The sequence below is a fragment of the Emys orbicularis genome, chromosome 9 (genome assembly GCF_028017835.1).
Source record: "Emys orbicularis isolate rEmyOrb1 chromosome 9, rEmyOrb1.hap1, whole genome shotgun sequence".
Classification (NCBI taxonomy): domain Eukaryota; kingdom Metazoa; phylum Chordata; order Testudines; family Emydidae; genus Emys; species Emys orbicularis.
The window spans coordinates 2,378,489-2,450,577 of record NC_088691.1 but is presented as its reverse complement, the minus strand read 5'-3'; the positions used below and the strand labels follow the sequence as shown (position 1 = coordinate 2,450,577).

Below are 72,089 nucleotides of genomic sequence, written 5' to 3'. Positions count from 1 at the left end.
CATCCTGCCTAGCACAGAAACTCCTGGGGGCCAGCCTACAGCTCTCAGACAGCTGCACTTAGCCCCTGCCATTCTGGGCACATGCCCTATCTTAACCACTGAAAGAAAGAAAGAAAGAAAGAAAGAAAGAAAGAAAGAAAGAAAGAAAGAAAGAAAGAAAGAAGTCACTTCCAACTTGTTGACAGAAACAAACAAAAGATTCCACCAAAAAAAATTAATGTTCATGGAAATTCTCCATAGTAAATAAAATACCCATTTCCTGAGCGGCTCTGAATAGGGGAGAGTCTTTATGGCTGGTGCCAAGAGCCCAGTTGGACTAGGTTAGTCACAGATGCCACATCTAATACTGACACCTTCCTTATCAGTTGATCCTGTGCCCTTCCCAGTGTCAGGTCTCCACCCTCGTTTCTTCCACTTCACGTGCTCCTGAGTCTGATCCACACCCCAATAATCACCACAAGGCCTTTCTGCGTGATTTTTTAATTTGTTTAATCATTTCACACTCCAGTCGTTCTCTTTAGTCAGGTGCATTACAACAGAGTCCTCTAATTAGTTTAGTCTTCGTAATAATTCCATAATATTCTACATAGTTACTAATTTCTCCCTAAACAACTCCTTCTTCGCCAATATTGTATATCTTCCCCTTCTACATTTCTGTCTGCCTTCCCTATATAATCCATAGTTGTGACTATTCGTCCCTGACTAGCCTTTTCATTTCTTTAGGGTTGTTTTTAAAGACTTTAGATGAAATTTAACTAAAGAAAAACATTGTAGACTAAAATTCACAAGCAAGGTAGGTAACAGTGCTGTAGTTAGCTGAAGAGCTCTGTGGGCTGAAAGCTCGTCTCTCTCAGCAACAGAAGTTGGTCCAATAAAAGATATTACCTCCCCCACCTTGTGTCTCTAATGAGCAAGGTAGCTAAGATCAAGTGTAGGTAGTCTCTTGGTGTATCCAAGGCCGTGATCAAGTGTCTTGATGTTTTTGGTCTTTTGGCCTCGAGATGAAAACCTTGCCTTTGTTTCTGGGACCTTGAAGTGAAAAAATTCACTCACGTCTAATCATGCTAGTCATTTAACAGATGGAGGAAATCTTTCTTTTTCATGTTCTTAATGTTTTATTTCTACCTTTTTAATAAGCACCAGATACAAGTTAACTTGCAGGGCTTTGAATATTCATGAGTGCAATAAAATAGCTGCTTTTTCCGAGCACTGAAAATGGGTGTGCACAGTGTAACCAGCACGGGAGAGGCCTAACGTATCTGGGAGTTTGAAGGGGAATCTCAGGAGAAATCAGTAGCTAAGGAAAGGTACACAGAGAAAAAAATATCAGTGCCCCAAAATAGATTGCATGTTTGGGCTAAAAACTATGCTGTCTGCTGCCGTCCAAATGCAGGCAGCCATAAAAATGACTGATTGAAATTCCCAGGTTTGATTACGCTCCTTTCCCCCTCCACATCCCAGACCATCTGGTGGTTTGCTGCGGATCCGATCCCAGGAGTGAATGTCAATAGAGCAAAGAAACAGACAAGGAAATCAATTATCAGTTCCCTTCTCCCTGCTAGGCATGATTACTTTTCTCCATGCACAGCCTCCAGTGCAGAAAGGCAGCAGCATCTGCCTATCACCTTTTATTAGCCAGAAAACTTTAGCAGCCATTGTTGCACGGCAATATTATATAGAGTGCACCCTTTCCCTTTCTGCAGCATTGATCTTTTGGGCAGTGCTTTAAGCCTTCTGTGCTCATATTTCCCCTGAAATGTTTAATACCCTTTTTAAAAATGTCCATGTTTACTTCCCCCCTGCCTTTTGTCTCATTACTTAGAGATCATAGAAGATTAGGGTTGGAAGAGACCTCAGGAGGTCATCTAGTCCAACCCCCTGCTCAAAGCAGGACCAATCCCCAAATAAATCATCCCAGCCAGGGCTTTGTCAAGCCTGACCTTAAAAACCTCTAAGGAAGGAGATTCCACCACCTCCCTAGGTAACCATTCCAGTGCTTCACCACCCTCCTAGTGAAATAGTGTTTCCTAATATCCAACCTAAACCTCCCCCACTGCAACTTGAGACCATTACTCCTTGTTCTGTCATCTGCCACCACTGAGAACAGCCGAGCTCCATCCTCTTTGTAACCCCCTTTCAGGTAGTTGAAGGCTGCTATCAAATCCCACCTCACTCTTCTCTTCTGAAGACTAAACAAGCCCAGTTCCCTCAGCCTCTCCTCATAAGTCATGTGCTCCAGCCCCCTAGTCATTTTTGTTGCCCTCCGCTGGACTCTCTCCAATTTGTCCACATCGTTTCTGTAGTGGGGGGGACCAAAACTGATGCAATACTCCAGATGTGGCCTCACCAGTGCCGAATAGAGGGGAATAATCACTTCCTTTGATCTGCTGGCAATGCTCCTACTAATGCAGCCCAATATGCCATTGGCCTTCTTGGCAACAAGAGCACACTGTTGACTCATATCCAGCTTCTCGTCCACTGTGACCCCTAGGTCCTTTTCTGCAGAACTGCCGTTTAGCCAGTCGGTCCCTAGTCTGTAGCAGTGCATGGGATTCTTCCATCCTAAGTGCAGGACTTTGCACTTGTCCTTCAGAATCAGAATTCTTTTGGCCCAATCCTCCAATTTCTCTAGATCACTCTGGACAGTATTCCTACCATCCAGCTTATCTACCTCTCCCCCCAGCTTAGTGTCATCCAAGAACTTGCTGAGCGTGCAATCCATCCCTTCATCCAGATTATTAATGAAGATATTGAACAAAACCGGCCCCAGGACTGACCCCTGGAGCACTCCGCTTGATACCGGCTGCCAACTAGACATTGAGCCATTGATCACTACCCGTTGAACCCGACGATCTAGCCAGCTTTCTAGGCACTTTATAGTCCATTCATCCAGCCCATATTTTTTTTAACTTGCTGGCAAGAATACTGTGGGAGACTGTATCAAAAGCTTTGCTAAAGTCAAGATATATCACATCCACCGCTTTCCCCATATCCACAGAGCCAGTTATCTCATCATAGAAGACAATCAGGTTGGTCAGGCATGACTTGCCCTTGGATTCACCAAGTTGACTGTTCCTGATCACATTTCTCTCCTCCAAGTGCTTCAAAATGGATTCCTTGAAGACCTGCTCCATGATTTTTCGAGGGACTGAGGTGAGGATGACCGGTCTGTGGTTCCCCGGATTCTCCTTCTTCCCTTTTTTAAAGATGGGCACTATATTTGCCTTTTTCCAGTCGTCTGGGACCTCCCCCGATCGCCACGAGTTTTCAAAGATAATGGCCAATGGCTCTGCAATCACATGAGCTAACTCCCTCAGCACCCTTGGATGCATTGGATCTGGACCCATGGACTTGTGCATGTCCAGCTTTTCTAAATAGTCCTTAACCTGTTCTTTCACTACTGAGGGCTGCTCACCTCTTCCCCATACTGTGCTGCCCCGTGCAGCAGTCTGGGAGCTGACTTTGTTTGTGAAGACTGAGGCAAAAAAAGCATTGAGTACTTCAGCTTTTTCCATGTCATCTGTCACTAGATTGCCTCCCCCATTCATTAAGGGCCCCACACTTTCCCTGACCTTCTTCTTGTTGCTAAAATACCCGTAGAAACCTTTCTTGTTACCCTTCACATCCCTTGCTAGCTGCAACTCCAGTTGTGCTTTGTCCTTCCTGATTACACCCCTGCATGCTCGAACAATATTTTTATACTCCTCCCTAGTCATCTGTCCAAGTTTCCACTTGGATTCCCCTCTTTCAATTTCTTGTTTTCTCTTTCCCTTCCCTTCCCTGTGCTGTTATTTTATTTTGGTAGAGAGTCCCACTATATAAATCCATGATATGTTCACACCTTGAGTGCTGAGTGCAGTTCTGGTCACCCCATATAGAAAAAAGATCTATTAGAAATGGAAAAAATACAGAGAAGGGCAACAAAACGATGAGGGGTCTGGAACAGCTTCCCCATGAGGATAGATTAGAAAGACTGGGCCTGTTCAGCTTGGAAAAGAGATGACTAAGGGGGGATATGATCGAGGTCTATAAAATGTTGACTGGTCTGGAGAAAGTGAATCAGGAAGTGTTATTTACTCCTTCACATAACACACAAACCTGGGGTCACCCACTGAAAGTAATTGGCAGCAGGTTTAAAACAAACATAAGGAAGTCCTTCATACAACACAGTCAACCTGTGGAACTCATTGCCAGGGGATGCTGTGAAGGCCAAAAGTATAACAGGGTTCAAAAAAGAATTAGATAAGTTCTTAGAGGACAGGTTCATCAATGGCTTTTAGCCAGGGGTCAGGGATGCAACCCCATGTCTGGGTGTCCCTAAACCTCTGACTGCCAGAAGCTGGGAGTGGACGGCAGGGGATGGATCACTTGAAAATTGCCCTGTTCTGTTCACCTGGCATTGGCCACTGTCGGAAGACAGGATACTGGGCTAGATGGACCAGTGGTCTGACCCAGTCTGGCTGTTCTTAATGCACAGGGTGGAGTGAAAACCTCACAAGCTGGCACTCCCTGACGCTACATCTATACTGCAGTCACGGGTTCAAATGGTGCTGAAGTGCCTTTACTCTAGCTAGCTTGGGCAGCGGAGCAGCGAAGCCGATGGCAGCTCAGAATTCAGTGTGGGCTCGCCCCGCAGGAGCGACCGGGGGCTCCAGGCAGGCCTGTATAGCCTGCGCGGACGTGCAAGCTGCCTTGGCGTCACTGCTCTCGGACCTGAGCTGGCTCGATTCACTGCAATCACAGCCCACATTTCAGTCTAGACGTACCCTGTATTCTTCCTTCAGAGAAGGGGTTGGAGACTTGTCTTACCTGCCTGCAGAAGGGGCCATGGGTTCCATCCAGCTCTCAGGACATCCACAGGAGGCCAGGGTTATCTATCTGGGGGGGTCTTTGTTTCCATATGCCCCCCGGTCCTTGGCTCCCCTGGGCAATATGGTTCCCACAGGATTTTGTTGGGTGTCCCCAAGCTGAAAGCACTAAAGATGACCCCCTCCTTGCATTCCCCTCCCCGGTTCTCTCATGCCAGCAGGTCAGGCAACGTATCCCGAGACAACAATTGCAGCTGCGGCAGGAACTCCCTGAGAGGCGGTTGCAAAGCAAGAGGGGGAAGTGATGAAGGTTCCTGCAGACCCTGGGGCTGATGAACTGCTCCCTGTGTAGGCCCGTCACAGTGGGGCCCGTGTTACCTGTTCCAGCCAGCCTGGCTCGGTCATGGCCGGAGAACACTGCTAGGGATACAGTCCGCATTAGCGCCACCGAGTGACTTGGAGCTGGCCCCTAAGAGGGGAAGCGTGCACCCTCACAGGCATAGGTGCCTCTTGGGTAGAGCTGGTCAAAAACACGTCAAGAGACCAGTTGTCCATCAGACAACGCAGTGATGTCCCAGCTGAAGTGTTCGGCGGGCGCGTTGACTTTGACAAAAGTTTATACAGAATAAAGCTGAAATGAAGCATTGCAACTTTCTCGTTTTGTTGTCAAAACGTCTCCTTTCAACAGGGCAAAACCCACTTGTTTTGCCTTGAGCATTTCAATTCATTTTGTTTTAACTTTCTTATGCTATTGAACTATTAATTTAAATATCACACAACACTTGGTTCGCTGTTATACAATAGATCGCTTTACATTGTGTTACACTAACAAAATGAACAATACAAAACATGTCAGCGTTCCTGACTCAAAGCTTGGGGGGGACTGGCACTCCGCAGGACACCGCGGCTTCTCCCTCAGGTTCAGATGGAAACCAGAGCTCGAACGGGAGGAATTCCTCACTGAACGGCTAATCCATTTTCCAGATAACCCTACTCCTGGGCACGTGGTGTCTGCGCTCCCAGGGTGTTCGTACCTCGTGGGGTGCAGCGCGCTACTCCCCATGTGGCAGTGAGCTCTGCTGAGCAGTGCGTGTGGGGCTGGGGGTAGCCAGGCCCGTTGGCAAGGGAAAGGAGCCGTCCCCTTACTCCTGGGAGTGCTTAGCTCTGACCCACGCTGCACAGGGAGCAGGGCAAAGGGCTCGGCACACTCGCTCCCCCCCCCCCTGCTCCCCACTGCACACCTGTGCAAAGGCTGGGGGGATTCCAGCCATTCTTGTGCAGGCTGGAGAACAGCAGCGACCATTAGGACTGTACCGTTGCAACCAGATGCCTGGTTTCTTGACCCAAAAGCCGCCGACAAAGCTAATGTGTTCCAGCCCGAGCTGCTGAAGAGCCCATTTGCCTGCACCTAATCAGGGCTGCCCAGAGGATTCAGGGGGCCGGGGGCAAAGCAATTTCAGGGGCCCCTTCCATAAAAAAAAGTTGCAATACTATAGAATACTATATTCTCGTGGGGGCCCCTGCGGGGCCCGGGGCCTGGGGCAAATTGCCCCCCTCTGGGCGGCCCTGCACCTAATTGACAAATGTCATGCAGGGCGTACAGAGCACCAGTGCAAAGAGGCTCGTGAAGGACAGCAATGCATTCTGCATGGAGTGCATGCAGCTCCCATCCCCCTTGTCTCCATGTGCCGAATGACACAGCTTCACTGCGACGGCCTTTCAGCTGCCAGGAGTGTTGTGGTAGGAGACCCCCTCTCCCCCAGAGATGGATGAGACAACTAGGGAGTTGAACACGTATTTACTTGAACAACTGCTCTGCCACAAAAATGCTGCAGTTGCTGCCAGTCCCTTAGGAATGCACTGGGGCCATGCTGCCAGGTATAGCAGCTAAAGCAAAAGCAATTGTCTGTCCATTGATCATAAGGAAAAATATCTTTGTGCCTTGGTGTATCCAGAGGGGTAACCGTGGGCCTGTCAGCTGAGAGGAGTGTAGAGGAAGCCGTTGTTTTTCTATGCCATGTTTTGTGGTAATTGCTGCCTCGTTTGCACTGAGCATTCTGCAAGGCCATTGGGAGGGGGACATTTCTTCGGTTTCCCTTTATTCATTGCTCCTTCCTTCTGCCTATGACTGTGTGTGTGCTGTGGGTCTCCTCGCCCGGGAAGCAGCGCCCCTCACACACCCGTAGTAAGGCTACGGTCTAGTCATGGGTATTTTTAGTAAAAGTCATGGACAGGGCAGGGGCAGTAAACAAAAATTCACGGCCGGTGACCAGTCCATGACTTTTACTAAAAATACCTGTGAGTAAAACTTGGGCGGGGGGAGCTGCAGGTGCTCAGGGTGGGGGGGGGGGGTGGTCTGGGGGAGCCATGGGTGCTCGGAGGGGGAGGCGGTCTGGGGACACCGTGGGTGCTGGGGGAGGTGGGCCAGGGCCCGCTGGTGCTGGGGGGTTGGTGGGGCTGGCAGGGTCTCCCTACCTGGCTCTGCATCCCTGCAGCTCCTAGGTGGTGGAGGGGAACAAGTGCCGGCTGCTGCAGCTCCCATTGGCTGGGAACTGCAGCCAATGGGAGTTGCGGGGGTGGGACCTGCTGGCACGGGCAGCGCGCGGCGCAGAGCCCTGCCCCCTCCGGGCCCTCTGCTGCCTAGGAGCTGCAGGGCCATGCCAGTGGGAGGCCCCCACCCTGAGATAAGTGCCCCCCACACACCCTACAACCCTACCCCTGAGCCCCCTCCCACACACCCAAACTGCTGCTGCAGAAATCACAGAAGTGGCAGAAAGTCACGGAATCCGTGACCTTCGTGACAGACTCACAGCCTTAACCAGAATTAGCAGCAGCAAGGTCTGTTGACTAGGTGGCGGGACTGGGAATCTGCGGGCATGGTTCTAGTCCTGGCTCCACCTCTGACCAGACGTGCCAAACCCACGAAAAAAACCACAGAAATCGGGCTTGTGTTTGGCTTAATTGACTTGTGAGTTGCTTGTTGGCTAGTTTGTGGCTTGCAGCTTGTTGCTTCTTTTTTTTTGATCGGCTCCCAGCAAGCAGGTGCAAGGGAGGGGGGGACAAGCAGAGGCAAGGGGGCGAGAGAGTAGGGGCGCCCAGAATCAGCCCAAGAAATTTAGCTACAAGCATTGCTATTTTCAAATGAACTCCTCAGCTAAGCCTCTCATTAGTAGGTGAGCACAGAGAAGAGCGTAAGCTGGGGGCCATCTAACGGTCTGTGTTAGGCGTGGTGGCAGTCTCTGGAATACAACAAACACAATGCACCCAGCCGTCTCTTCCACCGCGCTGTGCCATGATACTGCATCTTAGGCCTGGTCCACACTACCCCCCCACTTCGGACTAAGGTACGCAAATTCAGCTACGTTAATAATGTAGCTGAATTCGAAGTACCTCAGTCCGAACTTACCGCGGGTCCAGACACGGCAGGCAGGCTCCCCCGTCGATGCCGCGTACTCCTCTCGCTGAGCTGGAGTACCGGCGTCGACGGCGAGCACTTCCGGGATCGATCCGGGATCGATTTATCGTGAATCGATCCCAGAACATCGATTGCCTGCCGTCGGACCCGGAGGTAAGTGTAGACGTACCCTTAGGAGTGCAAGTGAGCGAGAGAGGAAAGAGAAAAAGAAGCAAACCCACATTGTCCCCTACTGGCCAAACACTGACATGCACTGTGACTAGAGAGTAAACCACCAGCAAAGGGCATTGCGTATACATGAATGAGGGATGGAAGTCAAAGGGGGTGGGGGTTGACAAAAAATAGCTATTGACGTTATGAAAACATTCACATCAGTCAAAATGTTCTCACTCTACTGCCAACAATCAAAACTCACATTTTCATTTGGATTCAAACCGAATGGAATTGAAGTGATGGTTTGGTTTGGTTTTTCTGGCCTTTCCCTCCCCCCTGCCCCAAAGGGAGAGAAAGAGGGGAAGGGAATTTAAAAAACCATAAAAGTATTTGGTTCGATTCAGTTCAGTTTGCATCAAGATGAAATTGTTTGCTTTCAATGATTTCTTCCAAAGCGGGGGGGGGGGAAAGATTTTGAACAAAACAAACCATTTCTCTTCCGTTTGGAGTACTTTGCAGGGGAGAATTCCCCCGGTTTGACCAGCCCTGATGCGAGCAGGGTGCTGAGGTGAGCGGAGCGCAGAGCAGAGCCCGGCTTTAATGGACTGTGCCCTCCCCCAGGAGCTGTGCTGGAGGTCAGCTCAGTCGCCTCCGGATGGGTGAGGAGACAGCACGTGTCTCAGCTGTTCGGCCAGGGGCTGTGGTGGGGGAACCTTGGCCCCTAAAGACACGTAAGGAATTGTGCCCCCCCCCCCAGGGGTGGCAGCAAGGGGCTAGGCCAGCCACCAGGGCTCTGTAGTCTAGGGGGCCATTTCCCAGGGTCCTGTCTGCGAGTGGGTTTGGCCCCCTATGGCTTGGCCTGCTTCCCCAGGCTGGAGGGAAGCTGCTTGCTGTCTGGTTTATGGGCCGCACGTGGGAGGCAGGGCTGGGATAGGATCTGGAAAGTGACTCAGGGAGTCCCAGCCAGGGAAGCCCTGCACGGAGAGGGCGAGGAGAGATGCCCTGGCTACTGCAGCTGGTGGAGCGCCCAGCATTATGGCACATTTGGGGTTCCTGGAGAGGGGTGTATTATCCACTTTCTCCAAAGCCCCTATTTACCCTCTGCTGAGCCTCTGGGTCGTGTCACGAACCCTGGGGCCAGAGTAACAATGAGGCCCTATGAGATGCCAGCGGCAAAAAGGGAGGAAATAAAAGCAGAAGTAAAAAAAATGCTGGAGTTGGGGATCATCGAAGAATCCCACAGTCAGTGGTCCAGCCCAATCGTGCTTGTGCCCAAACCTGATGGCACCACAAGATTTTGCAACAACTTCCGGCGACTAAACGAAGTATCCCAGTTCGACGCGTACCCCATACCTCGCATAGATGAGCTAGTGGACCGTCTGGGTAATGCCCGGTACTTGACTACCCTAGACTTGACAAAGGGGTTACTGGCAGATTCCCCTTGCAGAAGACGCAAAGGAAAAGACTGCGTTCTCTACACCAGAGGCTCTTTTTCAATATACTGTCCTCCCTTTTGGACTACATGGGGCCCCAGCTACCTTCCAGCGCCTCATGGACAAGCTATTACGTCCGCATAACAGTTATGCTGCTGCCTACTTGGACGATGTGGTCATTCATACCCCAGACTGGGAAACCCACCTGGAGAAGGTGGAGGCAGTCCTCGATACCTTCAGGCGAGCTGGCCTTACAGCAAACCCTGCCAAGTGCGCTGTAGGGTTTACAGAGGCCAAATATCTTGGCTACATTGTGGGAAAAGGTCTGGTAAAACCCCAAGTGAACAAGTTAGAGGCCATCCAAAATTGGCCCCGACCAAGTCGCGAGAAACAAGTCCGGGCGTTCCTAGGTGTGGTGGGGTATTACCGATGATTTATCCCCCACTTTGCCACAAGGGCAAGCCCCCTGACAGACCTAGTGAAAGCCCGTGGACCTGATCTGGTGAGATGGTCTGACGCAGCAGAGGAAGCATTCACAGACCTACGGACTGCCCTCTGCAGTAACCCCGTACTGCTAGCCCCTGATTTCACCAAGGAGTTTATCCTGCAGATGGATGCATCGGAAGTAGGGTTGGGGGCCGTTCTATCACAGATGGTCGGGGAGGAGGAACACCCAATTCTATACCTCAGTCGGAAACTCCTTCCAAGGGAACAAAAATATGCAGTGTTGGAGAGAGAATGCCTCGCTGTAAAATGGGCCATGGAAACATTGCGCTACTACCTGCTCGGGCGCAGATTTGGCCTCATGACCGACCATGCCCCTCTTCAATGGATGCAGCGGAACAAGGAGAAGAACACAAGGGTGACCAGATGGTTCTTATCCCTCCAACCTTTCCAGTTCCGTGTGCAACACAGAGCAGGGAGCCGTCATGGCAATGCCGATGGCTTGTCAGGTGTGCACTGTCTGGCGTCCCAAGCTGCCCAACCCCTTGGCGTTGAGCAGGGGGGATGGATATGTGACAGACCCAGACCAGTGGGGTACAGGAATCTGGTAGAGGGCAAATATACTGGTCACTGGATGAGTAGTTTTCTGTTTCCTGAGTGACCAGAGCAGGGGCTGCACTAGAGTAATCAGGAACCTGCTAGAACCAGTTAAGGCAGGCAGGCTAATTAGGACACCTGGAGCCAATTAAGAAGAAGCTACTAGAATCAATTAAGGCAGGCTAATCAGGGCACCTGGGTTTTAAAAGGAGCTCACTTCAGATTGTGGTGCGAGTGTGAGGAGCTGGGAGCAAGAGGCGCAAGGAGCTGAGAGTGAGAGGGTGTGCTGCTGGAGGACTGAGGAGCACAAGCGTTATCAGACACCAGGAGGAAGGTCCTGTGGTGAGAATAAGGAAGGTGTTTGGAGGAGGCCATGGGGAAGTAGCCCAGGGAGTTGTAGCTGTCATGCAGCTGTTACAGGAGGCACTATAGACAGCTGCAGTCCACAGGGCCCTGGGCTGGAACCCGGAGTAGAGGGCGGGCCCGGGTTCCCCCCAAACCTCCCAATTGACCTGGACTGTGGGTTCTTCCAGAGGGGAAGGTCTCTGGGCTGTTCCCAACCCACATGGTGAATCTCTGAGGCAAGAAAATCCGCCAATAAGCGCAGGACCTACCAAGATAGAGGAGGAACTTTGTCACAGCGGTTTCACGTATAACACGGTAAGATTTTTGGGCTCCCAAGGACAGCGTTATCTCGAGGTAGAGATGTAGCTGGAAATGCAGCTAAATCAAGCAACATTTGGCATAACGGCAACATGCATTATTTTCACAGCTCGTGCGAAGCGTAGGCAACTTTGCACGTCATGAGGCTGCACAGGGCCAACCTGCAATCATCAAAAAATGGTTCTGCATGATGCAGCATCTTGCAGTGGCTGTCTGTCTCCCAACAGTGCTGTCACCGCTGCATGCGTCTGGAAGTTATAAAAGGGCTATAAACAGACAAGGAAATCGAATCACTGAAGCCATAACAAGATATAAATATGATATTTATGATATCCAAAACCGCTGCGTGTTTAAGGAACATTTTGAATCGACAGTATATTCCTCAGCCCCAGATGGTTCTATTTTCCCACTAAGTTTTAGTCCCACTAGGAAATATCTGGCAATAAAAAAAAATTCTAAGAGCAGTATAAATGTTGATATCTGAACATTTCCATTAAGAAATTAACTGCAAAACAGCCAGCATGAAAAGGAAGAGAGCGGAGTTGAAATCAGGACCCTGAGAGTGGCTATGTCAAGATGCCCAGAAGAGGAGTGGTTGAGGAATGGATAAGTCCTCCCGTGGGCAGAGCTACTGGAGTCACGAAAACAAGCACAGAGCACTTGTAAAGAAGACGGGCAGCACATCAGCTGATCTACCTTGGTCACTAGGAGCTAGCTACAAAAAGTAAACAAGAACAGAAACGGAACATCCCTGGCTGGAAAAACAAAGCACCTTGCCAGTCCACTTGGAGAAGGGTAACCCCTGCCCGCCTGCTGAGGCCCACACAAGGTCTCAAAAGCACCAGATGGTTGTAGTTCTGCTGACCTAGGTCAAGGAGAAGCCAGAGGGACACTGCCTCGGGGAATGGTGCACAACACAACGTGCTGCGGTTGCACAGTGCGTGTCGGCACACAGGGGTGGGAAGAAGGAATGTGTTTGGATCAGTGCCGTCAGAACGCACTAGCCAATACTCCAGACATGGGCATGGATGCAAACAGCCAGTAAGGTCTAGCTAATGGCCCCAGAGTGCATGTTTCTGTGCTCTGTCTGGGGGAGGGGGGCAGGTTCTATCCCCCAACCCTCAGGGAAGTCTCCTGCACAGAGCCAGACCCTTCAGGTTTGGGGCTGAAAAATCAGCATTTGGCCTCTAGGAGGGACATCTGCAAATTGCCACATGTCCTCCTAGTTAAACAAATGGTGTTGTTTCCAGCTGGGAGGTGGAGGCCATTACCCAATGCTGCAGTCCCAGCCAAGCTTCCAGAGAAGAGTTGTTCTTATGGGGCTTTTGTTCCTCTTCTTTAATTCTGAAAGGAAAAAAACCAAACACAAACCGCAGCAAACAAAGGGATCAAAGGAAGAGGGCGCCTTCTAATCTGCTGCTGCTACAACAACACAATGCACATTGGTAACGAGATTCATCTAGTGCTCACTTAAGTTCCAGCAGAGCTGCATTGTATGTCTTCTGCTGCTTTCCAGACACAGCTGGCAAGGCCGAACGGAGCGAGACCATTGTGAGAGATGCAGGGAAGAGAGAGGAATGGAAGGAAACCAAAATCTGGGGAATATAGAAAGGAAAAGCTGAGACAAGAAGGGGTTGAAAACAGACAGAGAAATGAATGGCAAAGGGGAAAAAAGCATAAAGGAACCGAGACATTGAGGGAGAAGGTGCTTTTAAAAAGCCCTGATTAAAACTAGTGAATTCCAGTATAGGGAAGAAGGGAAAAAAACCCTGGAATCATTAAAAATTAAAGAGCAGAGATTGTGTCACTGGTTATTTTGTTACCATGTCAGCTGTGATCAGTTGTCTAGTCAACTTGGCGTCTTAAACTAGACCAGCGTTTCCCAAACTTTTTTGGCCATGGAACACTTTTTAGCCTATTACGGAACACTTATAGTATTATTTTGTAGTCGTTTGGTTTTCAAATAAAAAATTGCATTATTTATGCTCAAATATATTTTATTTTATAAAACAAAGCAAAAATACAAATTTAAAATAACTTGAACTAACAATTTCTAACTGTAAAGCACGTATGAAGTAGTACAAAAATCAAGTGCAAGAGTCAAAATTAAAAACAGTGTTCTGCTTAAAAAAGCTGTTTTTATATATACACAAACACCAAACAAATTAGATTGTTACTAGGAAAATCTATTTTTATAAACAGAAATACAAATTTAGATTTAATGGGATTGGTGTTTCTGCATATTTTTTTTATCACAAATTCGCTTAATATTAGGAATAATGCTGGAAAGTTGAATCGTCATGTCAGGCACAGCATCAGGTCTATTCCTATATTTGGTTTTTGTTGCGGTATAATACGAAAATCCCGTCTCACACAAATAAGTTGTAGCAAAAGGAAGGAGCACTCGAACTGCACGTTTAGCCACATTAGGGTACTCTTCTATTAGGCTGCTCCAAAAATTATTCAGCGGAAGATCCTTAAACTTTTGTTTCAAATCAGAGTCAGAAATTAAGTCAATTAGGCTTTCATAATCGTGCGCAGTAAAGCCGACTGGTTTGGCTGTAATTACAAATGGATTTTGAACCCAAGCATTATCATCAGTAGTTGTAGGAAAATATTCTAATAAAGAGGCCTGCAAGTCACATAAGTGCTGTAAAATGGTGCTGGAAACTTCTTCATGGACCGTAGAAGTTATTTCAGTCAGAAATTCATGTACTGTACGGATACAGTCGAAGTTATTCTGTTCTACAGAAGATGCCCAGAATTCCAGTTTCTTTTTTAACGACGAAATTTTATCCATTGTTGTAAAAATGGTCACATTCTTTCCTTCCAGCGACAGATTAATTTCATTTAATTTTGCAAAAATATCTGCAAGATACCAAGTCTCATTAGCCATGAGGAATTTGTCAGACAGTCATTAAATTTTCATCCTGAATTATCTGAAGTGAAGAATACCAGTAGTTCACTATGAAGCTCAAAAAGCCTCACAAGCACTTTTCCTCTGGATAGCCAGCTCACTTCCATATGTAAAAGAAGCGCTTTGTGCTGACTACCCATTTCCTCACACAACATTTTAAATAACCTGGATTGAAGTGGTCGAGATTTGACAAAATTGATAATTTGTACTGCTTCATCGAGCACAATTTTCAGAGATGCTGGTATTTTTTTAACTGCAAGTGCTTGTCTGTGTAGAACACAATGGCTCTTTGTGCTTTCTGGTGCCACACTTACGATTCGCGTTACAGCTCCCTTCATCTTTCCGATAATTGCCTGAGCACCGTCAGTACATACATCAATACATTTTCCCCAACTAATTTAATGCTTTCTGATAAAATTGTTGAATGCAGTTGAATATTTCTTCTCCAGTTGTGTTGCTTTGCAGAGATTCACATAAGAGCAGGTCCTCTTCAATAATATTATTAAATCTATATCGGACAAATACTAGTAGCACAGCAAGTCCTGAAACGTCAGTGGACTCATCTAGCTGCAATGAATACTCATGGCAAATTTTCAGTTGGCAAACTAGCTCTTTTTCTATGTCATCAACAAGATCTTTAATATGGCGTGCAACAGTATTATTTGACAACTGTACAGCATCCATATTTTTACCAGACTGCTCACTCAACATGCACATTACAATATCCTTCGCGCAAGGCTTGATAAGCATTTCTCCAATAGTGTGAGCTTCTCTGGCAAGTGCTATACGGTAACTTACTCGATAAGATGCCTCTGTTGCACTTTTGTTGTCTGTTTTAGCAATTTTAATCATTGAAAGTTTATGATTTCCAAGTGAGTCATGCTTCTTCTTCTTGAAAAAACTTATATCTTTGTCTTTGTATTCAGCATGCTTGGATTCCAAATGCCTACGAAGTTTAGCAGGAGCCAGTGAACTGTTTGCTAGTATTTTGTTGCACACAACGCATTTCGCATCGGGAACATCTTTATTTCCAACACATGTAAAACCGAAAGACAAATAACTTTCATCATACTTTCGTTTCGGTCTTTTAACACCTGCTTCTTCTTGTTTTTTGATATTCTTCGGTGGAAATTCTTTCACCTTGGATAACTCACTAGTACTAACAGATTTTTCAGCAACAAAAGACTGCGATTGTTCATCCTCACTTTGAAGTGTCACAATATTTTATTCGTTTATTTTGGCCACAGTTGGAGTACCAGAAGAACTTGCTTTTCGTTTCAAAGTTCCTTCTTTTAGCCACAAATCCATGGTGATTAGGTTTAGTAACACTATTTAGAAACACTGATTTTTGTCAAATTTTGTTTGTCACAAATATTTATATTGTTTTGAGCAAAGCTAGTTTAGTTGTGCTTATCGCACACACGGTAAAGACCAACAGGTTTGAACGTGTTGAGTGAATATGTTATATTCACCATGGCGTAAAGAGAATGGTGTGTGCATACCGCTGCAGTTTGCCCAACCTCGAGCAGAAGGGGTACGACGTCACTAACTGAAACGTCCCTGAAAGGGATAGACATCAACATGCTTGCGTGCCACGTTCTCTTTACACCATGATATTCAATATATCTATCAATAACCGTTTTATGTTAAATTATAGTCATTCAAAAAGAGTTGTAAACTACGCTTCAAATATGCCAAATTTAAAATTAATTTTTTTTTTAACTATGATTCTTTCACTGAACACCTATTCACATCGTGCAGAACACCAGTGTTCCACAGAACCTGTTTGGGAAACACTGAACTAAACAATCAGATCTCTCACTGCCACCCATCAGTTGCCAGAGATATGATAAATCTATGGGAACTTGCCTTGCCACATTCTAGCCTCATAAGCAAGGCAGCTTGTCACCCCTCAACGTCGAGACACACAGACAACACAGACGCACATTTTGCTCAGCACCAGGCTGAGAAGCCTGAGCAAGGCCCAGACAGCAGCAATGATTCACTTTCCCTGGGCTGCTGAGCGGAGAGCAGCAACCCATCCGCCCCTCTGCGTACCGTCAGCCTGAGCTGTGCACCAGCTCCAGAAAACAGAGCGTGCGGGGAGGTGCTTGTTGGTACGTGCCCAGCACAGAGCCCCGTGGCTCAAGCCCTGGGCAGGAGAGCACCAGAACACATCCCCCCATAGCAGCATCTGCAGGCCAGCTGCCCTACAGACTGCTCCCAGTCCCTACGCTCTGAGAGGCTGGAGCAGGGGCGGCTCCAGGCACCAGCGCACCAAGTGCGTGCCTGGGGCAGCAAGCCGCGGCGGGCACCCTGCCGGTCGGTTCGAGGGCGGCAGTCAGGCTGCCCTCGGCGGCATGGCTGCGGGAGGTCCGCCGGTCCCGCGGCTTCGGCGGCAATTCGGCGGCGGGTACGCCAAAGGCGCAGGACCGGCGAACCTCCCGCAGGCATGCCACCGAATCCGCGTTACCAGCGGACCTCCGGCAGGCATACCGCCGAAGGCTGCCTAACTGCCATGCTTGGGGCGGCAAAAACCATAGAGCCGCCCCTGGCTGGAGTGTATTTTCCTGCCCTCCCAGCCTGTGGGCTTGGGCTTTCCTCTCTACTCCATGACCTGCTCCTCTCTGTAAGGCAGAGCTAACAATAAATAGTACAGCTTTCAATAGTTTGGCACACTATTTCCAACATTAAACAAAAAGAAAATACATTTGTGTTAAAAATAATGCAGGCCAGGGCAGGCATCTCATTCCAGCTTGTGCACGAAGCCATCCACGGTGGGGATCTCCTGGTCTCTTTCCTTGTGGGGATCTACCATGTGGCTGTACCTTTCTCCTCGGTGACATTCCAGAGAGGGACCCCAGTTAGCAGCTGGCCGGCAGCAGCTCACAATACGCTGGGAAGCAAAAAACACAGTCCCCAAAGGGGATTTAATTTCCAGCTGCTGCTATTTCTTTGCATGTGTTTATTCTATTCAGCATGCTTTATTTGGTCATTTTTTCTTGCACAGTGGGGAGAAATCTAAACACCAACCTCCCCGCTGCTCCAATCCCCCACCTCAGGTTCAAAATCAAAGCGATCCAAATATTTGGTTACAAATCACAAGTGCCCAGTAAGTTCAGTTGCATTTAGAACCTGCAAAAGAACCTGCTTCAATACAGAAATAAGATCCCCCTCCAACCCCATACCCCTAGTTGTCCCCACCACCCCACGCTGGAACCCATACGGGGTAACATCAAACAATTGCACCCCCACTCAATGGGGACCCTATTTGGAAAAAAATATTTCCTGAACCCCCTCTTCAGCCTTCAAACAACCCCCCAGCCTCTACAAGCTCATCATCACAAGCAAGCTCCCCACAGACCAGGAGACACCAACTCAAAGCGGCACCAGACCCTGCCAGAACAATTGATGCAAAACCTGCAGACATATCTCCACTGGTACGATGGTCATCACCCCACAACACACATTTCAAGATCCATGGTCCTACACAAGCCTATCACAATGTGTGGTGTACCTCATCCAGTGCATTAAATGCCCAATTACATCTGTGTGTGTGAAACCCGACAATCACTACACTCTCGAATGAGCTCACGCAGGAAAATGAAAAAAAGGCAAAAACACCCTGTCACCTGTGGGTGAACACTTTCCCCAAAGCGATCACTCTACATCTGACCTCTCAGTCCTCATCCTCCAGGGAAATCTGCACAACACCTTCAAAAGACGAGCCTGGGAGCTTAAATTAATCACTTTGCTAGACACTAAAAACCATGGTCTTAATAAAGACACTGGATTTATGGCTTATTACAACAATCTATACCTACTACTTCCCTCCCCTTTTTGTCCTATGGCGACAGGGGTGTTAATGGGCCATTTCACCTTGAACGGTCCCTCAGAAAATGTGCTAATTACTTATGCTAAATTATCGGTTGGACCCTGTATTTAGCTGTGACACTCTCACGACCTTTCCCAGGCCTGAAGAGTTCTGTTTATCTTCAAAACTTGTCTCTCTCACCAAGAGAAGTGGGTCACCCACTTTGTCTCTTCCTCAGTCCGAACCCTCCTTAACTACAGTGGGATGTGGCCCGAGTGAAGATGCGAGCCTGACTGTAGATTTGAAGTTGCATCGTTCAGCACTGGGATGACAACGGAAGCAGTAAATGAGACCATGAAGATCAGAACAGACTGCACATCTGTATCACAGGGACACACTGATCACGGCCAAATGACTATGAAATTCCAAGGGAATTACTGATACCTTCGTCTGACAACCAGTTGGGCCAAATTCACCTCTGGCAATGCCAGGATTTGATTTGATCCAACAAGTTTGTCTGATTAATGTAAGAAGTCAGAGTCAGATCCTGCCCCCAGTAAGGTCACTGTGAGTGTTCCCATTAACGTCCGTCAGGGCAGCTGACGCTGCGGCCCCATTGCAGCTCTTCTCTTCGACCTTTACCTGCCACAGATTTCCTGGTGCTTTCACTATTTTTACAATCGCGACAATGGGAATCCAGATGATGCAGAAGACAATCATGCACCAGCCCACAGCCGATCCCCACGCAGGGTATTCGACTGAGCCATACTTGGGAGGTGAAAATGTGACCAAAGACCAGCATAAAATCACCTGTTGAAAAAAAAAAAAAAGAGGGAGAAATCTTGACTAAAGCTCAGAGCGATTTGTACTGATTACAGAACACACAATTGACCAATTTATCTCCAAGAGAACCTCTGCTGCTTTCACAGAGATCTAGGTGCTTTCTGTAGACAGTCTCTGGCTTGCAGTTCAGGGTTTTGTTTCCAAATGTGGGCAGGCAATAAGAATGATCATGCATCGCCCCCTACCGACCTATAAGTATCAATTGACATGCATGCACACACGTTCTGTATTTTTTAATATTTAAACACCCATGTTGCTCGGAAATCCGCATAGCTCGGCAGGCACATTTCTCACACATTCAGTTTGCATGCACAGGCATGCTCTGAGGATGTGGAAGGGACGGTTCACTATACCTCTGTGCGCTAGTCGAATGTTTACAGGATTGGGGCAAAGAATGCTGAGTTAAGTTCTGGAGAGCATTCCTGCCCAGGTAAGATATTTACATTGAGCATTTCCTCGCGGGTATCCTAGAGAGATTAGAGATAATGTTGTTGCTAGAAAGGGATCTGCAACAGTTGCAGGTGTGGTTTTTGGTTTTGTTTTACATAGTGCACATATTAAAGATGAGAAGCACATGAGAGCACAAAGGAGCAATGATCTGAAAGAACCTGAAGAGTAAGGAATGTGGTGAAAGGGCTGGTTCGTCCCAGGTGTAATGCCATTGGCCTCAGTAGAATTGTGTCAGGGATTTAGTAGCCCAAATCAAGTCCATCAGGAATGTGGGGAAGAGAAAGGGTGGGAACTGAGAGGAGAAATTTCAGAGTGATGAACAAGTATTTCCATGTAAGGCCTTTGATACAAGGGGCTTCGTATGAGGAAGATGAGATGGCTGGTAGATTCAAAACTGGCTGGGAGCACGCTTGGAAAAGTCAGAGCTATTCTGCAGGGCACTAGAGCTGGTCCAAACATGGAATTTCCATCCCACAGGAAATTCCAATATCCCAAACTGGGACGAGCCAGGGGATGTGACAAAAAGGGGGAAGCGGCTGGAAACATCAGCCCCATACACCAGTGCGGGAGCTGGGGGCCAGAACCTGCCCCATGGCCAGAAAGCAGTCAGCTTCTCCAGGGAAGGGAACTCATGCAGGAGAGCTCCCTGCCCCGCCCCACATTCAGGTCCACACAGATCCTGAAACACTTCCCCTTCTGCTAAGGCCATACACCAGCCCTAGGGCTGCAGCAAACCCCACTCACCTCCTGCTGGGCAGTGTTGGAGATATGGAGACCTTGTTGCTCTCACTTTACCTAATGACTTAATTGCCATCAGCCTGAGCTTCAGGAATGGCCTTTTGACTCCTAGCACTGCCAGTAACCCCTTGTGCGTTCCTGAACCCTTGGGTTGCTAGGCACTGGTCCCGTGCAGAGCAGCAACCCCGGGCTGGTTTAAATTTCAGCCCCAGCTGCGATGGCCAGGCACTGCTAGAGCCCAGGGGCCGCAGCCATGTGTCCTGTGCCCAGGGAGGGATGCTTGTCAGGGATGGCGTCTGAGTTGCCACACGCGTGGCGAACCCTCAGCTGGCCTGTTACGCTGGCCTGTTACGCTGGCTGAAAGGGGCAGCCCCAAATCTCGACATGGAAACTGTTCAACGTGGAATGAATATGTTCGTGGCCAAAAATTCAAAGTAGTTCGACCGTGGTACTTACACATAAGAGAACAGGGGTAATGAAGAACCAGCATGCTCTCCACCACAGCCAGAACCACCAGCTCTTCTTTCCAATCATCATTTCAATGTCTTGGATAAATCGGTTTCCTCCTATTCAAAGATGGCCAAAGAGCGCACTGTAAGATCGGGGTCTAGAACATGGGTTTTATGATGTACAGAAAGCAAGTATGGGGAGCGCTACAAAGCATGGATGCATTGCTCCTTATAATTATATGTTCATGGAGGATCGGTCCAGAAATGGCTATTAGCCAGGATGGGCAGGGATGAAACCCCATGCTCGGAGTGTCCCTAGCCTCTGACTGCCAGAACCTGGGAGTGGACAACGGGGTGTGGATCACTCAGTAATTGCCCTGTTCTGTTCATTCCCTTTGAAGCATCTGGCATTAGCCACTGTCAGGAGACAGGCTACTGAGCTAGATGGACCATTGGTCTGACCCAGTCTGGCCATTCTTATGTCCTAATGATTTGGAACAAGAGATATTTTTAACCATTGTGCACATTTTTCTGTAGAATGGTTTGGTTTTATGTCTGTGATATGGCCGGGATTATTTGCATTGCCACAGCTTGATTTTCCAGTGTCAGTGATTTACCATAAATCCAGCTAATGCCTATTATTTCCAGGACCGCTGCAAAAAGGATCCCCCATCCAGCACAGAAATGATCCACTAGGTTAACCCAGTAAATTCCTGCCTGAAAAACAAACAATAAAGAGGTAGCTTTTCACCCAGTAACCTTTTGTATGGCAGTACGAGGCACTCATGCCAACTGAATTAAACCTCAGTCTGGGCTTTTATTTAAAACCCCTGTTTCCCAGGGGTGGATAGCTCATTCATTGCACATTATTTCATTTAAATATTTATATTTAACACAGACAAGTGCATTGTATGGCATACTCCTGATCACTATTGTAATAACAAAGCACATATAAAAACACACATAACAGGACAGCAGGGTTCGAACCTGGGACCCTGGGTTCTATAACATCAGCTTTTGTGGACTGAGCTAAAGGAGTAACACTAGCAGTGTGCTGCTGAAGTTGACTTTTATCCTCTGTTATGTACCAGCCACTAGAGGGGGACAAAGACCTAGAAGTTCCTTGTGTGGGTTACACACAAAGATTACACAAATTAATCTCCTGAACTGAAGAAAAAAATTAAATCAACAGCTCACAGACACTAAAAGAACAGCTCACAAATTAAAAGCTGACAAAGGCTCGCATTTAAAAAATTAGAGTCATTTCAGAGGACTGGATTCTGCAAATACTGCCATTAGGATTTCTTGTATGCATAAATTAAGCATGTCCATAGGTGTTTGCAGAACTGGGGGCATGGAGGTCACCTCTCTCAGAATACATAAACACAGGACTATGCTGATAGTAGGGACTTGCTTGTCACATGGGAAAATGATTGTATTGTCTTGTACAAATTCCCCCACCAGCTGAACTATAAGTAAACCCATTGCCAACAAAGAGTTAATGTTATACCTGAGTGACACAGATGAGACCAAGAAAAAACATAAGCATGCATAATCCCAGGGTTACAGGAACCCTCATCTTTTTCATCACCTTGGGGTATATATCTTGTATGGTGGTTGTCACTGTTTCTGCAGGGGAAGAGAGAATTTTACTTGTTGGACATAGGCAGCAAAGTGAAGAAATGCAGCTAACACTAACCAAGAAGCATTTTGTTATTTTAAGCAGAACGGTGTGAATAACTGATTTTTTCGTTCACTGGCTGTTCTGAAAATAAATAAATAAATAAATAAATACACGTCTATCCCGATATAACGCTGTCTTGGGAGCCAAAAAAATCTTACCACATTATAGGTGAAACCGCGTTATATCGAACTTGCTTTGATCCGCCAGAGCATACAGCCCCACCCCCCTGGAGCACTGCTTTACCGCGTTATATCCGAATTCGTGTTATATCGGGTCGCGTTATATTGGGGTAGAGGTGTAATTGTCGACTTCAATCCACTTGAAATGAAAATTTTTCAACATGTTCAGCAAACTGAAAAGTTGAAAAAAAATCATTCTGCATTGAACAAAACATTTTGTTCAACCTGAAATTTTCAAGCGTTTTTAAAATTTCCTCAAAATAAAACTGAAGGAAATTTCTAAACAACATGTCATTGGAAATTGAAAAATTAAAATGTTTCATCTGGAAAATGCCAAAATGAAATGTTTGATTTTTGGAAGGGTTTGTGTGGGGTGGTGTCACTGAAACAATTCAATGAAATTGACACACATTCTTGAAATGTTTTGGTTATTCCAAATCTGCGGGGTTTTGGGGGGGGAAATCAGCAATTTTGCCCCAGCTCTAATGTCATGTTTTACTCACCTATGGAAGCAAACTGAGAGTCGAGCCCCAACAGTAAAAGCATGAAGAAAAATAAAAAGGACCAAAGAGGGGCGACTGGTAATTTGGAGAGAGCCGATGGATAGGCAACAAATGCCAAATCAAAGCCTGAAATAGAGGAGGAGAAGATACGTTATCATCGTGACCCAGTCAATGCAAAATTGACTCATTTCTCTTAAACTTAAATAATGGGAAATTATATCAGAACTTGGTGTACAAAGTGAGGTGTTGGTTGGGCAATTTAAAGACTAAATCCGACACCATTAAAATCAATGGAAGTTTTGCTATTGACTATAACCAAAGCAGGATGTAGCCTGAAATCGTTGACCCAAACTTCATCAAAGCTCAGGTTTATTAGCTGTGGCTGAATAGGATTGCAGAAAAATACTAACGACATTTCATTACTTTCATTCAGATTTGAATAGGCTAATATTACAGGCAGATCCTGAACGAGAAAGAATTCCAATAGCTAAACAGGAAGGTTTAGGGTTCTTAAATAGATGAGAGGTGAAATTCCCCCTGGTGAGAAGGTCTCGTCTTCCCAAAGGCTTGTGTGCTACTTTAGAACCACTTAAGCCCAATTTTTAGCATTTCAGTGGGACTTAAACTGTGCACAGGCCTTGGGTATGGGGTGAATTTCACCTATAATTTGGAAGATTTTCTAACATGTTTGATGCAATAGGACAAATAGAATCAATATCAAGCCTGTATTTTCATTTTTTAAAATGTCCTCTTCTATTACCTTATGTATCAATCTATCACTGCTCCTGCCCATCAGCTGAGATAAACTTGATACATAGGGAGGGATTTTCAATAGCACCTTAGTGACTTAGGAGCAGAAGTTCCATTGATTTATGGTGGACAGCATGAAGTCAACTAGTGATGGAAAACCAGGACAGAACATCCTCCTTCTTTCAAGCCTCTATATCAGGGGGCGGCAACCTTTCAGAAGGGGTGTGCCGAGTCTTCATTTATTCACTCTAATTTAAGGTTTCGCGTGCCAGTCATACATTTTAATGTTTTTAGAAGGTCTCTTTCTATAAGTCTATAATATATAACTAAACTATTGTTGTATGTAAAGTAAATAAGGTTTTTAAAATGTTTAAGAAGCTTCATTTAAAATTAAATTAAAATGCAGAGCCCCCCGGACCAGTGGCCAGGACCCGGGCAGTGTGAGTGCCACTGAAAATCAGCTCGCATGCCGCCTTCGGCGCACATGCCATAGGTTGCCTACCCCTGCTCTATATGCTGAAAGTGCTTGGCATCAATAAACTACGGTCAGAGCAGCGGAGATTAAATAGGTTTAGAAAACAACTCAAGAGTGTGACAGACAAGAAGACTTTGTGATGAATAGTGAGACTATCAAACAAACCTGAGTCTACAACTTCAGAGACGGGTCTGTCTGCCAGGAAAGCCATATGTCCCAAAACGGAGAATATCGCAAATCCCGCAAACACACTGGTGAGGCAGTTTACTAAACAAACTGCAATGGCATCGGAATAGCAGTTGTTATGGAACTTATTGTAAGAGGAGAGAGCGACCAGGCCCCCCCAGGCCACCGACAGGGAGAAGAATATCTGAGTAGCTGCATCTTTCCAAACCTAAAACACAAATAATTTGAGGTAGGTTATTATATTATTTACCCCGAAATACTTGTTCTAACCCATTAGGTGTGTTCTGTAAGGGGTGCGCTGCCTTTTAAAAAAAAATAAGGTTATGTGAACTTTAGTGAGAAGTGCCATATATCAATGAACCCGGGGAGTGAAGTTTCCTATCCAAAGGGCACGAAGGCTGGTCTTGTGCTTAAGGCACTGGACCAGAATCCAGGAGATCTTGATTCTATTCCTACCTTGGCCATTGACCTCCTGCGTGACCTTGGGCAAAGTCATCTAAATGTTCCGCATCTCAGTTTCCCAATAGGTCAGACTGGTGGGGAAAGTACTTTCCTACTGCACAGGAGCGAGGAGAGATGTAATTCACTGATGTGTCTGGGAGGCGCTGAGATATGAACGTCATAGAAACACCAATATAGAAATAAAACAGACAGCATAGGCTGGCAATGGTGGAAGCTCCCACACACATAGTCCCACCCATGCTCCTCAGACTGGGACCTGGAAGAACTGCCTCTACTACTCGGGAGGTAGTCCCGGGTTACACCAACATTTCAGGTGACGTGCACCAGACACCCATCCACTGAGAACCAAATGATACTGGACACCAACCAGCAATAATATGGCAACAGCCATCGCTGTGACAAAGGTGAGATCTGAATGGACAGCAGGGCTGGCTTTAGGACCTGCGGGGCCCGATTCGGCGGTGGTCCAGGTCTTCAGCGGCACTTCGGCGGCGGGGGGTCCTTCACTCGGCTCCGGGTCTTCCATGGCACTGAAGGACCCCCCCCCCCCCCGCCGCTGAAGTGCCACCGAAGACCCGGAGCGGACCGCCATTGGGTGAGTAAAAAAAATTTAAAAATTTAAAAGGCACCTAAGACGCGGGGCCCTCTTAGGCGCGGGGCCCGATTCCAGGGAATCGGGGGAATCGGCCTAAAGCCAGCCCTGGTCCCCAGTCCCTGGCCAGCCTTTATTATAGCATGCTAGGAAGAACCCCACCTAAGCTTTGGTCTTAAAATAGGAGCTGATGTTGGAGGGAACCTCAGAGAAGATCCATGCTAGGAGCAAGTCTCCTCCCTTGCTCTCCACCCCCTATTCTGCCCTGATCTAACTTCCAGGGCAAGGCATAGTTTTAGGTGACCAGTCTAAAATTGAAGCTCAAACACTCACAAAACCTGCAGCTAAAATGCCTTGAAATTCATGCCAACCAAAGCAGGCAGCCTGTAGCGGGGTGAGCACCCGCTCCGGCCCTGGAGGGGTTGGAAAAGCCCTGCAGAGGGCTGGGGCTGGGCAAGGTAAAACCCTGGCTGATTGGGGGAAGTGGCTGAAGCTGGGGCCATGCCCCAAACTAAGCCACTGGGCCTTATAAGAAGGCCAGGGAAGCCAGGGGGAGAGTCTCTCTCTGACTTGAGAGGGAGACAGGCCTGGCTGCTGGGGAACTCACCCAGGGGACCTAGAGGGAGGCAGGGCTGGGGAAAGGCCTTAGGAGCTGGGAAGCCCTAGGCCAGCAACTCCCCAGGCTGCGGGGCCTAGTTCTAGGCCCACCTAGGTATTGGGCTTGCAGAGGGGCAGCCGGAGGGTGGGTAAAGGCAGCCAGTCCAAACCCCTGTTGCCTGTGATGATCGGCTGATAGACTGCAGTCTGCCCCAGGGCGCGGGGGCTAAACAGAGACTGGCAATAGCCACGACTGAGGTGACGTGGGGATAGGCGGTGGGGGTTCCCCTGGGGTGGGGAAACCCAGTAAGACTGTGGGAGGGTTCTGCAGGAGGCAGAACCTGAGATAAGGACACGGGGGTCCTGGGAGGGACCTGGGGGCCAACGGCAAGTGGATCACCGGCCTGCAGAGGGCGGGCTCCTGGGTCAAAGAGCTAATTCCTGAGGACGACCAGCAGGAGGCGCCGCAGGGGTGAGTCCAGATCCTCTACACAGCCCTAATAGTCACTCTCATGGCGAGAACTTTATCACCGGGCCATAGGGTACATCCATGGCTAGCGAGTAAAGTTACACACGCCAGAAAAGCGGAGGATGGTAACACAGAAACCTCAGCTGTGGTTGTGATAGCAGGCAACCCTACCCAGACCCCTCTTTGTTCAAATGATGCGGCAGACTTGCCCTTTTTCTGGATAAATGGGCTCTAGGTGGGGATAGAAGGTTTCGCTGTAATTGTGGGTTTCTGGAAGACATGATCCAATCTTAGATACTCACTGGAAGGGAGGGATAAGAGGAGTCTGTCTGGTTAAGAAGGAAGCTATTGTATTCTGGAAACCAAGCCACATGCCAGTCTTTATAAACGTTGAGACTGTGTAATTACCAGCTGATCTAAGCAAGCAAATATTTTATGCTTTCAGAACCACCCCGAGCCTCACCTCTGCCTCCATCAGCTTTGTGAAATTGGACTGTGTTCCAATGTAATACTCAATGCCATCCCGAGCGCCTTCCAGGGTGGCACCTCGGACAAGCAGGATAACGAGGACAACATATGGAAAGAGAGCTGTGAAATAAACAACCTGCCGAGAGAAATGGAGGGAGAAGCATGAGGCTTGGGGGAAAATGCTACATAAAAATGACCAGAAAAGGCCTGAACCAAACCTCTGGATCCAAACAAACCGTTCACTGGATTCATTTCTGGGCTGGAAAAGTCTGGATTCAAGTCTGGACGTGACCGTTCCCTGGTTCATCTCTACAAATTACCAGTCTGGATTCATAAACTGTACACGCCAATGGCAAACAAACCTCGTCCAACCTGTCCCAGTGAGCGCCCCAGGACCTGCCCAAGCCGGCTGGCTAGCAGGGTGCTATTTACTAAAAAGGTGGAACAAAACGGTGGGAGCAGATTTAGTTACTGAGCAAAGGGAGTTGTAAGCTCGTTGGGGTAGGGACTTTATTCGTACAGCGCATGGCGCAGCGGGGTCACGGGCTATAAACTGGGGCTCCTAGGTGCTACCACAGTACAAATAAACAACAACAACTCTGGAGGTGGCGCTCCCTGCAGGTTTCACTGTCATTTACCTCTGTAACTGAGGCAGATTAGCTGGTTATGTCTTGCCATAGCATTGCATCCTGCTGTGGCCTTGCACCACAACACACTGGCTGCACTGGCTCCAAGAGCCGCTTTCTAATTGCCCAGGGGACACTCCTGTTCTGATGCTGGGAGAGACGGGCTATAGGCCAAAAGCAGAGCCAGTGCCCAGCACCCCTAGGAGTAGGAAGGAACTAGAGGCTGGAATGGAAGCCGGTATGGCCCAAAGAGATGGGAGACGGGGACAGAAATTGTGTTGCGGAGAAGAGTGAGAGGCAGAGAAAAGTGATGGGGAAGCAAGGAGAGAAGGAGACAGACATGGGAGGAAGGGAAAGAAAATCAAGTTAGCTAGTTGCAGGGAGACAGAGATCCAGGTGAGAAGACAGAGACAGATATGGGGGGGGGGGGGAACTGAGCAAGGAACTGGAGGAGCCAGGGAGAAGGAGAAACCTATGGGAGCAAAGAAAGAAGAATGAGAGAAGAACGGGGAGTCAAGAAACCAGGCAAGGGGGCCGGGCCTCTCGTAGGAAAATGAGTAACAGTCGCCCCCGGCTGGAAGCCTCTTTAGTCCCAGCGGATCCTCCGTCACTCATGGCCAGGGGAGAGGGGGATTTTCAGGGTGGTTGTGGAGCCTGGCTGGATGGGAGGACTTGGGGTTATGAGTGAAAGATCCACGTGCAGTGCTCAGAGGTGTGGCTGCAGCACGCCCCACGCCAGCTTTCAGCCAGCCTGCTCGAATAACACTGGCAGAGACGCCGTGGCAGACCGGGCTAGCCGCTTGCGTACACCCCCACGGTCAGGGGTGGGCTTGTACGGCCCAGGCTGCTGGGGCTTCTCTGCTATTGTTACCGGAGCCAGCGAGATCAAAGCCAGCGTCTCCGGTGCTGCCGTCACTCCTAACTATGGTATAGACATCCCCTGAGGACCAACGAGGCCAACCCAGCAGACGTTGCCCCTCCGGCTGCAGCACTGCTGTGCGGTGACGTCTCTCTGTCCCGCTGAGCTGCAGGGCCTGGGCTGACTTACGAACTCAGAGCCTGGGTGCTGCCACCTGACTTCAGTGGGCCTGAGTCTGAAAAAAAGTCCTCACGCCTAGACCCTGACTACAGCCTGGAGGGCTCCCGTTGACAGAGACAGGAGTTTACAGTGCAGCAGGAAGCGGCGTGTGCATATCTGTCCGCAGGATCGGGCCCATGCTTTCAGGCTAAACATAGGTAATCTGTAGGTATCACAGGCATGTGCATAGTGTGTGTGTGTGCGCGCGAGTGCAGTGTGTGTGTGTGCGTGCGCGTGCAGTGTGTGTGTGTGCGTGCGCGTGCAGTGTGTGTGCGTGCGTGCGTGCGTGCATGCTTCACAAGAGACCAGGCTATAACAGGACCTCAACCGACGTCTCTCACGTGATCATAAAAAGCCCCAACAGCATCATTCCTGGTGGGATAAGGGACCATTGAGCTTGGGTCAGGGTGGCAGAATCAGGCGTCATGTGCTTTATACGTGTCATGTAAAATATGAGCAAGCAGCAGCGGCAAAGTCAGACAGTGCCTGTGTCATGGGCTAGTGAATCAGGGCCTAACCCCACCAGGTGCTGAGCTGCCCTTGAAGTTGGGATCATCCCTTGGCAGGATCAGTCCCAGAAATCTAGCATGGGTTCCTCCCGACTTACCTTTCCTGAAGATTTTATCCCTTTAAATAATGCAGCTCCGACTATCAGCCAGGATAGGAGCAGGCAGAGGGCCAAGTACCAGACAATTTCACCCGTCTCGTCCAGCCCGCTGGAGCGCCGAAGGGCCACTTTACTGAAAGCACAGAACATCGTGATCAGCATCGCGTCGCTTGCACCAGGGCGTGGCAGCTGCTGGCATGAAGAGCCCCACTGATTATCCAGAGCCACCTCTGGAGAGGGGATGCTCATGTCTGTCTAGCTGGTGATGTCACACCCACGCATCAACTTCCATTGGTGCAGAGCCTGTCAGCCCCCCTCCATCCCCGCCTCCTAGCTGGGCTCTTAAATGTGTCCGTTTAAACTTTTAAGCATCTGCTGATTTCAAGCAAGTACTTAAATTCCATTGACTTCCCGGGTAGCAGGCCAGGCTGGGAGTGATGGGAAAGGTGGCTTCTTTGGAGGCTTCAAAGAGAAACCAGTGCTTTCCTCTCACCCCTGCCTCGGATTGACGCTCAGTGGGCGGATAGACACGACTGTGCTGATTTTAAAACGATAACCTTACTGCACAGAGCCAGCTCGGGTTATTAACTAAAAGGACGAGCCCAGCGCTGCCAGGCTGAGAGGAGTTGGAGGAAAACACCTCTCCAACGAACCGGCTAGTCTTTCCACTCATTGCCAGCTCAATTACCATTATAGAAATGGAAGTAGGTAGATTCCAATTTAGGGCCAGATTCAGAAAGTGAAGGAGCAAGTGGCCAGTGGGGTAGTACTAGGAGAAAAACACCTCTGTGTTATGGGCTTTTGTGCAGCTCCAGGTGCCTGGGTGATGGACACCATAGAAAAACCTAAAATAGTGAAGGCAAGAGTGGTTCTGAAAGATCTGTATTGTAACAGCAACAAACCGTGCTACAGTGAGCACTGATTCACTAGTGATACTCTTCCAGGGTGTCTGGAGCCATGCGGCTTCTGGCCCCAGGTGAACTGATGGCATGCTAATGCACACCCTGGCAGGGCTTATTCCTCTATTAATCATCAGACAGAAGTGAATCATACACCTAAGTGTGGCATATGCAGGTGAAACATCTGCACATTATGAACACTTACCTGTCCTGGAAAGTGCTCTGTAATGACAGGTATATAAAAGGCAGGTGGACTGGCTGAATATTTTCAACATCCTAATTTGGGATAAAGAACGTGCCTTATGTTTGGGAGTTTAAGGGGAGAAAACTTCCTCAATTTTATTATTTATTTCTTAGTTATAAATTTGTTCTTGTGCTTCTCTGTGACTTGTGTTACATTTGTCACCCCCGATTCAGTATTTAATGTTTTCCGGACACAACTGCTCAGCTTTAGTTAGCAGTCCATGAGCTTGGCCCAAAGCTGTTTCTAGAAAGTGGTATGAGTTACACCAGGATCGGCAACGTTTGCCATGCGGCCCAGGCCAGTTTGTTTACCTGCCACGTCCACAGGTTCAGCCAATCGCGGCTCCCACTGGCCGCGGTTCGCCGGTCCAGGCCAATGGGGGCTGCAGGAAGCGGCGCGGGCCGAGGGATGTGCTAGCCACCGCTTCCCGCAGCCCCCATTGGCCTGGAGCAGCGAACCACAGCCAATGGGAGCCGCGATCGGCCGAACCTGCGGACGCGGCAGGTAAACAAACCGGCCTGGCCCGCCAGGGGGCTTACCCTGGTGGGCCACGGGCCAAACATTGCCGATCCCTGAGTTACACAGAGGGTTTCTCCAAGCCCCACACAGCACATACTGATTTAGCAATATAAAGGTGGTACTGTATACTCACTTCCAGTACTGCTCACTGGGAAGTTGCACTTGTTTATACGCTAAGCTGCCATTGAGACAGGTTAGATTGTTGCTGGTGACATACGAGTAGTTTGTGTGAATGATTATCCCGTTTGGTAAGGTCGTATTGCAATCGCTCACTAAAAGAGAAAGGGTTGTTAATGTTCAGTGGTGAAATTAGAAACAGACTTTGATTACGGTGAGTGCCTTTTTCGTGCTGTTATGGCTTCAGAGTGTATTTTTGTGGTAACTACAAACAGACCCCAGCCACCACTTTCAGATGTGGATTTGGCTTCCTACCCAAACACTCCCAGGTCTGGTGTGTTCAGCTCTGGGAATCTGGCTGGCCTAATGTAAAGACAGGAAATGTTCGCAAAAATCAGATCTGGGTGCGGTTAAGATTTCCAACTCTGATAATGTAAGGGCCAGATCCAGTATTTCAGTTCACACTCATCTATAGCAATCCCATATCATACTGATGGGAACAGACTGGCATTATTCCTAGTTCTCTTTAAAATGTACAGCAAATCTCTTGGCTACAATTTAAGCCAAACAAGAGTTGATCAATGCATTAAATGCACTATCAGCAAGAGGATTTACTTGATGTGAAACCCTGGTGAAATTGTAGTGCAGAATTTTGGGGCAATTTGTCTGACTTTTATACCAATCCAGGACTCTTTTAATATGGGGTGAAACATTTTTTTTTAGTCTTTTAAATGAGAATCTCCTTGAAATGTATAAATGTAAAACTGTTAAATAATATGTCAGAACTGCAGTCTGTGATAAACTATTAAACTTCACTGGGGGATGGGAAATTACCATTTTTAAATCACGCATGCACACAGCCAATCAATAGCCTGGAAATATTATCTAAAGACATGATGAAACATGAAGCCAATGTCCATCCAACACATGATGTTAACAAAGCCACACATATAGGATAAAGGATTTTGGAAGAGCCCCAAGTGAATGTACTAGGTATGCATTTCTTTTGCATTAGGATGGCCATTTCTTTGTCATGAAGCACTAATGAAATTGCAGTGCGGTATTTTCGGTGATTTTATACCAGACTAGAGATCTGTTATTCTAGGAAAGATGGGCAGAAAGGCAGAGAGGAGGAGTCATTCTAGTTCCCAACAGATCATATGGGCAAATGATACAGGCAGATACAAAGAAGATCAGTCCAGGTGTCAACTGGTTGTCAAGGTAAGGTTTCCAGACAGCATCATGGCCAACTAACTGTCCCACTACTGCCCTTTTTCATGTCTTTTGTTTATTACTGGGAAACAGAAGCAATGGAATTATTCCGAGTAATAGTGTGGATTATTTAAAAGTACCGTACCTACAGGTGTTTTGCTGCAATTTTCATCTGCCCACGCAAAGCAGTCCGACCACGGCAGTACACTTTGGAAGGAGGCAAACAGATAGTAGAGGGCATAGGCAATGATAACATTGTAATAGACCGTCACCAAGGTGGTGATGATGACCATCGTGATTCCCACTCCTAGAAAAGAGAGGAGAAGTTTCATCATCCAACTCAAACACAGTATAAAGAGAATGTCAATCATCAACTTCAGTGAACTCCACATTTCTCTACCCTTCTGCCTATCTACCAGGAAGTAGGGTGCCCTTTGGGATTTACAGGTTGCAGATTGCAAAAAAGCCTCAGCATTGCTGAAGAGTTGGCGGGGGAGACCCACTACATTTTCATAGCTGTAGGGAATGTCGTCACCCAATCCCAATGCTACATTCCTCCTTGAAAATGTAGGGGAGGAAGGGTCAGTGTAGTGCAGCAGGAGGACGAAAGTAACTCAGCCAGAGGTTAGGGGAGTACAGGAGTGGGTGGGTGAGGTTCTGTGGCCTGCGAGGTGCAGGAGGTCGGACCAGATGATCACAAGGGTCCCTTCTGGCCTTAAAGTCTACGAGTCTGTAATGTTAGTGTGTGGAGTGGCCCAACTGAGGACGAAGATGCTATGGGAAGAGGGCAGAATAAGAACAGAACAAAATACAACATCTGCTCCAAGGCAGTCCAGGCCAAAGAGAGGAGACCAGATTGCACTGGTTCAGATACCGAGGGGAGTCCGGTGCTGAAGGGAAAATTCGGACATAGCTGATTTCTATAGGCATGGTGTGGCTAAAGTCTGTGAAGACGTATCACTTCTGTGTGTAAATAAACTAACAGCTTAACCTTACTGATCTTTCTTAGCAGTAAGACTAAGATCATTCAGGCTAATCTATTAGGTTCAGGGCCGGCTCCAGGCACCAGCCTACCAAGCATGTGCTTGGGGCGGCACCTGGAGGGGGGCGGCGCTCACCCGGGGAGAGCGGAGCCGCAGCGGGCTTGCCGCCCTCCCCCGGCGCTCCGGCCGGCCGGGGAGAGCAGGGCCGCGGCCAGGCTCGCCGCCCTCCCCCTGGCGCTCCGGCCGGTCGGGGAGAGCGGGGCCGCGGCCGGGCTCTCCGCCCTCCTCCCGGCGCTCCGGCCGGTCGGGGAGAGCGGGGCCCCGGCCGGGCTCTCCGCCCTCCTCCCGGCGCTCCAGCCGGTCAGGGAGAGCGGGGCCGCGGCCGGGCTCTCCGCCCTCCTCCCGGCGCTCCGGCCGGTCAGGGAGAGCGGGGCCCTGGCCGGGCTCTCCGCCCTCCTCCCGGCGCTCTGGCCGGTCGGGGAGAGCGGGGCCCCGGCCGGGCTCGCCGCCCTCCCCTGCTGCGCTCCCCGCCGGGAGGCGGAGGGTGGCGGGAGGCTTTTTTGCCTGGGGCGGCAAAAAAGCCAGAGCCGGCCCTGATTAGGTTATTTACATCATTTTAAAGATAAATATAAACAACTTGGTAAAGTAAGGGAGAGTCTTCTGCATTCCACATTGAGTTAGGGGAAAACTACACCATGCTAGTCCAAGAGTCCATGTTAGCGTTAAAGAACCAGGCCAGCTCACTTACAGGAAGCCCAGGTAGGGAGGGGATGAGATCAGATCCCAGACTACCAGGAAAGAAGGAAACGGTGGCAATAGACTGTGAGCGGAAGAAATGGGGGATGTACCACATCACTCTCTGTAGCCAGTACAAGTAGCAATGAATCACGTGCTAAAGGGAACCATGTCCAGCTCTTTGCAGCTGAAGAAAGGACTGGTGAAGAAGATAGAAAGGAGGCAAAAGGGAGGGTTCATCGCTAAAAGAAATTCCTTAAATATAGGAAAATTGGGGTGGAAAATACCGGTGCTAGTTAAATGGAAAAGCAGAACATCAGTGGAGAAGAATTACCTTCATTCCTTTTACCCTGGACAGTAACAAACGGAGAGATGGGCTGAAGCCACAAAATTAGGGACTAGATCCAGATTTTGAATATCCCAAATGGGGGTTTGGATCCAGGGTTTGGGCCAGCCGTGTAGAAAAATCAGAGCCATTTGTGAAGTCTGGGTGAGGTTTTAAACTTTCTGTATCCCTGAAGTTCAATGGATTTTGGTCTGGGTGTCTCGAAATAAAATGAAAGGAAACGTATACAAAACTGGGGCTCATCGCATTGTTTGTAGAGATCTCATTGCGATTGCTAGTTGCATCAGTGAATGAAAGACAGCATCAAATAGTGGTTTGCAAGCACACTGCAGCTTTTCCTTTGTCAAAAGGAACTTCGTGAGTTTGAGGTCAACCTACCAAACCTTTTCTAATGATCTCGGGGAGTATATATGACATACGTGTTTACACACACACACAGCCCTGGCTATTTCCATAGACCCAACTGCCTTTGGGTTGGATCCAGGACTGGCTCCAGGATTTCTGCTGCCCCAAGCGGCGGGGGGGGAAAAAAAGCCGCGATCGCAATTGCGATCGGCGGCACTCCAGCGGCAGCTCCACCGCGCCGTTTTCTTCTTCGGCGGTAATTCGGTGGCAGGTGCTTCCCTCCGAGAGGGACCCGCCTCCGAATAGCCGCCGAACAGCCCGACGTGCCACCCCTTCCCCTTGGCCGCCCCAAGCACCTGCTTGCTGGGCTGGTGCCTGGAGCCGGCCCTGTTTGGATCCATCCTTCTTTTCATCTTGTGCAGATTTTGAAAGTTTGTGTGCAGTGCCTGGTTGTTTCTGGTGAGTTTTGAGGCAGAAACTGGTCAGGAACAGTAAATGCCTGGACATAACCCCTTTTTGTTGTCTACTAATACACAGGATCAGTAAAGGCAAATAAAGCTCTTAATATGATTAAAAATGTAATGTCCTTATTCCTATCTTAATGCGGCTGGGTGGTCAGGAGGGCATGCAGGCCCAATGATGCCCTCGTTTATGTCCATCCTTGTTGGAGCAGAATGGATGCAAATAAGGGCGGAATTTGCCCCATGATCCTGATTCCCATATGTGTGGGATGTCTCTGATTGCCCCACAGACCACACTGCTGGAATAGAGGCCCGGGGCATAGGCGCGTAGGTGCATAAAATGGTTCTTTACACGTGCAAGTGCCGATCTGAGCAGCTAAATGCAGGATTTGCATGTCTCATGCAGACCCCTATTTAGCATATAGAGTGAGAAGACATAGCCAGTAAATGAGAAACAATAAAGTTACATTGACACGCTGGAAAATTGCTGCTTCTGATGTATCACATATAGTGCCTCTCATACAGTACATACTAGCCCTCTGAGTTTGGCCATCCATGAAATGGCATGACACTCCATGTAGAGTCTAATTTACGACACTAGCCAGAAGCATTATGGGGAAATTATTAATCCACTTTTGACTATTAGAGCAACAAAAGAAGATCTATACATAAAAAACTAATGTCACTGACCTTGTAAAATTGGTAATATTCTCCACACAGAAACTGGCCCCAAACTGGCAAACTGCCCCAGGGAACATTCCAAAAAAAATAAAGGTAAACCAGCTAATGCCAGCATAGTTGTGTAGGGTATTAGAAAGGCACCTGGGGAAAATAAAAAACCCTATTATACCGGCACAATTCGACTCCTTTTTGTATAGCCATATATGCAAATATACCAAAGCGGTTTTTATTTTGTACAGAATGTACAGATTGTTTTTTGAAAGGACTGTATTCTGTAAAATCCAATAGTATTTGCAGAGGAAAGGGGTAATTACTCGTTGGAGGTCTGATCCAGGTTCCAGTAAAGGTAACGTTAGTAGCATACGCATGGCTGTTATGTAAAATAAAGTTCTCATGTATTTACTTTTTTCACAACGATAGATTCTTACCAACAACAGCCTGCGCAATTGGTTGCGCAATTGCCTGTTACCTTGTCTATCCAGAGATGTTTGCTTGTGTCACATGTTTGCTTGTCCCGGATACACCTTCAGGCATGACTAGGAATTGTGCCTATGGCCACCACTGAAAATATGTTTCACGGGAAAAGATCAGTAGGTCAGAAAGATGCTGAGGTGGCTCGATCTCTGAATAACTTATTTAAAAGGCTAAGATTCAAGGCACAGTACTAAAGGCCCACCTCAAGGCTGAAACGGTGGGCCTTTCATCTTTTGAATAAAAGGGAATCGATGTTCTTGCATAACATAGATATGAAAGTTTTAAAATTATCTAGTTTCCCCCACCTGCTTTTTACTTCCAGTAATTGCTCACAGGAACACCGTAATGTACCTCAGCCCAAGATTTAGATTTTGTAATTTAAAAATAAACATTTTATAAAACCAACTAGTAATAAAAATTTAATTTGAATGTTAATGATTTAAGCAAAATAAAATGTGCACCATATTGCACTCACAAATCAGGTACTTAGACTGCCACATTACGTCAGTTCCACCTGCAAATCAATGTAGGCTCAAAACTGCATCCGTGGTTATTTGTACCTTGGATTTTCACACACACATAGAAAGGTTGAATTATCAAAAACCTGACCTCAACTCTTTTTTATTTCTATAGGTACCAAGCAAATGTACAGTGCTATATAAATACTGATGATTAGAATCTGCTGTGTGCACTCACTTGCCTGGGGCTGCTCAGCGTGAGTCAGATACTACCCCTATGAGTAAAAATAGCTCAATCTGGTCCATCATATATAAATAACAGTAATTCAAAACAAACCTTTAACACTAATTTTAGACACTGCACAATGCCTCTAACTGCTTCTCCTCTGCAGCGCTGCCTCATCCTGCCACAGGCACTGAGAGCACTGAGCCACCCTGCTAGGCTCTGCAACTTAGAACTGACGAATTTTTATGGCACAACTTTTCTTTTGTGAAAATGAGGATAAAAAACTGTCCAACACATACTGCTCTGTCAGGAAGACAGAGACGATATCTGGCTGCGTATACTCTTGATTTTGTTTGCATTCTACAGTAGCTTATGCTTTTACATTTAAAACAGAAATGAACAGTTTCTTCTTTGTACTTAGTGGTGATTTGCACTCACTGTTAGAATGGCTAGAACATGGAAATGTTTGTAATTTGTTTCATATGGCTGACTCCTTTCTGATACGGAGCCTCAGCTGGCCCCTTGCATGAATGCTTTCTGAAATTCCATGTTAAACGGGGGTCAGGGACATCGGTGCTGGAAATAGGGGTGTTGGGGGTGCTGCCACAGCCCCTGGTTTGCAGTGGTTTCCATCATATACAGGGTTTACGGTTTGGTTCAATGGCTCTCAGCCCCCCCACTGTACACATTGTTCCAGCACCTCTCATTACTGAGATCTATTGTACTATGAGAAGGACCAGCATTTCATATTTGCTGTAGTGCATAAGTGTGAGAGAGAAACAGCGCCCGGTAAGACAGCTGATATTCATGCATGTGCAGCTGTTCATCTACTTTTTCTCTTCACCCACAAAGGGGTTTAAGATAAACTAGGGACCCAGTTTGGCAAGATATTTAAGCACATGCTTAACCTTAAGCATGTAGTAACCCCACTGAATTCAAGCAAACGACTCATGTTTAAAGCTAAGCAAATGCACACATGCCTTGCTGAAGGAACCTGGCCTTACAGGCAGAAGGATACAAAAAATAGTCCCAATAAAATATTTTTAAATTCTAAAATATTCCTCAAATAGCTGTTTTGTTCCATATACAAAAAGCCATGACAGTGCAGTGTGATATACTGATTTTATTCACATTCATTTGGGACTAGAATTCCACTTCATCACTCATGAGTCATGCAACCAGGCCAAACACATGCCAATAAAAGATGTATGCCAAGAATGCCACTGTGTATTCCATATATCTATACTCAAATGTTTGTATGTAAAATTACATAATCTGGCTGTGTTGCACTTACAATATAAACACCCATTGACCTTAAATGGGAGTTGGACTGGGCCCTAAGGCACTTAGCTTAAACACCTGCTTTTCCCACCTGAAATAGAATCTCAGACCTCCACAAATCACAAGACAGGCCAAAGTTTGTCTATCCTGCCTCTGCATTCAGCGAAGTGATTCACCAGAGATTTGTCAGGTAAAGCCAGTCATGTGGTTCTGTCAAGGCACCCATGGAATGTAACCTCGTAATGAATAGATTAGAGACCTTTATTCTTAGTCTTTGTTTGGGGTAAACTATTTTTAATCCAGGTAAAAAAGGGGATGCCACTTTAAAATAGGCCCTTTAAAATAAATAGGCATTGAGCATCATTTAGTGTGGGACGGTTTCTAATTGGAGTGCAGCATTGTGAAGTATAGACAAGTGTAACCTTCAACATTTACACCAGAAACAGCCATTAACAACGAACAGAATAGGCTCTAAGTCAGGGGTGCTCAAACTTCACTGCACCGCGACCCCCTTCTGAGACCAAAAATTATTACTCGACCCCAAGAGGGGGGACCGAAGCCCCCCGCCCACTGCCTTGGGCAGAGTGGGGTGAGGGAGGAGTCAAAGCCAAAGCCCAAGGGCTTCAGCCCCAGACAAGGGGCCTGTAACCTGAGCCCTGCCACCCAGGCCTGAAACTCTCGGGCTTCGGCTTCAGCCCCGGGCTCCAGCAAGACTAAGCCAGCCCTGGCGATCCCATTAAAACAGGGTCATGACCCACTTTGGGGTCCCGACCCACAGTTTGAGAAACCCACAGTGTCATTTATTTCAGGTCACATCACAATTACTTTTCTCTGTGTTCTTCAGTCTAATGATTTCAGCTTTAAAGCCTGTCCTGCAACTCTTACTCACATGAGTTACCCTCTCTCAGATGACTAGTCCTATTGCACTGACAATAGTGAAGCGGGGGTGTCTCCAGTCCCCAGGCCAGCAAAGCACTTAGGTAGGTGGAGAAGCACATTAGCAGTCAAACTAACTTGAAGCCTCACGCACGTGCTTAAATGCGTTGCTGGACTGAGGCCTCAGGAATGACCAAATGCTGAGAATATTGCGGTCTGGTTGATTACCCAGCCCTGGCAGTAGGTTAGGTCCACAGAGCACTGGAATGGGAGTCAGGAGACCCGGGTTCTGGTTTGGGTTCTGCCACTGACTCATTGCATAAGTCTGAACAAGTTACAGCCTCTGTGTACCTCGTTTTCCCATCTGTCTGATGGGGGTGCTTCTCTTCTTCTCCTTGTTTGGAGAGCCTCAGATGGACATGACTAATTAAGTGCTAAATAGGTTTAAAATTGTATTAAAGCTAATGTTAAAATTATATAATACACAGGTTGAGAAAAGAGTCTCTATATATCTGGGCATAGTGCAGGGGTGGGCAAACTACGGCCCGGGGGCCACATCTGGCCCATCAGACATTTTAATCCAGCCCTCGAGCTCCCACTGAGGAGTGGGATCCGGGGCTTGCCCCACTCTGTGCGGCTCCTGGAAGCAGCGGCATGTTCTCCCTCCGGCTCCTACATGTAGAGGCAGCCACAGGGCTCCGCATGCTGCCCAAGCCCCAAGCGCCACCCCCTCAGCTCCCATTGGCTGAGAACTGCGGCCAATGGGAGCTGCAGGAATGGCACATCCATACAGGGCAGCGTGCAGAGCTACCTGGCCACGCCTCTGCTTAGGAGCCGTAGGGGGGACACGCTGCTGCTTGAGGTAAGCGCTGCCCGGACCTGCACCCGTGACTCCCTCCCACATCCCAACCCCCTGCCCCATGCCTGATCCCCCTCCCACCCTCTGAACCCCTTGGTCCCAGCCCAGAGCAGCCTCCTGCACCCCTCATTCCCAGCTCCACCCCAGAGTCCGCACCCCCCAGCTGGAACCCTCACCCCCCCCACACACACACACCCTGCCCCAACCCAGAGCCCCCTCCTGCACCCCGAACTCATTTCTAGCCCCATCCCAGAGCCCTTCCCCCTCCTGCACTCCCACCCCCAATTTCATGAGCATTCATGGCCCGCCATACAATTTCCATGCCCAGATGTGGCCCTCGGGCTAAAAAGTTTGCCCACCCCGGTACAGTGCTTAGATTATCCACAGATACCAAGTTTGTTTAAAAACGCATAAAATACATATAGTACATAATCTACAAGAACCCAAATGTAGATACATTTAACCATACAGTTTAGATATTAGACTCCAAATACTCGGGGACATCACCCATGAAAAGTTATACAGAGAGTTGGTTGTAGAAAGCAAATATAGAAATGAGTGTAGATTGTCCCTCAGTAATTGAGCATTTAGGATGGATTGTCTCTTAGTAGTTATAACCCATGAGAGAAGTATTTCAGTTACTTTCCTGATAGTTACACTATCATCATTACCTGACAGGTAAGGAGTTTGGAACTGATACTTCACATTTTCCTTCTGTTCCTAGCACCCTGATCCACTTCTAACCCACCCCCACCTTCTCCAGGGTTAGGGTTTGGGTTTAGCCGATGATAAAGGCTGATGCCAGCTGTAACGTTCATTCAAATCTGAATCCCAACTTCTCCCAAAGCTCAGGGATGTTTGGATCTGAGATTCGGGTTTGAGACGGTCTAACAAATAGCATCGGGTCCTCACAAGCTCGCTCTCCTCAAGCAGGGAGCTTGGGGACAGCCGGTGCGTTGGGTTTGGGTAGCACACTGCAGAGAAAGGGCAACACTCACCCCCTCCGTTCTGGTAAGTGAGGTAGGGGAACCGCCAGACGTTCCCCAGCCCCACCGCGTAGCCGACCATGGACAGCAGATAGTCCGTCTTGCTGGACCAGTTCCCACGCTCCGAGTTCTCGTCATTCTGCCCCGCGGGGGCATCTTTCCCCTTCGACAACGTGAATTCCTTGGGGAGCAGAGAGGGGGAAATCACCACGGGCCTGGGAGCTTCTCTGCCGGTCCCATCGACCGCGCCAAGAGCCCCGCGGCTCCGGACCCGAAACGTGGAGCCGAAGGGAGAGAGACGGAGCCCCGACCCCTGTGCTGCCCGTGTTTCTGGGGGACACCCGGCTCCCCGGCTCCACTGGGTGCCTCGGGGCTCCTGCCCGGGGGTCTCGGCCCCCCGGCTGCACCTGCCCCGGGTTCCCGAGCGCCCCCCGGCTGCACCTGCCCAGGGGCCCCGAGCGCCCCCCCCCCGGCTGCACCTGCCCAGGGGCCCCGAGCGCCCCCCCCCCCCGGCTGCACCTGCCCAGGGGCCCCGAGCGCCCCCCCCCCCGCTGCACCTGCCCAGGGGCCCCGAGCGCCCCCCCCCGGCTGCACCTGCCCAGGGGCCCCGAGCGCCCCCCGGCTGCACCTGCCCGGCTCCCACCTTCTTTTTCCCGCAGCAGAGGCGGGCGGGCGGTGTGAGTCTCCCCATGCGGCCGGCTCCGTGCGCTCCCCGGCCCGAGTGAGCGGCGGCCGCGGGGCCGGGCCCTTTATCCGCCCCCCGCCCCTGTGGGGCTGCCCGGCCGTGACGAGCGCGGCGGGACCGGGGCTGCCCCGGGTGGGGCCGCGGTGGGTTGGGCACCTCCCAGGCGGGCTCCCCGCGGCAGGGCGGGGGCGGGGGCGGGGGCGGGGCTGGGGCCAAGGCAGGTAAATCACCTGCCAGCCCCCCCCCGCACATCCTCCTGCCAGCCCCCCCATCCATCCTCCCCCCCGCACATCCTCCTGCCAGCCCCCCTATGCTCTCCCCCCGCACATCCGTCCAGCACCCTCTGCACATCCAGCCAGCCCACGCCACAATCATCCTCCCCCCCACACACATCCTCCCTCCTGCCAGCCAGCCCCCCTCAATAATCCCCCCACCTCACACACATCCTCCTACCCACCTAGTGGCACCATTTCAGAGGGGGGGGGAGACAACTTTAACCATGATTCCAGAGGCTACTTGGGCACCTGAAAACTCTTGGGGTTATTTTTGTTTGTTTTGGGGGGGGTATTTGTTTTTTGCAAATAATAACTTAGGTGCTCTTGTCAGATCATTTCTAATCCCTATATAAAAAAAGAAAATGAAATAAAAATTAGACCCACTCAGCTCTAATACTAACATGTTCTGACATCTTGTGTCAATCCACTTAAGGGACACTGCTTAGGTTTAAAAAATTAATGTCTATTCTTACTTTGTTACTAACTCTGAATACAACCATTGGAACAATTGTAGAAAAATCTAGATGACTTTCTGTCACTTTTTTGCAATTCATCAAGCTTGGAATAGATCGTTTAACTTTTTAAAACATCCAACTAGGACAAGGCCCGGTGAGTTTATACTGCACCTGCCTGGGGCTCTAGGGGTGTTACCCACTAGGAATAATAGACTAGAAACTGGCTTTAAATGGGAGTGAAACTGACACTTTCAAGTCACTTTCACAGTATTGCCAACCCCAAATGTTCAAAAAATCATGACTGAGGCTCACCAAAAATAAGGTGATTGGCTTTAAAAGCATGAGATTATGTAAAAATTATGGATTTGGGGTTCTTTTTATTTACATTCTGCTTTTTGAGCCTTTAAGGTGCACTGGGGTCACATTCGGAGATTTCTCCACAGCCACGAGGGCTAGGAACTTCATTTGTCTTTAAGAACGAAGGCTGAAATCATCACAGATTTGACTCCAGGAGCAGGGGCTTTAAGGAAAACAATAATTATCATGCGACTCATGACAAAATCATCAGAGTTGGCAACACTGAGTGAGTTTCACTTCTGTTTAAAGGCTAGTTACTTTACAGAAGGCTCTTAAACACAACACTACAGTGACTGAGTTGCAGTTTTCACAGGAGGATATTTTAAACCAAACACCAAGAAAATTCAATGACACATCCATCCACCCTGCACATCCATCCTCCTAACTACCCCCCACTCAACACATCCATCTTCCTAACTACCCCCCAACACATCCATCCACTCCTACACATATCCATCCTCCCCCCACACATCCATCCTCCTAACTACCCCCACCCAACACATCCATCCACCCTGACACATCCATCCTCCTAACTACCCCCCAACACATCCATCCACCCTTCCCCCGCACATCCATCCTCCTAACTACCGTCGACATATCCATCCACCCCACCACCCAACACATCCATCCTTCTAACTACCCCCCAACACATCCATCCTCCTAACTACCCTCAACACATCCATCCTCCCCCCTCGCACATCCATCCTCCCACCTACGTACCTACCCCCAGACACCCCCCTACATCTATCCTTCTAACTCCCCACTTGACACATCTGTCCTTCCACCGCACATCCACTCTCCTAACTACCCCCACCCAACACTTCCATCCACCCTCCTCCCACACATCCATCCTCCTAACTACCCCCCACCCAACATATCCATCCACCCACACACACATCCATCCTCCCCCCTCGCACATCCATCCTCCCACCTACGTACCTACCCCCAGACACCCCCCTACATCTATCCTTCTAACTAACCCCCCACTTGACACACCCATTCCCCCCCGCACATCCATCCTCCTAACTACCCCCCACCCAACACATCCATCCTTCTAACTACCCCCCAACACATCCATCCTCCTAACTACCCTCAACACATCCATCCTCCCCCCTCGCACATCCATCCTCCCACCTACGTACCTACCCCCAGACACCCCCCTACATCTATCCTTCTAACTAACCCCCCACTTGACACACCCATTCCCCCCCGCACATCCATCCTCCTAACTACCCCCCACCCAACACATCCATCCTTCTAACTACCCCCCAACACATCCATCCTCCTAACTACCCCCCACCCAACACATCCATCCACCCTTCCCCCGCACATCCATCCTCCTAACTACCCCCCACCCAACACATCCATCCTCCTAACTACCCCCCACTCAACACATCCATCTTCCTAACTACCCCCCAACACATCCATCCACTCCTACACATATCCATCCTCCCCCCACACATCCATCCTCCTAACTACCCCCACCCAACACATCCATCCACCCTGACACATCCATCCTCCTAACTACCCCCCCTCAACACATCCATCCACCCCCCCGCACATCCATCCTCCTAACTACCGTCGACATATCCATCCACCCCACCACCCAACACATCCATCCTTCTAACTACCCCCCAACACATCCATCCTCCTAACTACCCTCAACACATCCATCCTCCTAACTACCCTCAACACATCCATCCTCCCACCTACGTACCTACCCCCAGACACCCCCCTACATCTATCCGTCTAACTAACTCCCCACTTGACACATCTGTCCTTCCCCCGCACATCCACTCTCCTAACTACCCCCACCCAACACTTCCATCCACCCTCCTCCCACACATCCATCCTCCTAACTACCCCCCACCCAACATATCCATCCACCCACACACACATCCATCCTCCCCCCCTCGCACATCCGTCCTCCCACCTACATACCTACCCCCAGATACCCCCCTACATCTATCCTTCTAACTAACCCCCCACTTGACACACCCATTCCCCCCCGCACATCCATCCTCCTAACTACCCCCCACCCAACACATCCATCCACCCTTCCCCCGCACATCCATCCTCCTAACTACCCCCCACCCAACACATCCATCCACCCTTCCCCCGCACATCCATCCTCCTAACTACCCCCCACCCAACACATCCATCCACCCTCCCACCCTGACACATCCATCTTCCTAACTACCCTCAACATATCCATCCACCCCCCAACCCAACACGTCCATCCTCCCCCTCTGCACATCCATCCTCCTAACTACCCCCAACATATCCATCCACCCCCACACCCAACACATCCATCCTCCTAACTACCCCCCTCGACACATCCATCCACCCTCCCACCATGACACATCCATCCACCTTCCCCCGACACATCCATCCTCCTACTCACCCTCCGAAACACCCATCCACCAACCTGCCAGCCAACCACCCCCAGCACATCCATCTACCTGCCAGCTGGCCACCCCCCCACACTTGACATCTCCCCAACCATCCCAAAACATCTATCCTCCTGCCCCTGACACACCCATCCTCCTACCCACTCTCTGACATGCATTCACCTACATGTCAGCCAGCCACCCCCCAACAGACACATCCAGCCACCCCCCCACATCCACCCATCCTCCTAACTACCCCCCCTCCCCGCAACACATCCACCGAACCTGCCGGCCTGCTGCCCCTGCTCTTCGTGCTCCCAAACCATTGACCAGATATGAAAATTCCAACTCCTAAATTAAACTTCCTAGGATCCCTTTGTAATTTCTTCCCTGAGTGAGTCACCAGCCAGACAGGCATGGTGGGGTGTGGCCTTTTCTGAGTGGGCATCACTTATCAGTCGCACTAGAGAATGGACCATAAAAGCAAAGTCCCCTCTAGGCCAGGAACTCGAGGGGCTATGGGTGGGAAAGGGCTCCTTCAAAGGGGTCTCTCGCTTTACATGCGGTGAGTGCGGATTTCACGAAGAGCCCTTTATGGACAAGAAATAGCATACTGGCCAAAGCACCTCCACACTTACGGCAGGAGAGAATCCTTCCTTGGCAAGGGGACTTGGGTGGGGACTGACTGAGGGCTTCATTGCTTCCATTTCCAACTACTGCCCTGACTCTATGGCCCATCCTCTTTTGCAGGGCCAGTTTGTGCCACCCCTACTCAGGGTGAGCAGCACCATACTTCACAGGTCTGTGTGGCTCCTGATGGAATGAGGAGCTGCTTGGCATAAGCAAGCAGGGCACAATCCAGCCATTCGTAAAAGGTGTATTTGGAACACTGGGGGAGGTAACAGGATTGTATTGGGTTCTGTTGGATCATCCTGTGCAGTAGGATCCCTATGAGGCATGTGCGTTAGCTTGCTAGAAGAATACCCATCTACAGTACCTGCTGAAAGAGATACAACCAGAGTTGTAGGGCTGCACGACACACTGGCTTGGGTGAAGGCATGTCCTTGGGTTTCCATCTACCCTCTGAATTCTGAGTTCCAACAAACTCAACCTGAAGGAAAACGCAAATCTCACCTACGTGCTAGAGAAACCCATACATCAGCCCAAATTCTCTCAGACTTGGCCCCACGTTCGTTGGGCTCAAACATGAACTTTAGTGGACCTTTTGGCAAACTGGATTCCAAGCTGTGAGTTTGAAATTACCTATGAAACAAGGTGAGTTGGCCTGGCTTATGGGGGAGTTCTTGACCCTTTGCACAGTCCGAGTCATCAGCTCTTCCCAGCCAGGATGAAAACTGTTGTTTTGAACAACGTTATAATAGTGCCAAGTTTTCCTCAGAACGATAGTTTAATGATTTAGAAGCCAGCTTCTGTTCCTGGGGATGTGCTTAGTTTGAAATGAAACTAGAAAAAAAAAAAAAACAGCCTGTTAGCCGCAACCTCTCCCTTCTCATTAAGGGCATGTTGTAACGTTGTGACATCACTGACGGGGGTATTTTCTTTCCATGTAACTAGAGACGACACAATGTACCGCACCTGGGAGGTTTTCTCTTCCTGACAAGTGACTGTTCATTTTTATGCACTTCCAGTATTTAAACAAATCAGCGCTTAGTAAAAATAAATTGCAGGGCTATGGAAGGAGAGCTTCCAAGTGCATGGCTGTGTTCGCCCCAGTGATAAGATACATTGCTGAAAGGCACAGCTGTTTGATTGGCACTTCCTATAGCCCGACTCCTCCGACATTAAGGGTCGGGGGGATTTTCCCGCACACTTGAGCTAACCATTGACTTCATTACAGTGTAAGAATGACCCCTGTTTATTGCTAAGCCAGTTACCAGTGGAATTCCTGATCCAGCAACACCACAGTAAGGGGCAGCTTGACCCCTGCACAGAGAGGTTTTCAAAAGCCCCTGAGTCGGGGCACAAGTCCCATTGAAAGTCAATAGGACTTGTGCTCGTAAGTCACCCTAAATTACTATAAATTCCTTCACCGACCATCCCGCTAATAGCAAAAAAAATAAAAATAAAGCCTTAGTCGCGTTTTTGCTGTGATGACAACATACTGATCAGATCCACGGGCAGCTGCTGGTGGTTTTATCCTCGTTGGCTATTTGACGTGGAAAGTTTACTGAGTACATAAAAGAGTTTCAGATACACGAGTGATTTCACTGGGAGTTCAGTGAGGCCGTCGGTTAATACCGGCATATCTGCAGGAGTGAGAGAGAGACGCATTCAACGTGTGTTAAAGAAACTGGTGAGACAAAGTCAACTGCTTCCCCTCCTGTCCGAGGCTGTGTGTCACCTGGACACCAGCACATACGGAATGCACTCAACACTGCGACCAAGTATGCAGGTCCCGCAAGGGGATGAGACAAAATGGGGAGCAGCAGAGCAAGGCCGGGCTCTGCATCTGCTGATGCCCGTGGGGAGGAGCTAAAGAAGACCTGAGGAGCAGGAGTGACAGATCTGGCATGGCCTTTACCCAGAGGCAGGTGGGAGGAGCCGTTCCAAGGCTCTGCACGCCATGGGAGGGAATCCAGATGAGGATTAAGTAATCCAGAGGAACAATAGGCATTTGGCGACCAACACAGAGTGAATGCAGAAAGACACAAGCTGCCGCCATGCCAACAGACAGGGCTGAAAAATGGGAGTAAGCCATACACATCTGTGCCCCCGTGCGAGCAGCCAGACAAGAGTGCACGCTCGCACGAGCGGAACACTGCTGCTGTTGGAAGGGGTGACGACACATGCATGTGCCCAGCCTTTGTGTACAGGCAGTTGGCTGGACCAAGCAATGACAGAACAGAAGCCTGCAGGATACCCCAGCCCAGGAAATCATTCCCTCTGCAAAATGCAAGGGCCCTGGAAACGCTTCCGGGGCCCAAAAGCAAATGCACACTGCACTCCCACTCACAAGTAGCCAGTCACACCGACTGACGAAGGCCCAGGCACAGGAGCCAGACCCATCGCTGGTATCCTGCCCTAAGTGCAGCCTGGCAGAACACAGCCCGCACTGTACCCAGCAGAGTAGGGCCCCACTCGGATACCCTGCTCCGCCCCGGGAACGACACGATACGTGCACTCAGAGCATATGAATGGTCACGAACGGGATGTCGCCGTCTTCACGCGAGAAGCACGAAGAGCCTTGGACAGAGCTTGCTGGGTCAGCCGGTCCAGAACGGCACGTGGGGAGAGAGGTGGACGCCTGTCCTCCCGCTGACAGAGGGAATGATAATAATACTGGCAGCGCCGTTGTCCCCACTTCAGCACAACAGCTTCCCCATCACGGGACATGCCCATTAGCAAACCAGGCGGCAGCAGCAGTCTCAACTTGAAAAGCGATACTGATCCCAAGGCAGGGAACCCGAGTCATCCAACCGGTCTTCAACAGCACCAGGCGAGTGCTGCTCAGAGGTGGCAGGCTACCGCTTGCTCTATACGTCTAGATGAATAGAGCGGAAGGGACCACCAGGATCAGCTAGTGTGACCTCCTGCATCATGCAGGCCAGAGAAGTTCACCCAGAATTTCCTGCACTAGAGGGAATGATTCTTCCTTACTATTTACGTGAACGTTATCGGTCCCAGGCATGTGTGTTTGAACTAGAGTGTGTTGTTTAGAAAGACATCCAGTCTTGATTTAAAGATCCCAAATGATGATACATTAGCCACACCGCTTAGTAGTGCCTCGTGATGGCTGGTTGCCCTTCTGGTTAAAAAGTTGCGTGTCATATGGTGCCCCCAGTGGTAGAATCCAAGCACCCCACAAACATTCATGATCTAACCACCCAGCACTCTGGCAAGACAGGGGAATATGTTATCCTCATTTTACAGATGGGGAATGGAGACACAGACAGACCAAGGGCCAGTTTTCCAAGGTGTTTAGGCACCCAAAGATGCTGAGAGGCACCTAGTGAGAGTTTCAAAAGCTCCTAGGTGCCAAACTGCTATTGGGTTCAGTGGATGTCTGGTTCCTAGGGGCATCTGAAAATCTCACTAGGCGCCTACCTGCACCTTTCCCCCCATGGCCTGAAGGGACCTGCCAAGTCACAGGGTGTCTGTGGAACTGAAGACTAGATGATTTGCATGTGGGGTGGGGTCTGATCCACTCTCTGGTGAACGGTGCCAGCCTGACACCCAGCCTGTGACCACGGTAACAGCCGACACGCCTGCCAGCTCCACTACCATGGATGGTCTGGGGGTATCCGAACTATGCAATCCTAGCCTGGGCCCTTCATCACCCCACCAGTCCATCACTTGCCATGTGTGCATGTGATTTCCATGAGTGGCACTGACCTCCTTGACGTCCTCCCACACTACTGCACAGTGGGCGAAGTTTCAGAGGGGGAGCCGTGTTAGTCTGTATCAGCAAAAACAACGAGGAGTCCTTGTGGCACCTTGGAGACTAACCCATTTATTTGGGCAGAAGCTGCAGACTCAGAGGCTGGGAACCTCTGGTGCACTCCCGGGGGAGCTGACTGCAGGGAGGCAGTTGGGTGTTCCGGGCTTGCCTTCCGTGCTCCGGGAGTGACCACCCCTCTGCTCAGCCTGCTCACACAAATCTGCGTGTGAGGAGGTACACAAGGCAATGCCTGCCAAGGCTGTAATGGCCATCGCTGAGTGCCAATTAACTGCGGTTCTAAGAGATGCTCTGTATTTTTCATGAGTTCATGGCCATTCCCAGTTCTTAGGTGGTAGGAGGTGTCTGGGTGTAATGGTCTGGAATAGAGCCAGAGCCTTCGCCACCTACTTGAAACCAACCTGACACTTCCCGGGCAACCCATGGAGAGTAACACAGGGTGGGTGTCATGTAAACCCGGTTACTCCACCCTGTGAGCAACTATTGCATTCTGGGCCAGCTGCAAGCAGCAGGGAAGCACATCGGGAAGAGCTGGCAGGAGGGGCTGATACCGAGGGTCTGTCTACACTGCAATTAGATCCCCCGGGCTGGCCCATGCCAGCTGACTCGGGCTCGCAGGACTCGGGCTAAGGGGCTGTTTCATTGCTGTGTAAACATCTGGACTTGGGCTGGAGCCCAGGCTCTAGGACCCTGCAAAGTGGGAGGGTCCCAGCGCTCAGGCAACAGCCCGAGCCTGACCATCTACATTGCAATTAAAAAGCCCTTAGCCAGAGCCCCATGAGCCCAAGTCAGCTGGCATGAGCCATCCATGTGTGTAATTGTCTAATTACAATGCAGACACACCCTAACTGGCCCTCAGGTTCAGCGGACGTGTGTTATTGTGGAGAGGTCATCATAGGATAAACAAGGGCACAGCCTATGCAAATTGCACAACTAAACCTTAAAAACAATGAGCTCTCACTGCAGGAGGAAACAGGGAGAAGGAAGCAGCTTCTTAGGGGGGTGTAATAAACTATAGTGAGGGTGAGAAATGATCATGAGAAAATCCTGCTGCCTACACCTTGCAGCTTCTATAGGACTGCTCCCATGAGTAAACAAGTGGGCTTTGGGTCTGATCATGTCATTCACTTCAAGGAGATGGGTTCCTGCTTGCAATCAAAGCCTCTGCCAATGCAAGAACAGGGAGACTGGAAGGTTTATAACTGACCAACTCCCCCCCCCCCCCCCCCCAGGATTTCTACAGCTTTCCCCTCAGGGCCACATTGATTGTTTGTGCACTGGAGCTGGTCAGAAAATGGAATTTCCATCCTTCGGGAAATCCCAGCGTTTGGAAAGTTGTTTTTGTCCTAAACTGGGACTTTGAAATGTTTGTGGAATAGAAGTTCACAAAAAATTTTGATTCAGAAAGTTCAGAAGAACTTTATCAAAGCATTTTGTTTCCATGTCAAAACATTTCATTTCTCTCAGACTGTACGTCAAAACAAGAAGGTTGGAATGGAATGAAATGAAATGAGAAAGTCAAAATGAAATACTCCCTTTCAATTTTGAATCTTTATGACACATTCCAGCAAAACATGTAGCTTAAGATGAAATGGCATTTTCCAGTGGAAAACTGCTCCATCAACTTTTTTTTTTTTAACCAGCTCTATTGTACATTGTAGTAAGATGAGGTCCTGAAACATAAGTCCTTGTATCAGAGGCCTGGTATGAGGCCTAAGGCCTGAGCTAAAGTAATGGTCAAGATTTTGCTGATATAAAACAAAGTTAAGCTGTGAGCAAGAGGCAGGCCCTGCTCACAGAATCTGGCATGAAGAGGGCTGATGCTGCAAACACACACATACCTAAAAGGTACTGGGCACAAGTGATGTAAACACGTGCCAGGATGGTACCAGAACAATCCAACATGAGCACATTCCCCCTCAGATAACAGGAACACGCTGACTCATCCGAAAGACAGGGTTAAAAGGATAATATGATGCATAGAGTTGTTTTGCTCGAACCAACATGTACAAGGTAATAGATGGCACCTTGACATGTAGAGGGGTTGTACCTCAATACATCAGGAGTGATGTGCAAGCTGTTTGTACCTGTGTATAAAAATGGACCTCTGAGGGGTTGTCTTTGTCTGGCCTAGGGGGCAGTGGTAAGTCCCGCCACTGACTGAGCCGGTCCATTGTCAGGGAGCACATATGTACTAGCAGAACTGTAGACATCTGATCCAGGGAGCTGAAGACTGTGTTTCGTTTGGCAATAAACCTGGCCAGGTGCCTTCGTACCTTATCGGAGTCTGTGGTCATTGGGGGTTCTCTCAGGGTCTGCTGTGCCAGCGATCTGCGCAGAGCCAGGACAGCACGCAGGGAGAACACACGCACGCAGCCGACTGTTACCAATATTGAACAGAGCAGAGCCCCACACCGGTGACGTCTGACGACATGCATTATCTGCAATATAGTTTTCTAGGCAGCTGTCTTGACTTAACCCCAAGTACTAGCTCTCCAGTGAGATCTTTCTTCATTGTAACACTCTCTGAGGCGATGTTTACACTAGGAGCTAGGGGTGTGATTCCCCTGCTCATGTGCAGGTACTTGCACCAGTTCTCACCAAGCTAGCGTGAGTATAAACAGGAGTGGAACCACGGTAGTCCGATATCTTCCTTAGGTATTAGGCACAGACTCTGGGCCCTGCTCTTCTCTCAGGTCTATCAGAGGTGGTCCTGTGTAACTGGGGTAGAACTGGCTCCATTCCTTTCAGAAACTGGATGAAATAGCTCTGGTCTAACTGTCAAACATACAAAAATCTCTATCTAAAGAGTCTTTCTCAGGGTTTTCTATGAATAAAAACACTTTTTCCTTTCTGAAACTTACAACATTTTACTATCAACTTTTAAAGAATTGAAATAAACTTTAAAAAAAAGCCTCCTTTTCCTAACCTTTTATTTATAGAAGCCATAAGTATATTCAACCTGTTTTTCTTTGAGCAATTGAAATGTGCCACTCAGGAGCATATCATTAACCCAACAGAACAAGTTCGACTAATACAAGGGAGGAGTTAAAATTGCATGAAAAATACAAACTGGGGGTGTGTACTTATCAAAACCTAAATTCTGGGGCAATGCACACAATTCATAATATAATGACTAGCCTAATGGGAGTGGAAATTTTTCAGAGCTGTGAATAATGGGAACAAGGGAGTCATTCTTCATAGAAATAAACCGAGAGTATGAATATTCAGTAATATAATGACTGGAGTGTTGATTATTGAGAGTGCCTAGATGAGTCCCCCAGCCCTTGCTAACAGTGACATATTTCAATTATTAGCAAATTCTTCCCCATTGAATCGGTCTCTTATGTCATTTTCCTCAGTAACATTTGGGTGCTGCTGCATATGGAAACCAACCATATCCCCATTAGTTACATGAAAACTGTTTTGAAAAGAAGGCAGAAAAGGACGGGGCGGGGGAGCAATAGACGTGAGCTATCTCAGTTTTAGTAAGGCTGTCAATACGGTCTCACATGACCTCGTGAGCAAACTAGGGAAATACAATCTAGACAAACTATAAGATGGATGCACAATTGATTGAAAGATCATATTCAGAGAGTGGTTATCAATGGTTCACAGTCAAGCTGGAAGGGCATCGAATGGGGTTCTGCAGGAGTCTGTCCTGGGTCTGGTTTTATCCAATATCTTCATAAATGATTTCAATAATGGCATCGAGAGCACACTTATAAAATTTGCGGACAATACCAAGCTGGGAGGGGTTGCAAGTGCTTTGGAGGACAGGATTAGAATTCAAAATGATCTTGAGAAACTAGAGAAATGATCTGGAGTAAATAGGAAGAAATTCAATAAGGACAAATGCAAAGTACTCCACTGAGTAAGGAACAATCAGTTGCACACATACAAAATGGGAAATGACTGTCTAGGAATAAGTACTGCAGAAAAGGATCTGGGGGCAGTGAGTGGATCACAAGCTAAATATGAGTCAACAATGTAACACTATTGCAAAAAAAGCGAACATCATTCTGGGGTGTATTAGCAGGAGTGTTGTAAGCAAGACATGAGTAGTAATTCTTCTGCTCTATTCGTCACTGATAAGGCCTCAACTGGAGTATTGTGTCCAGTTCCAGGCAACACACTTTGGGGAAAATGTGGACAAATTGTAAAAAGTCCAGAGGAAAGCAACAAAAATGACTAAAGCTCTAGAAAACCTGACCTACAAGGAAAGATTTAAAAAATTAGGTTTGCTTAGTCTGGAGAAGAGAAGACTGAGAGGGCACATGATAACAGTCTTTGAGTACTTAAAAGGTTGTTAGAAAGAGAACGGTGATAAATAGTTCTCCTTATCTATGAGGACAGAACAAGAACTAATGGGCTTAAATTGTAGCAAGGGAGGTTTAGATTAGACATTAGGAAAATCTTCCTTTCAGGGTAGTTAAGCATTGGAACAAACTACCTGGGGAGGTTGTGGAATCTCTGTCTTTTGAGAGTTTTAAGAGCAGGTTAGACAAACACCTGCCAGGGATGGTCTAGATAATACTTAGTCCTGCCTCAGTGCGGAGGACTGGACTAGATGACCTGTTGAGGTCTCTTCCAGTCCTACATTTCTATGAAAAGAGAAGGGCTGTCTATCACATAGCAAGTGTTTCAGCTAACAGATCTGACATACTAAAACCCTCTCATTACACGATCTTACAGAGCATTATATTTATGCTTGTTCTCCACCTAAAAACCAGGCTTAAACCAATAACCTGTATTGCCTTGGCTAGTCTGTATGCTTTTCTCTTGTGTAACTGACAGTAACTTCTACTTAAAAAACAGGGGGAACAATCTTTCCCCAAAATCTGAAACTGTCAGCACGTCTAACGCAAGCACCTGCATTCTGTACCATGATCCGGATTCACCCAGAGGAACGCCAGGGCACGTCCCAGTGACTCCTGAGGACAGAATTGGCTGCCTGGGGCAGTGATCACAGGGGAAGAACTAAAAGTACCACGATGGCATTTTGTAATTGAAAAGATGAGGTAAATGTGCCATCCGAAATAAGGGTTTGTACTTCCCTCCATGTATGCTCCTGTTATCTAATCTATCTAGCTAAGGGATTTAATCCTCCAAGGCAGTGGATCTGAGAGCCTTCCACATAGAATCATTAGCAATAGCAAAGTCCCTAGCAGACTTCATGGAGTCTCAGTATAGAAAAGGTGAGGGGATAAATACATCCCTGATGTATCATCCCTTTCTCTCCTGTGGAGTTAAATCTGAGATGAATTTGCCAGAAGCTGCTTTGGAATTCATCACCACAATAAATTAACAGTGTCTATGCCTCTTTTTAAATATAATTTTATTTTCTGCACTTTCTGTGGGACAAACGGGCGAGCAGACCTTTATTTCATGCTCTGTCTGTGAGGAATTACACATATCAGTGTACACAGATAAATGACAACTTTATTTTGATTTGACTGCTGATAAGAAAAGAGATTAATACACATAATTCCACTACAATTGGCAGGAAAAAAATGTCAAAATATTGGAGTAAATTCTCTGGTATGCTGGACTTCTTTGCACTGTTCTAGCGACACAGGTCAGCAAAACATCTGGTGTGAATGGCTAATTAGCTGGGTTACAGCTGCTTTGCATTGCCAGCCTTCAGTAAAACAACTGGGTATGTAATCTGGCCCATCAGTGTTACTCCACAGGATCTGACTACAGAGTCCCCCATGCCCCAATTGAAGAGATTTTATTTGCATGCTGAAGTTGTGTTAGCTTTGCATTGTGACTTTTCCCCAAATCAAGCGTTGTTACGTTTGGGTTGTCCAGGTGATTTCCACTGTCAAGGGACACGTCTTCAGAAATTCAGGTCCTTTCACATTCCTGGGGGTTATTATCCAAATCTTCTGACACCAATCCAAACCCAGAACATTTTGGATCCATCAGCCTTTGTGCAATAATTAATTTGTCCGTATTATCTCAACCCAATAATTCTGTCATTTGCTACCTCTCCACATTGGGGATGACATCCGGCCCTTCCTTGCCCGACATGCCCAGAAGAAACGTTTGCAAGGTAATGTTGTAATGCAGCTTGATGGAGTGTGGACATCATCCTGGAACGACCTAGCCAGGGAACACATGAAGCTACTGCCACATACCTCATGGAGGGGCCACCCAGACCACGGTTCAGTGAAAAGGTGGCTTTGACAGCGCCCAGGCCAATCAGCACATCAACAGAAGCATTGGCCAACAGAAGACCAGCCACACAAGATGCTCCAACTCATCATGGACATCCATTGATCGTGAATGGGGGGGGAATTCCTAGGACTTCCCTGTTCTTGGTGATATGGGTATTCCTCATGGCTGGATTCTTCTTTAAAGAACTGTTTTAAACCTGGGTTAAAGTACCAGGTTTGGCCCCTGTAGTTCAAGGTCTCAGGTACGAGTCTGCTGACTTAGGGCACCTGAAAGTGGCTTTTGTTGCCATGTGGACAGGGCTTTACAAAATGTGTCTCTGAGTTCTGGTAGACCTGCTAGGCCATCTCAGTACACGGTATGGAGTCCCAAAGGCAAGTGTCTGCTTACGCTAAGACTTCTTCGGCCTGGTTTAGCTAACCTATTGTTGCACAGGCCTGAAGGCTCTTTGCTTTATGAGCTTAATTTACACCTGTGCCTTATCTAGCAAATACCTATGCACATAGGCTATAGTACTGACCTCTATTTTAGTCTTTTTTGCTTAACAAGACAACAGACTGGTAGCACAAGAATACAAATGCCATATCACATACCAAACAAGATAGGCTAATACTCAAGCATAGAAAGAACATACAAGGGACAATGGCAGGAGACAGCAAAAATTACTAATTCCCCACGGTTGCTCCATAACATGGACCATAACCAGCATGAGATTTGGACTCCACCCATGACTGCCAACAACCTGCTCTGCTGGATGGAATATCAGGAGTTCTGAGCTGCAAATTCATCAAGATTTTAAAGAGATTCAGGAAGTCTTGGTGGAATGGATGCCGGCAGAAGGATTTATTCCAGTTGGCGGGAGCTCAGTGAGGTGGAATCACTGAGGTGGTGAGAAGAACTAAAGCAGTGCAGACCCAAGAGAGAAGAGGAGGACATGCCTCGGAGACAATCTGCCGATTAAGTTTACATGGAGGCTCCAAATGGAGTAAGGACGATGTGTGTATTATACAAACTCTTCATACACATCAAGTTGTATTCAATGGTTTGAAAAAACCCTGTTCCTCTCAGGGTGATGAAGGGAGGCTGGTAAGTTTAAAGTTTTGACATTGCCGATGTATTAAGGTAAATTCCTTTGAGTAATCGCTAAGGGTGATTTCCCATTAGAAAGAAAATGAGGTAAACCGGATTTCAGAAAAACTGAGTTACATGCAGGCTCCCTTCCTTGTTCTAGTCTATGGCTCGTTCCTGGTGAGAAGGGAATGAGGTACAGTTGGTGAAGCTGTGATTACTTTGCCTTTTAGAGCTCAAACTTATATAAATCCACATTTCTCAGGTTTCCCTGGGCTGAGATTTTAATAGGGTTTCTGGAGGTTTCTGTGCTACTATCGTTTTCCTGGAATCTGGTCTCTCTTGATATAAACCTGAGCCGCGGATTAGGCTTTTAGTCCATTCTGTGTATGCTGCAGATGCTGTGAGCATGGCTGGTTTGTTCCTCGCTAAGAAACAGAATTTTTTAAAATGAAAGGAATTTTGCGTAGATGTTATTTGTCCTCTTGGCTTTTTTATTTTGTTTTTTTTTCAAGACTATGTGCAAAGGCAAACGTTAACCCAAGTTTCAGTGTTAATGAGAGACACCAGAGAGAGTAGGATAATGACATTCTAGAAGGACCAGAACGGTTCTAGAGGGAGCAGAATATTCTAGAAGCTTGTGGAATGGCATTTCAGCCAAAGGACTTTACCTCCACATTGGGTTAGAAAAGTGAAAAGAAGGCGCTTGTTCCTTCGTTAATGGGTGAGTCATCTCAACTTACACGGCAGTGAGATCACCCATGATCTGGGCTCTGCCTTCTATCCTGTTTGTGGGTCAGGGACAGTTAGGCACAAAGCTCAGATATGCTGGTTAGGGACAGAGCAGTGACCTCTACGTTATGGCCTTGCTCCCGCATGGAGCAGGTATGGAGTATTGCTTGTAGTGCACAAGCAGTTCCTGAATGCCCAGAAGGACTAAAGCTCCTTCACTGGCCTCAGAGCAGCCCCGGAGCCATGTCCTGCTGAACTTCCCCAGAGTGTAAACAAGCCTGTCAGTGCAGAATACCAGCACCCAGGGTCATGTCCCAGCCCAGCCTCTGGGAACAACAGTTAGCATAGTCTGTGAGCAAGACCTGCCAAACCCAGGGTTCCATCCCTCTATTGCTCCCAGACATTGGAAGCTCTACACACAGGGTCCCTTCCTCAGATGCTGCCCCATTCACACAGCTACAAGACCTTAAAGCACTGAAGGAAACCTCAACACATCGCATGTGCTTTGGATCCACAGCGAAAGACACTGGACTCTTTGCTAGCCGGTATAGCAACACCTCCTTTGAGGAGGCAGGTTTCACCCACCCTAAAGTACAGTTTCTTCAGCACTACAGACGACATCACTCAGTCTGTCTGACCTCATCCGCTCCAACTCAAGCTCTGATCTCCATTCCCTGAGCACAGCAACTCAGAACCTGGTGAAGAACCATCTCTCAACAGCTCATCGCCTCCTCCTGTGCTGTGGACCCTTCCCATTTGGGTGCAGACCAGGATGCAATGCTGATCTTCATGCTCTTGGATCATTCCAACACATTTAATAGTGCCGACCATGAGAGGGTGCTGGTGCACCCCAGGGACCTGGCCGGGATGAAGGTAAGTGCATGGAGCTTGTTCACACCTTTCCTCTATCCCCTGAGCAGGATAAAGGGCACAAGGGCACCTCCACCCATAGATTCCTCAAAACTTTGAGTTCTGTGAGGCTCTGTCCTCTCTCCCATAAACTCTAACACACGCCGCATTCTAGAACTCAGAAACATTCACTTGCAATTTCTTTTGCATTTTGCCAAAAAGTTTGTTATTTTTGGACTTCCATTCAATAGGCAATTTGTGGGACCATCCACGTACTGGGCAGTGCATCTCCCAGGTGGTGGAGGGGCAGGAAAACCCAAAGAGGCTACTTCTCTGAATGGCTGCAGCAGCCCTCCACAGTCCCCACAGAGCCCTGTCATGAGGGAGAACTAGATGATCCATGCCACAGCCAGGCTTCCAGCCTTGCTCCACTCCAGCTGCAAAAGTTGCCATTTCTCATGTCCTAGGAGCCAATGTAGAACTGGTCTCCAGACACATAGGGGGCTGCACTCCCTAAATCCACCCCCTCTTTGTGCAGCCGTGCTGCATTGGTGCCACTGTGGAAGCAGGCTACGGGAAAGGGGAGATGGGGATCCCTGTGCCCAGAAAGAGAGGGGCAAGACTTGTCCGTAAATTACTAGACTGATGTGGTTTGAATGGGAAGCTGTTTGGAGCCAAGCAACTCACTCTGAGGAGGGATGATTGCAATAACATCTTGTATCTTCTATGTTAAGCCTTTAACATCCACCTATAATAGCTCAGCTGGATGTGCGGCGCATTACTGTGGAAATCTCAGTGCTCCATAGGGTCCGGCTGAGTGAATGAGCCCTATGCCAAAAACACGTGAACTGAAGTCCAAAATAAAACCCTACGATCGGTAACAAACACTCCGTTATTTCAATCGCTTTCAGTTAGAGACACCACATCCTTGGGAGGGAACATGGCCTAGTGGGTGGAACACCGGGCTGGGGTCAGGAGACCTGGATTCTATGCCTGCCTCTACCATTGGCCAGCTGGATGACCTTGGGCAAGACATTTCACCTTCCTGTCTCAGTTTCCCCTGATATATTATCCTATATAATAACGATACTGACCTCCCTTGTAAGGTGCTTTGAGAGCTACTAATGAAAAGTGCTATGTAACAGCTAGGTGTTATTACATGCAGAGAGTTTATTGTCTGACACTGCACCCCAGTGCTGTACGTCAGCAATAGGCCTACCCAAACACACCCCCACACTCACCCAGGTTTGTGATGACAGTAGGATAGCCCCACAAGGGTGAAACTGGAGTGGTTTGTGATGTCATCCAAACCCTGAGGTGCTCTCTTTCCCTCTCTCTCTCTCTCTCTGTCTCGGAGAATAGTTCTACAGTTTTCCTTTGTTGTGTTAAATACACTTGAAGGTTATTACAAAAGAATCTTATATTAAACACCCCACTGCTCCTTATGTGATATTTGTGGACAAACATTTTTGCATCCTGGGAAAATATATATGTCAGTAAAAGTGAATCGCTTTTCACTCTATTCTCTGTGCAAATTCTGCCTCTTAAAAATTAGACAGACAGGCTTTTAAACTACCCAGGTTTAACCCACACATGCTGTATACCATCACTGCCACAACTGATGGTTCATATCAGGATGGAGAGTGAGAGAGAAAGCCACACTACAACACTTGCTTGAGGAAGGAGGATAACACGTGTAACTCGTTTGTCTGGCTAAGATGTAGAATGCTTTGCCTGCTCCCCACCCTCTTAATGAGATGCCAAACTTAGCTTCTGCACATGCAATGTAAGATCAGTATCTGCCTGGGTATTGGCTACAGAGGTGTCAACATGCCGATTAAAGACGCCCAGATATTAATTTCCAAGCCCAGCATTAAAAAATTAGAAAGATATCAAATTAATATGGCACATATTACATGGGTTAAAAGCTGGCTGACTGATAGATCTCAAAATGTAATTGTAAACAGGGAATCGTCGAGTGGGTGTTTTCCAGTGGGGTCCCACAGGGATAGTTCTTGGCTCTACACTATTTAGCATTTTTATGAATGACCCAGAAATAAAACATAAAATCATCACAGATAAAGTTTGCAGACAACACACAAATTGAGAGAGTGGTAAATAAAGAAGAGGACAGGTCACTGGTGAGTGATCTGGATGGCTCAGTAAACTGGGTGCAAGCAAACAATATGCATTGTAATATGGCTAAATGTAAATATATACACCTAGGAGCAAAGAATGTCGGCCACACTTACACCATGGGGGACTCTATCCTGGGTAGCAGTGATGCTGAAAAAGATGTGGGGGACCTGGTGGATAATCAACTAAACATGAGTGCCTGGTAGAAGGGCTAACACGATCCTTAGATGTATAAACAGGGGAATCCGGAGTAGGAGTACAGAGGTTGTTCTGGTCTGTATTTGGCTCTGGTGTAACCGCTGCTGGAATCCTGTGTCCAGTTCTGGTGCCCACAGTTCAAGAAGGATGTTGATAAATTGGAGAGGGGCCAGAGAGGAGCCAGGGGAATGATGAAAGGATTAGAAAAACCTGCTTTATAATGATAGACTCAAGGAGCTCAACTTATTTTGCTTACCAAAGACTTGAAGCAATTTTATTACAGTCTATACGTATCTACCTGGGGAACAAATATTTAATAATGGGTTCTTCATGGTAGCAGAGAAAGATCTAATATGACCCAATGGGTGGAAGTTGAAGCAAGACAGATTCAGAATGGAAATAAGATGTAAATGTTTAACAGTGAGGGTAATTAACCATTGGAACAGTCCTGGCGGATTCTCCATCACTGACAATGTTTCAGTCAAGGCTGGATGTTGTTCTAAGAGCTCCACGTGAGGAATGATTTTGAGGCAGTTCTCTGGCCTGTGCTTTATGGGGGGCGGGGGTCAGACTAGCTGAGCACAATGGTCCCTTCTGGCCTTGGAATCTATGACTATATAAACAGACACCTACTTTCCTCCATTCCTGAGTCTTTGCTCCTAGCTTCCTCATGCTGAACCAGCCTCTGATTCCACCTTCTCCCCATCTTTTACGGTTCGGGCACCACTGCAAACTGCCTATACCCATCTCCCTTGAGGCAGCGTCTGTGCAGATGAGCACCACGCTGACATAAGTTAAGGGGGGGAGGCACCTCATGCAAATTACTCATTGTAATCCACATGAATGCCACCATTGTGTAGGCCCCTCAGGAGCAGTCTCCTCATCATTGACTTCAGTAAACCTCCCCTCGCCCTCTAATCCCTAAATGCTAAACTGACTGGCAGTTTTAATGCACACTCTATATTTGCAGATGATAGATTTTCAACAAGGTATGTTATATCCTAGCTTGAAAATATGCAATCTACTCCCTTGGTTTGGGGCAAAATCTAAGAACAGTTCTTCAAGCAGAGCAGATTTCATTTGTTTTCCTCATCAGCGAGGTGTAACGGCCCTGAGGAGTCCGACCCCTGCAACCACACCCCCTCGAGTGGCTCAGTTCTCTCTGTACCTAACAGCTGTTTCCTCCTCTGGCAGGCTTCCCTGTTGTGAGCATTACTCCTAGCTTTATGACACTGTTTACCTCATTAGTTACCCCCAAAACAACCAAACAATGAAAGCAGCCAGCTACCTATTTATGAAGATCAGAAATTACTCACCAGCTCCACAGCAACTGCAAAGAGGCAGGTTCTGGGACCCACACATGTTCACATGCTGACATATAACAATTATTTACTCTCTGGTGCAGTTACTAAGCAAACAAATCTGGTTGTGATCCATTCATGGCAGAGGTGTTAGTTAACGTGCCTGTTCACCCGCACAGCCCAATCCTTCAGGCAAACCTCATCTTGACCAAATTTCTCAAACATGACTAGGGATTTGGGGTACCTCCATTTCTGGGTACCAAATGTGAGAGACTGTGAAGGAGAATGTTCTGAACACCCACGCTCCGAAAACCAAGCTTCTTCAGCTAGGCACGCAGAACCACTAGTCACTATTTGAAAATGCCGGCTCTTGACTTTAATGTCTGGCCTCCCAGCAGAGGGAGAGTGAATGGGGCTTCATGTCAACAAATCTGGTTATTTCGTTCTGCAAACATTGTGGCGAGACAAATGTAACGTTCCTTTGTCCATAAATATAGCAACACGATTAATTATAAGGTGTTGAAACAACAAACAACCTCTATACACAGAATAGGTCAAAACCAAGATATACAATTAATCAAGGCTGAAAGAATTGGGTTTGTTTAGTTTGGAAAAGAGAAGACTGAGAGGGGACATGATAGCAGTTTTCAGGTATCTAAAAGGGTGTCATAAGGAGGAGGGAGAAAACTTCTTCACCTTAGCCTCTAAGGATAGAACAAGAAGCAATGGGCTTAAACTGCAGCAAGGGAGGTTTAGGTTGGACATTAGGAAAAAGTTCCTAACTGTCAGGGTGGTTAAACACTGGAATAAACTGCCTAGGGAGGTTGTGGAATCTCCATCTCTGGAGATATTTAAGAGTAGGTTAGATAAATGTCTATCAGGGATGGTCTAGACAGTATTTGGTCCTGCCATGAGGGCAGGGGACTGGACTCGATGACCTCTCGAGGTCCCTTCCAGTCCTAGAATCTATGAATCTATTACATACCCCTACAGCTGAGTAACCATTTGGAACAATTAGTAACAAACTCATTTGCCCTTTAAGGAATATTTTATTCTCCAATACTTTTTTCCTTAGGATTTTTTCTCAGATCCCTTCAAGACAAACCATTAAGACAATCATATGGGAGTTTAACTCAATGAGTATACCATCCGACCCAGAGAAAATAATTGCCTTCTTTCCTTTTAAATAATAATAGCAATTTAAAACAATACCACCAACACTACTTTTTCCTTTTTGCCATGAGGAAAAGGTATGTACAACCCTTAAAGAAAACCTATGACACTCCAAGATAGCATAGTCACTACTCAGGGACCATCTGTAGAAGCTGGACTCTGCTAGAGAAAGTGTCCCTAGAGGTGTACCTGTCCATTTGACATGGGTGCACTTCTTTACAATCTGCAGATAAAATAATGTTTCCAGACAGTAGTTTCACATTAATACTATTTTCCCTGCCAATTGCTGTATTGTCTATTCCAACCATTGACTTCCCCTTAAAAAAGCTCAGGTAACTTATTTTTAAATACCTGGTTTGTTTGCTGTGGCTTACTACGATTTAGCTTTGGAAAGAGGTCTTGAGTCCTTACTAAAATATACTCCCCCTGCTGTGTGAAAAGCACGTCCTTTCCTCGTTAGTCAGGGAGTAATCAGACCAAAGGACTGTGATGTTAGCAGAGAGGGCTCAGGCACATGGGTAGCTGGAGCTCCAAAGGTGGGTTTCTCAGATGGTATGCCACCAGGCTTCTCCTAGCTTGGTGCTATCTCCAGGCCTTGCTCCATGTCATGTTTAGTTAATAGTTATGTGTGGCGTTAAACAGAAACTATGTAGAGATGTCACATTAACAGCTGTAGGGCTGCAGTCTCTTCCTGCCACGTTAGAGCCCTGTCTTTTAGGCTGCAGACTGAGCATAAGAACGGCTAGACTGGGTCAGACCAAAGGTCCATCTAGCCCCGTATCCTGTCTACCGACAGTGGCCAATGCCAGATGCCCCAGCGGGAATGAACAGAACAGGGAATCAACAAGCGATCCATCCCGTCGCCCATTCCCAGCTCCTGGCAAACAGGCAAAATCCGTCCCTGCCCCTCCTGGCTAATAGCCACTGATGGACTGCAAGGTTAGTGTCTCCTCCTTTCGCCATTATTGCGCAGAGCCAGTTGGAACCAGACCCAGAAGGAAGCAGAGCTCCGACAAGCACCGTACACACGGCGAGCTGGGCTCACAAAGGTGCTGAGGCACCACTACGATTCACATCCCTCTAAGTCCTGCAAGTGCCTGAATGCACAGGGAAAACGTTCCTAGGTGCCTATGCTTCTGCACCTGTCCACGTGCACCGGAACATTTCCCACTACCTAGAAGAGGAGCCACTTTCGGTGCCACATATTTTTCAACATTTGATGCACCGCAGGGTTCTGGCAGGTGCCTCTGAAAAACAAAGCCCACGGCACACATTCAACACCCCTTGTGGGAGACACTGTTTCCACAGACTGCCAGTTGGGTTGTGCAGAGAAATGTGTGCCTAATCTGGCCACCCAAACCAGCACCCTGAAAGCACTACCATGCGGGATGCAAATCTTAATAAAGAGTTTGAGAAACTGAGGAGTTAAGTAAAGAGGCCCCAGTCCTGAGGGACTAGGACAATACGCACAAAACTAAATTGTCCCCGGATGCTTCCAAGGTGCAATCTTCTTACAACAGTCTGGTCAAAACTGGAGACCAGCGGCTTATGTGTCACGGATGCTAACAAAACCTTAGGGTCAATATCTTCAAATAGAGAAGGGGGCTTTGGCCTTACTCCATGGGTGTGAAAACAAGTCAAGTTGTTATGGCATCCTGTGTTAGCTGAAACTGATCACAGACCCCTAACTGTCATTGCTTAAAGGGGCCTGGCAAACCCCGCTTCCCCCCGAGAATTCAGGGACCATTTTTGCAGCTTTGAACCTGTTATTTGCCAATTGAATGCAAACCTGGGAGAGGTTTGCTGATTGTAGACACGCGCTCTCTAAAGCATTTGGCCAAAGAGCTGCAGAGCAAAGTCCAGGGCTAGATTTTGTACACATTAGTATGAATAAAAAATTGTCTGGTCTCAGGCAAAATGTGGCCTGTGCTTGCCAGAGCGACTGCTCAGGCTGACACCCTGCAGGAAAGTATTAAGGAGTGTGGCCAGGACAGTATATTTCCAGCCCCTATTACCAATGGAGCTCTTTATAATAGAGGCACCAGGACGGTGATTCCTAAGGCGTTACAAAACAATATGTTAAAAGGATGTATGAAGGTCATTTGGGGATTGAAAGAGCTAAAGAGAAGGGCCAGAGACATTTTATACTGGCCTCAAATGAATAGCAATTTTGAAGAAAATTAAGATTATTCGCATATGCCAGAAATATAGACCAAGCCAAGTGATGGTAGTGGCACAGGAAAAAATGGCACCCTGGAGCTAATTAGGCATAGATTTGTTTACATTGGCTAGAAAAACCTACATATTTGTGAAAAGAACAGGAGTACTTGTGGCACCTTAGAGACTAACAAATTTATTAGAGCATAAGCTTTCGTGGGCTACAGCCCACTTCTTCGGATGCATATAGAGTGAAACATATATTGAGGAGATATATATATATACACACATACAGAGAACATGAACAGGTGGGAGTTGTCTTACCAACTCTGAGAGGCAACTAGACACAATCAACTCAGGATTAAATAAGGACTGGGAATGGCTGAGCCATTACAAACATTGAATCTATCTCCCCTTGTAAGTATTCTCACACTTGCTTCTTATCGCAAGTGTGAGAATACTTACAAGGGGAGATAGATTCAATGTTTGTAATGGCTCAGCCATTCCCAGTCCTTATTTAATCCTGAGTTGATTGTGTCTAGTTGCCTCTCAGAGTTGGTAAGACAACTCCCACCTGTTCATGCTCTCTGTATGTGTGTATATATATATCTCCTCAATATATGTTTCACTCTATATGCATCCGAAGAAGTGGGCTGTAGCCCACGAAAGCTTATGCTCTAATAAATTTGTTAGTCTCTAAGGTGCCACAAGTACTCCTGTTCTTTTTGCGGATACAGACTAACACTGCTGCTACTCTGAAACCTACATATTTGTGCTAGACTGTTAGTATCACTTCCCGGAGACAGCCTTACTAGAAGATAGGACAGTGAAACTGGTGATTGTGCATTTCAAACCTATTTTCACTAGCCACAGTATGCCTGAAATAGTAATGTCTGACAACGGGCCTCAATTTAGTGGCCATGAGTTTAAGCAGTTTGCAGTGAAGTATGATTTGAGACCTATACTAGCCAGTGTCCATGTCACCAGTCCAATGGGCTGGTGGAAACCAGTGTCAAAATAATAAAGCACCCACTACAAAGGCTGCAGTCAGACCCTGATCCATATTTAGCACTTTTAAAGCACAGAACAGCAGCAGTGAAGACTGGATTGTCACCTGCTAACATTTTGTTCAACAGAAAAGTGAGACTAAGAATGCCTGTACTGTTAGAAGTCACTGGGGACTTGCAGATGTATGAAGAAACAAATAAGGCAAAACAAAACGCTCAGCATGATTTGGGGTCCCTGTCGCTGCCACAACCTCATGAAAAAGACGCTATACATCTCTATGATGGGGAATAACGGCCACAAACAGCAGTGGGGTCACAAGAGATTGTCCGTGCTCACATGACGTTGTCACCTATACTGCAGAGGGGAGGCGACATCTTGCCCAAAGCCCAGAAGGGTGGGACCTAGCGGCACTGGGTCTGCTGTTTTGTCCGAGAGCGTGTATCAGACAACCACAGCCTATTGGCACAGCAGAGCCCCAGGACATGACACCAGCAGAACAAGCGGACTGGCTGCCTCCTGCCAGCAGCAGTGCTGCTGTTCCAGGGGAGCGCGACAGGTCCAAGCGACGGCACAGGGCACCTCCGAGACAGAGCGAACCTTGGTAACCCGTTTAGTGAGTGGGTTGTTATACGTCTCTGTACCTGTGTGGTATAGTAAAGGGGGTGGGGGACTTTGAAGTGTGCCCATGATTAAGTTTTGCCATAGACGGGAAGACGTGGTATGCGGACGGTGCCGTTAAGGGCTGAGCTCCCCAGGCAGAGCGCCTGAGCGGGATGCAGTGACGCTGTTGTGCACAGGGAGCTGCAACCAGACACGGACCAAAGCAGAGCTCCTGCAAGCGCCGAGTGATCACTGAACTCCACCACCCTGCTTCCCCAGGGGCTCTGATACCAGCCCTGGCTCCCTCTGCAGACTCCCTACTCCATAAAGGCTTCCTGGCCCATCCCAGATCCCTCTCTGCCCCCACTGAGTTTTCCCTCCCTTTCCCCACATGCCCTTCCTTTGCCTCACACTATCTGCTTTGGGAAAACACCGTGTATAATTCCCTGCATAATTCCAGCTAAAAAATTATTGCACAAACCAGGCAACTCCCAGGCACTGCTGACTGTAGCGCAGGGGTGCATGATGCACGTTTTCTCCTACCTGGCATGTGATTGAGGAAGCTGATCTGTTTACACAACTGGCACAGGGTTAGTCATGAAGACACATAACCAGGTTTCCCCTTCCAACCTACTTTATCAAATCAAGTTTACAGAAAGCCCTTGTCCACAAACAGGATTTCACCCCACGTCAGAGCATAGAATTCAGACACTAGTAAGTGTGTAATTCAACCTGTAAATGCCAAGCCACTGAAAAAGGTCAAGCAGTGAAACGCGCAAAGAGGCAGCTAATACTAGCCTTCTGCAAAAGCACTTGACATGCCTGTAAATAGCTGGAAAATGACACTTGACTAAATCCTGCTGTGGTGCCCAGCCTTGTGCATAAATCAGCGCGATTGAGATAAGGGTTCGCCTGCAGTCCCAGGAAGAGGCAAACCCCAGCACATGAACCGGACATCATGTGAGTCACTATGGGACTGCTCGATGCTTTAAGTGGCAGCGCAGGCTAATAATTAGAGGACAGCCTGGGGCCTAGCCGCATTTCTAGCCCTGCTTGCTGTATGCCCCGTCTGCCTTCTCGATCGTACTTAGCCACCTTTGTAAAGTGCTTTGCGATTGTGACACAGGGACCCCTTCCTGCCAACTGGCAGAGGGCACAAGGGAGCATCGGGTTTCACAGGGACCCCTGGGTAAGATCTCTGCCTAGTAGTTCACCAAACGGTGGCATCTGAGGTCTCTACTGAGAGCCAGCAGCCCCCTGGTCATCAGAATCATTGTGATATGTGCATGCTGATGATATTGAAGGAGTATGTATCCATACTATACTATGTTCTTAAGGTTTAGGAGGGAAGGCAGGTCACCGGGAGGTGACATGCCTCAGAATTGTTCCTGGCAGGCAGGAGGTAACTGACACTTATTTCCCTGTCTGGCCATTTGTGCATTGTGCATTGTATGCCTCACAATGTATGCCTATTTACACACGGAGCCAGTGTGGACTGAGAGATTGCGAAATCTACCCAAGAGGAAATTTACAGGAATAAGCAAACAGCAGAGGGTGTCCTGCTGATGAATAAAGACAAAGGATTGGTATCCTGGAGTGCAAAGGGACATAAGAGTCCTTCACGGAGGAGGAAAACTAACAGCAGACTGGAGGGGGGGGGGGAGAGGGGTACAGCCGGCCTGTGAAGTGCTGCACAGATTTTGGGTGATTTCTACAAGACGTGAGAGTATCTTGGTAATTAAGGCTAGGTTCCAGAATGCATGTTAACCATTTGTTTCCAATACTTCTACTTGCTACTACTTGAATCTCTGTGTTTTGTTAAATAAACGTATCCTGGTTTTCACTCGGAAGGTATGTAAGTGCTGTGTGTCCGGTGGAGCGCTGATCTGGGGTGGGACTGGTACGCCGGGGTGTCCTGCTTCTTTGGCAGCAGCGGGTCAGTGAACACTGAGAGCATGGCATGGAACAGGGGCAGGGCACTCCCGGGAGATTGTTGGAGGGCCTGGGAGTTGATGTGTCCTCATCGCTAAGCTGTGGAGAGGCAGAGGGGCCTAGACCTGGAAGGCAACACTTGTATTGCCCATGTCCGGTGGTGTCTGGGAGCTGACCCCCCCTGGCAGGCTCAGACAAAGCTTCCTCGGGCTAAGGGCACATGGAGCGAGGAGCCTCAAAGCCCTGGGCACCCGCGGGAGGCGTCACAGTGATCCCTGGGTCTGAGACACTGTATAAGAGCAAAATAATATTGTCACTGATCTTTGGATTTCCAGATGGCCTTTACCAGTGGCCCATCCTGCTAGATGGGGGAAGGCCTTGGTGACATGGCTCAAAATAAGGTACCAGGTTTCTTTCCCTGCTGACTCCTGATAGAATTTAGGTTAATATTCTTTTGAATTTGCCAAGTCAGGATTTGGGGGGGGGGGTTTTATCCATAACTTTGTATTATTATCTTGTAATCTGTGTATCATTGCAGGATTTTTCTTTGTGCTCTTACAGAAGCACACAAATCAATATTGCTGTAGCCAGCTAAGCAGTACAGCTCAATCAGATCTGATGCCATCCGAGTCAGATCTAAACACAAAGACATGATTCCCCCGCGCAGTGAGCAAAGAGAGCAGGCCCTGCCATGCAGCAGAGCGTATGGCACTGCTAGCATGTCCATTCGAACGGCCATGAGGCCCTATCTACCCAGTTAGGACAAAATTCCCACTGACCTCACCAGAAGCCAGATTTGGCTGCATGGACGTAGTTTAACTTCCCTGCAGTTTCAGCACAGATAGACCACCCCTTTCAGAACTGCTCAAGCAGATCCTGTTTATAAACTACATCATTCCTTAAGTCAGATCCCATTTGATTCAAAGATACTGGAAATCAGGCGTGAGCCAAGGACGGATTTTAAACTTGTGGCTTTATTCCTGGTTCTAATTATCGTTTTCATGCTAGAAAAGTATTTGAAACATCAGTGGAGGTTAAGATTGTTTGGAAGCATCTTATTTTCTTTTTTTTTTTTAATTGGATACTTCAATTATAGCTTCAAAACAAATGAGTCACTCTGAATGGCTAAACCAGAAATCTTTTCTTACCTGCCTTTAAAGATTCAAACTAGAAAACAAGCGAACACAAGTGCTGGACATTTCTTGCAGTTCTGCACTTGGCAGCTGCTTGCCGTCTACCCTGGTGTGGGAGGGCAGCAGTCCAGTTGGCTGCTGGATATGCACCTGGTCCCAATGCCACAATGTCACAGAAATGTTCAGGCTTCCATAACAGCAAATCTTATAGGAGAATGTGCTCGTGGTTTGACTCCCACTGATGGCCATAAACTAAGAGCTAAATTGTGCAGCCTTTGAAAAACCTCGGACAATGGAACCAGTGCAGTTGTTGCAGATTACAGGATATACTCTCAGCACTAAGGGCAGACACTGACTGGCAGACCAGTTCCCTTTGGGGCCACAGAGCATGGTAGGAAGGTACAGTCAGTTCTAAATAGACATTTAACCCTACTGCCGTTGGTGTGCTTTGCTTTTTGTTCTCCACCAGTCACTGCCAGGTTTGGGCTTGTGTGCAAACGGCAAAGGATCGGAAAGGTCTCAGCTCTGGGTCTGCAGGTACTGTGCACAGAGCTGGTCAAGAGGTGGAATTTTCTTCCCATGGGAAACATCAATATTTGGCCATTAATTTCCGTTCTGAATCACAATGGAAAATTCAACCTATTGGAAAATTTTGCAGAATGAAAAATTCCCAAAAGTGTTGAATCAGAAAGGCTGACACTAAAATGTTGACTTTTTTTGGTCAAAACTAAATTATTTGACTTGTTGAAACAAAAAAAAGTCATTGTGTGTCAAGATGTCAACCTGAAGTGAAAATTTTGTTTCAGTTGTCACAAGCAGGAAATCGGAAAATATCATCGAAATCAATATTTTTTCATCTAATTTTTCAATTTTGACAAATACATTTTTCAATGGGAAAACTATTCAAGTAAAAAGTTTTGACCTGATCTACTACAGAGTACAAGAGTGGGCAGCTATTAACAAATCCTGTTTATTGGTTATTTCTGATATTACAGCACTGCACAGGTTACTGTGGTGATGATGAATTTAAAACTATGATCATGAATTTCATTTTGTTAGATCCAGAGACTATTTTTATTTAGTACTGTACTCACCTGGGTCTCTCCAGTGCCGAAATTGCTAGGAGCATGAGTTTTAAATTATCAATGTGTCTTAAATTGCAGCATGAGACTTATCCTTGTGATCCATCAATACTTCTACAAATCTAAAACTTTCAATGTATTTAACTTCATCTGTGTCCTGCCTGATCCGATTCTTCTCTGCATTTGGTTTTTGTTTGATCCTTTTTTGTTCAAAACTCACTCTCTCTTTGTTCATGTTTCTTAAATAAAAACTTCAAAACGAAGCCAGCAATGATAACCACAATTGGTACAGCATACAAAGACAAAAAGAAAACAGCCAAACCACCCACGCCCTCAGACACACGCTCACACTCATGCTCATATTCTCTAGTGCTTGGTCCAGTTCAGTTTTCAATGACACAAGCGATGGTGTTTCCATACCCCTTCTATTTGGAGAGAGTCCCACTTTCTAAGGATCAGAGCTCCTGCTCCCAATGAAGACAGCAGCACAAGTCACATGGATATCACTGGCAAAGGAACCAGGCCTTAGCTGGTTTCCTTTGCAGTTATTTTTCCTGATACCCAGGATTAGCTTTCCTGTGTTCAGTTCCGTACTGTTACTCCTGGTACTGCCCCTTGTAACACCCGAAGCAATGTTTACTCCCTTGGTCAGTAGCCACCTCCAGCTTTAATGGAGGAATGGGATCTTTTTCTACATTTAAAGTTACCTTTGTAAATAAAGGGTAGGGGCTTTATAATAACAATTACTGCAGAAGGTCGTTATTTTGTCCTATTAAGAATCATGACCTCATCAGGGCTAGGCTGTAGTTTAGTTTCATGGAGATGAAAGAGAAATCTTCTCTTCTAGCTCACACTGTGT

General features: G+C 47.8%; 1 protein-coding gene across 1 annotated transcript; it reads right to left on the bottom strand.

The window, feature by feature from the left end:
* Positions 1 to 17,176: 17,176 nt before the first annotated feature.
* SLC6A14 (solute carrier family 6 member 14) lies at positions 17,177 to 41,793 on the bottom strand. Its single transcript, XM_065410827.1, has 14 exons — positions 41,746 to 41,793; positions 41,115 to 41,283; positions 35,952 to 36,083; positions 32,537 to 32,698; positions 31,196 to 31,334; positions 29,401 to 29,533; positions 27,085 to 27,225; positions 24,481 to 24,709; positions 23,091 to 23,216; positions 22,235 to 22,353; positions 21,342 to 21,441; positions 20,732 to 20,841; positions 18,887 to 19,054; positions 17,177 to 17,326 (listed from the first exon to the last, which is right to left on the bottom strand). Exons 1-14 carry the CDS (start codon positions 41,791 to 41,793, stop codon positions 17,177 to 17,179), a joined length of 1,926 nt encoding a protein of 641 aa, XP_065266899.1.
* Between the last annotated feature and the right edge of the window lie 30,296 nt (positions 41,794 to 72,089).

Coding starts and splice junctions, on each gene's coding strand:
- SLC6A14 (XM_065410827.1), bottom strand. CDS start 41,793: ATGGGGAGACTCACACCGCCCGCCCGCCTCTGCTGCGGGAAAAAGAAG. Junction 36,084..41,114: donor CACTTACCAGAACGGAGGGG/GTGAGTGTTGCC, acceptor TATTTTCCCCAG/GTGCCTTTCTAATACCCTAC. Junction 19,055..20,731: donor TTACCCCTGTTCTCTTATGT/GTAAGTACCACG, acceptor TTTTTTCAACAG/GTGATTTTATGCTGGTCTTT.